At 37.7% G+C, this 72,089-nt stretch overlaps 5 protein-coding genes, 1 long non-coding RNA gene and 1 pseudogene across 8 annotated transcripts; 3 read left to right on the plus strand and 4 right to left on the minus strand.

The window, feature by feature from the left end:
- Window positions 1-2,481: 2,481 nt before the first annotated feature.
- Window positions 2,482-4,220, minus strand: LOC148765188 (uncharacterized). The gene is made up of 2 exons (XM_088812698.1): window positions 3,270-4,220; window positions 2,482-3,063 (listed from the first exon to the last, which is right to left on the minus strand). The coding sequence occupies exons 1-2, from the start codon at window positions 4,218-4,220 to the stop codon at window positions 2,482-2,484; spliced, it is 1,533 nt and encodes a 510-aa protein (XP_088668824.1).
- A 2,988-nt stretch (window positions 4,221-7,208) lies between these two features.
- On the plus strand, window positions 7,209-8,175 carry LOC105952495 (stress-related protein). The gene is made up of 2 exons (XM_012976057.2): window positions 7,209-7,340; window positions 7,449-8,175. The coding sequence occupies exons 1-2, from the start codon at window positions 7,302-7,304 to the stop codon at window positions 8,064-8,066; spliced, it is 657 nt and encodes a 218-aa protein (XP_012831511.1). The 5' UTR covers window positions 7,209-7,301; the 3' UTR covers window positions 8,067-8,175.
- A 10,033-nt stretch (window positions 8,176-18,208) lies between these two features.
- On the plus strand, window positions 18,209-18,682 carry LOC148765189 (pectinesterase inhibitor-like). The gene has a single exon (XM_088812699.1). The coding sequence runs from the start codon at window positions 18,209-18,211 to the stop codon at window positions 18,680-18,682; it is 474 nt and encodes a 157-aa protein (XP_088668825.1).
- A 3,602-nt stretch (window positions 18,683-22,284) lies between these two features.
- On the plus strand, window positions 22,285-24,979 carry LOC148765190 (uncharacterized). Its single transcript, XM_088814187.1, has one exon. The coding sequence runs from the start codon at window positions 22,328-22,330 to the stop codon at window positions 24,812-24,814; it is 2,487 nt and encodes an 828-aa protein (XP_088670313.1). The 5' UTR covers window positions 22,285-22,327; the 3' UTR covers window positions 24,815-24,979.
- Window positions 24,980-28,962: 3,983 nt separating this feature from the next.
- LOC148765191 (homocysteine S-methyltransferase 2 pseudogene) lies at window positions 28,963-31,303 on the minus strand (annotated as a pseudogene). The gene is made up of 3 exons (XR_016029475.1): window positions 31,187-31,303; window positions 30,865-30,924; window positions 28,963-30,191 (listed from the first exon to the last, which is right to left on the minus strand). The product of XR_016029475.1 is annotated as a homocysteine S-methyltransferase 2 pseudogene (transcript).
- LOC148765192 (putative pectinesterase/pectinesterase inhibitor 22) lies at window positions 30,031-33,135 on the minus strand. The gene is made up of 6 exons (XM_088814084.1): window positions 32,740-33,135; window positions 31,976-32,656; window positions 31,527-31,820; window positions 31,187-31,451; window positions 30,865-30,924; window positions 30,031-30,216 (listed from the first exon to the last, which is right to left on the minus strand). Exons 1-2 carry the CDS (start codon window positions 33,011-33,013, stop codon window positions 32,043-32,045), a joined length of 888 nt encoding a protein of 295 aa, XP_088670210.1. The 5' UTR covers window positions 33,014-33,135; the 3' UTR covers window positions 30,031-30,216; window positions 30,865-30,924; window positions 31,187-31,451; window positions 31,527-31,820; window positions 31,976-32,042.
- Window positions 33,136-42,211: 9,076 nt separating this feature from the next.
- Window positions 42,212-56,106, minus strand: LOC148765193 (uncharacterized). Of its 2 annotated transcripts, XR_016029694.1 has the most exons (9): window positions 55,903-56,106; window positions 55,510-55,593; window positions 53,357-53,438; window positions 46,601-46,717; window positions 46,207-46,290; window positions 44,060-44,141; window positions 43,851-43,928; window positions 42,926-43,006; window positions 42,212-42,379 (listed from the first exon to the last, which is right to left on the minus strand). It is a non-coding gene; the product is annotated as an uncharacterized LOC148765193 (long non-coding RNA). The 2 variants fall into 2 exon arrangements; XR_016029695.1 differs by lacking the exons at window positions 42,212-42,379; window positions 42,926-43,006; window positions 43,851-43,928; ... (1 more) ...; window positions 46,207-46,290; window positions 46,601-46,717 and adding exons at window positions 51,509-51,676; window positions 52,223-52,303; window positions 53,148-53,225.
- Between the last annotated feature and the right edge of the window lie 15,983 nt (window positions 56,107-72,089).

Consider the following 72,089-nt stretch of genomic DNA (forward strand, 5'->3'; position numbering starts at 1 on the left):
ACTTGTGTGCTTTAAAGTGGTTTAAATCACGTAAAATTTTTGTTTTCCGCTGCGTATGCGTGCCCGAAACCCAACAGAGAAAATACCATGTGATCCGAGAGATCATAGAGAGAGGTGAAGTCAAGCTGGACAGAGTCACCTCGGAGGACAATATTGCAGATCCCTTCACCAAGCCATTGTCAGGATCAGTCCACGAGAAACATCGAGAGTCGATGGGACTTAGATTTATGAGTAGTTGGCTTTAGGTCAAGTGGGAGATTGTTAGAGTAGGTGACCGGCAAGCCAACTTGTGGCTGTGGTCTTTCTCTTTTCTTTGTAATAAAACAATCGTTTTTCGTTCGTAATAATAAAATATCTTATTTGGCATTCTATATTTGTTATCCCATGCAAGCAGCATAGATATAGTCCTAACGAGTTACTCTATTACTGTGAGTTGATCTAGTAGAATCGTGAGATAACTCAGCAATGTAATGTAACTGTTAAACCTTGTTCCTAGTCGATGGGTTACGCCAATAATGAGGATACCGGCCTTTCCCTTTTGAGACTAGCACTTAGTGTATGTGTACTGCGTCTCATCAGTCCTCGGTGTTGTGACATCGGCATACTTGAGTGGGTGCTCATACTAGATGAGTTCACTGAACTCCCTCGCCCTAGAAATCTATAAGTGGTTCTCATTCATCGAGTAATAGGTTTCTAAGATATAGTTGTACACCATTAGTCCTTAAGACCCAGACATCACCGTGACTTCACTAGAGGACCGATTGTATCGTGACCTGTCCCTGAGTCCCACCGCGGACCGCTCCAAGGGCCAACGTTCGTGCAATCCGAAATCTAGTGTGAAGTCTGTGCATTGTAGTAGGGGATTCGAGCGCTTGAGTAGTCATGGATGTCCTGTGTGTTCTGACGGTTTATAATCCATGGAATCTCTGGCCAGAGTTGATAGTGGGGTGATTAGGGAAATGTGTTTCCCTAAGTCGCACACGAACGGATTTATAATACCTAGAACGTGCGCACGGTTATTAACTTTATAAGAGGTCTCGGTGAACCAATGCCTCTAGTTCAATCGGGACATGTGCTACGAAAGGATCGTACTGTACGCTAACTATATCATAAGGTTCTTGCAGGCACTTCATTTGTATCTAGGGAATCATGATGCGTAGTTGCTAGACGCCAATCTTGATTCGTTGGGCACCGATTTGATCGGGGATTAGGTAAAATGAGTTTTACTCTAATCGGGACTCTTGGGAGGAGTTCATATAAGAACAATGTGTTGTTCGAATCACAAAGAGTTGTGAGCCCACGGCTAGTATACACCTGAACCATTGAGGGTCACACTTCTCGTGTAATATAGATCCTTGATAACAACAAGCGTAGATTAATGTGTTAATCTTTGAACGATTGGATGTCGATATGATTGAATCCAAGATTCGTAATTGTGGATTGCGAATCGGAATAAACGTAGAGAAAGAGAGAAATGTGGAATTTAGTGAACTTTCTAAATTGGGAAGTTTCCCGATTTAGCAGGTCCACTGCAGTGGAAGTTTCCAATTTTGGAAATTGGAAATTTCGAAGAGGCACTCGTATCGACGAGGACTTTGAGCTCGTCACAAATATAATTTTGTGGACGATCGTTTATTAGAAACGAGGCCGACGAGGGAATGGGTTTAATGCATCAGTGGGTCAAGCCCAATGACTTAAGCCCGCTAGGGTTGAAAACCCTAGATATAAATAGACCTCAAAAGGAGTTTTGAGATCAGATTTTTCAGCACCAAAACCCTAGCCGCTCAGCCCCATTCGGCCGTTGCATCTCCGCCGCGCCACCGCTGACCACCGCCGGGAAACCGCCGGTTTTTCTCCTCTTTCTCCTTCGTTTTATTCGTGTTGTTATCTAACTCGTTTACATCTAGTGCTGTAGTTCGAGTGGGTCGAAAATACGAGGTGAAACCTAATTGGAGAGGAGCTGCTGCCCCGACGAATCCACGCACCGCCGCACGCGCCGCACCGCCGCTCACGCGCCGTCGCTGCCGCTGCCACGCGCCGCCGCTGCTGCTGCCGTTCGTCGCCGCTCGTTGCTTGCTGGATCAGCTCGGTCCAGCCGTGAGGTGCAGCCCCGAGGATTGGTAATTAGCAGCTTGTACGTGACTCGTTCTAGGATTTCGATTCGTCGAAATCGCACGCTACAAGAGGTAATTAAATCGGAACTTTCGTAATTCGATTCGAACATGTTTGTATGATTATTAATTTACGAGCATGAGTAATATGTGATTACGTGTTTCGATTTCATTAAATGATGAATAAGCATGTTTCGTGATTTTTCGGTTTTATGTATTTTTCAATTAAATCGAAAATTACCATATGTATGGCGGAAGCGTTAAGGTACGTTGACTATGTGATTAGTATTGCATGTAATCGAAACTAGTTCGATATAAAATTTTTAAATTCCGCTGCGTATACATGCACGATCCCCAACACTGACTCTCCTCAGAATCCGACCAAGTTGGTCACCACATATTTTAATTCGAAATTCATATTCATCTTCTTGAAACAGTCGTAGTAGATAACATCGGCGGAACTGCCGGTGTCCACCAGTATCCTTGCGATATCAAAATTTGCTACCATGGCAGTAATCACAAGGGCATCAGAATTTGGCTGCCTGATTCCTTCTTCGTCCTGCGGACCAAAAATAATGGGTGGAACGTAGGATATTCTTTGCACCTCCTCGAGCTGAGCTTCCATCTCGTACAAGCGTCGGAGGTGCGCACGACTTGCCCGATCTGCCTTCTTTATTTCTCTAAATAACTCCTCAGTCTCTCGCAACTGCCTTAGGTGCGCTCGCCGGGCCCTGTTGGAATCTCCCCCTGAGGGTCCTCCCAAAATCATGCTGATGAAGTTGGCAGGCGCCACTTGGTCCTTCCTTTCACTCAGCTTCTCCCTTCCCGGTTCAGGTTTGCGAGGCTCGCTCGCACGTCGGGCGGGGGCCTGCTGCGGGCGCTGGTTCCCCTCTTTCACAAATTCTGGTAGATTCTTCACGCATATAAGCCTCTCGATCTCATCACGAAGGTGCTGGCACTCATTGGTGGTGTAGCCATAATCATTATGAAAACGGCAGAAACTTCCCAGCGTGGGGCTTCTCTTCGGTGCTTCTGCATACGTGCGAGGCCACTTTAACTTAGGGTTATTTTCTATGGCCACCAATATCTCTCCTGGTGGTGCGACTAGCGTTGCGTAACTGTCAAAACAAGGTCCTATCCTTCTCTCGTGCTACACACCTCCCTTCTCGCGAGTTGAGCTGGTCTCTGCATTCTATCCTCCTTATTTTCCCTTTTCACCTCGTGGTTGCCTTTGGCTTCGCCAAATTTATTATGCAATGCCTCCTCGGCGTTCATGTATCGCTCGGCTTTTTTCAGCAAAGCATTGAAAGATGCGGGGGGCTTTTTTGAGAGCGAGGTGAAGAAATCGCCAGCCTGCAGCCCTTGAGCGAGAGCGCTGATCAAGACTTCCTCCGAGGTGATTGGTACTTCCAAGGTGGCAGAGATGAAATGCTTGATAAAACTTCGCAAATATTCTCCCTCCCTTTGCCTGACCGCAAACAGGGTCTGGGTGCTCCTTTTCTGTTTCTTTGAGCTCGCGAAGTGATCCATAAAACAGGCGCTTAGCTGGTCGAAACCGCCAATCGTGCCGGCAGGTAGCTGGCTGAACCAAGTTTGGGCGGCTCCCGCCGACGTAGTCGCGAAGACTCGACACTTCACTCCCTCAGTGAAGCGGTGCAAATCTGAAGTGTTATTGAAGCGACAGAGATGCTCGAAAGGGTCGGTGGTTCCCAGGTATTCGTAAGTGACAGGCCGAAATGAGTGCGGCAGGTCGTCCTCCAGAACGTCGGCTGAGAAAGGGCTTAATGCTCCGAGCGTGGAACTTGTGCGGCCGGGCACTTCGCCCCCTCGCCCCACCATTTCACCCATCCTCCTTTTGGGCGATGCTGCATCGGGCTTTTTTAGCATGCGAACAGAGCCCTCCTGGGCAGCGCTCGCCAAGAGTGCCTGCAGGTTTTCCATTGTCATGGCGACCATAGGGCTACCTCCCGTAATGCCGGTTGCTTGAGGCATCTCCTCTCTCGTGGTAGATGCCTCTCCGACGACGGGTTGGTGTTCCGGCGGGGCTGGGGTTGCCTCGGACTCCATCTGACTGGTTAGATCCCTCACTATGCTGGGAAACGAGGCCATTGATATATGTATATTGAGTAAAGGGAAACAGACAAGGGTGTTTTAAAGGGAAATGTTGCTACAGCTTTGCTCAACGGTTTCCCACAGACGGCGCCATTTGATCCGACTGGATTCGTGGTGGGCTGGTTTAGAGAATTGATTAGGCCTGAACTTGGACTGAGGCCCACGATAACCCTACAAGAAAGAAAAGAACCGGACTTAGGCCGGAGTTAGCACTCCGACGGCCAAGTCATTAACTTCCTGAAGAAGATATTATGTGTATGTAATTGGTGTACATGATTTTCTTTGTTGTGTATATAATTTTCACCTGTGCTTACTGTCCCTATTTATACTAAAGAAAGGGACGGACGTCAAATATTCTTCAATTTAATTTACCTGTCCAATCGCGGTAATTAGGCATCCGGACCCCAAATTACCTTCAATGCAGTTTAATCCATCATATCATTGGCGGCTGCAGGTGCAAAAAGTAGGGGGCCGAAACGACATTCCTCTGCGCCTGTCAGTGGATTGGACGTGCATTAAATACCCCCATGTGCAGCTAGAATCATCTCCGGCTGGCCTGGCGAGAAGCTTGGCGGGAGGGTGAGTCAGCGAGAGGCCTCTCGTTCTCGCGGGTTACTCGCGACCCGCTGCTTGGTCCCTCTCGCCTAACGAACACCAGTTTAATGAGCCCTCTTCTCTTAGTGGGCTTAATGGTGCCTTTTGACCTTATTTGGGCCTTTGGTCTTTATTGGATCTATCAAGCGGTAATGGGTTGGATCAAACAATGATGCGCAGAATTGCAGAACATATTAAAGGACATCCATTAAATAATGCAAAAATGTTGATGTCAAATTATTTATGTGAATCTTGTTCAAGGGGAAAACTCATTATAAGACCTTCTACATAAAATGTTGGTTATGAATCACCATCATTTTTACAAAGAATTCATGGCGATATTTGTGGACCAATACACCCTGCAAGTGGACCATTTAGATATTTTATGGTTTTAGTGGACGCATCTTGCAGATGGTCACATGTGTGTTTGTTATCTACACGTAACATAGCTTTTGCACGACTGCTACCACAAATTATTAAACTCCGTGCACATTTCCTTGATTATCCTGTCAAAAGTATAATGATGGATAATGCCGGAGAATTTACATCAAAAACTTTTGATGATTATTGTGCAGCACTAGGAATTAATGTCGAGCACCCAGTACCATACGTTCATACTCAGAACGGATTGGCAGAATCTATGATTAAACGCATCCAAATTATTGCTCGTACCTTGTTGATGAGATCTAAGCTCACTAGTGTAGCATGGGGCCATGCGGTATTACATGCATCAGCACTAATAAGATTACGCCCGACGGCTTATCACATGCATTCCCGAATGCAATTGACATGGGGCTTTGAACCAAATATTTTACAACACAAATAAATATTATTATTGTTAAAAAATACTTTAGCTCGCAAAATAAAGTAAATTAAATAACCTTAAAAATAGTTTGGAAAAAATAGTTCCAAACGTAGGCGATAGGTCTACGAAGTATGGTTAGTGGGCCCAAAAACTAGAACCCCATCATGCTGTGGATAATTTTAATTTTACATATATATATAAACTATAGAAGAGCCCAAATGGATGAGAATCTTGAGCCCAGCCAGCCAGCCTTGATTGGTGTGCCAGCTCCCATCCCTTACACGTGACAACACCAAAACTTTCCCATTTCAAATTTCATCGCCCCACCAAGATTAGATGTAAGGTTAAATAATATCAAATTACATAATATCAATTCAACATAGTCATTTAGTGTCATTTGGATGGAGGAGTTTGGAGTATGGATTTCAAATAATAACAAATCCCTTGATCTTATTTGGATTGAGGGATTTGATGATAATTTTAAATTCACACTTCTTCTTTTTAGTTGTTTTTGGAGTAATTGGTGTAGATTTCAAATGACTCCAAATTTAGAGTATTTCAAATCCCTTCATCAAATCAAATCCCCTTTCAAAATTTTCCATCCAAACGCACTCTTAAATTTATGGAATGTTTTTTAGGTTGTAATTGTTTCGTGTAAAAATGCAGTTTCTGATGCACCACAATCTAATATTTACAAGCAAAGAGACACATCTTATGATCATCTTGTTTTAATATGCGGAGGTCGAATGAGAAAAAACGGCTATAAATTGGAGAATATTTCATATCATCTAGAAAATTCCACTAGATTTAACACCACAATAATGAATGTGTAAGAAGATTCATAGTTGAGAAGTGATTGTAATTATCCAAACATGAGAATAATTTAATGGTTGTTTTATATTCTAGTTTGAATATAATTAATAAACCTTTTCCTAATTATGAATACTTGTACCTGTAGAGAATTATATTGTTAATTTGTTGTATGAACACGTATAATCTTTTGATATCGTGCTTTTGGCCAAAAGCTTATTTATTAATTAAACTCTCAGATGAGAGTTTAAATAAGGTAGCGGCTAAAATAAATATCGTTTTTTTCTCACTTCAATACCACCAACATAAAAAGTAAAAGAAGAAATAGATAATAAGTAGGTAATGACATTATTAACCTTAATGAAAATCAATACCACACACAAAATTTGTGTGGTATTGATTTTATTAAAAGTATTAACGTCATTACCTATTTATTTTCTATTTTTTGTGTTGGTGGTATTGAAGTGAGAAATAAACGGTATTTATCTTAGTCGTTCCCTTTAAATAATGATTCATAGTGGCAAAGATACTTTTTTAACAAATAATCAAATCTACGAAAAATAATGTGTTTAAAGTAAAGGATTTTACAGACCAATTTTTTTCGAAAAATTATCTCATTTTCATTTGACTTTGTCAAAAAAATTAAAAGAATCTCATTACCGATGAGATTAAAAAAAGAAATAATAATAATAATAATAATAATAATAATAATAATAATAATAATAATAATAATAATAATAATAATAATAATAATAATAATAAATGAGCTAGACAAATACCAAACACTCGCTATAAAACGCCAACCGTGTCCCCATATATTTTCTTCATCAACAAGTTCACTAACGTTCTGCTTTATTATTAATTAGCAAATGGCAGAAACAGAAGCCACAGCACCCACTGAACAACCAGTACTACACACACAATTCTTCTTTTTTTTTTTTAATGATTAAATATTTATCTATATTTATATTTGTAATTTTCTGATTGGATCGTATGGTTTAATATTATCTTGACAGGTTCTGGAGGAGAAGAAGCTGAAATATCTTGATTTCGTCCAATTAGTGACAATATACGTGGTCGTATGTTGCTCGACCATCTATGAATATGCCAAAGAAAACTCCGGTCCGTTGCGAGCTGGAGTTCAGACCGTCGAAGGTGCGGTCAAAGCTGTTGTCGGACCGGTTTTTGAGAAATTCCAGGACGTGCCTTTTCAGCTTCTCTATTTTGCAGATCGAAAGGTTGACGAGTCAATAATCGAGTTGGAATATCACGTGCCGGTTCTTCTCAAGCAGGTTTGGACGGCGGCTCGAGAGCTTGTGTTCGAGGTGCAGCGAGCCGGCTTTGTGGACATCACCAAAACGGCTTACATCAAGTACGAGCCAGTAGCCGAGCAGTACGCAGTCACGGCTTGGCGCTCCCTCAACGGGGTCCCCTTGTTCGCTCAACTGGCTCAAATTATGGTCCCAACCGCTGCTTATTGGGCCGAGAGGTACAACCAAGCTGTGGCTTACACGGCTGAGAGGGGATATACGGTGTCGTATTACATGCCTTTAGTGCCCATCGAAAGAATTTCCAAAACATTTGGAGCAGACGAGAATGTGGCGGCGGATGTTTCGGCCAATGGAGGGGAATGAATATGTGGCCCTCCCCTAACAATTTGGTCATTTTGTTCACTAATACTAAATTTTGTTTTTGGAATTTGGATCTCTCCATGTGTATTGTTTGTTTCCACATTTTGGTTAAGGGTGTCTCTCCACCAACTTGTCAGCTTTTCAACTTCAAACCTTTAATAAATTACCAAAATATGTGTATTTTGATTTTCCAAAAAACATTAGCATTCAAACTTCAAAGTAAGTAGGGTGTTATTATTTCAATTTTATATCATTCTAATAGATAATTTAGATCATCTTTAATGCTAAACCCAATTTCTAATACGTAGAGTCTCATATGGGATATTTAGAGATTTTTGTTACAAAATCATCTCCAATGCAAATCTTAAGAAAAATCTCCAAATGATGTGGCAATGAGATGGCACTTGTGATGTTAGAAATTCTTAATATGACATCTGAAATTGGAATGTAAGAGGATCTCTAAAGTGTCAACTCATATTTAATACATTTTTTTTTGTTAGAATCCCTTGGATTCTAATTATACGAGAATTAAATAAAACTTGTGCCACAAGTTTGCATAGACCGTGAGTTAAAGAAGGGAAGAGTCCTTGTAGCTTTTAATTCTTTTAATTTGTCATTAATTGATTTATAATAGGAATTATTCTTCTAAAGAGTTATTCTTATTTTAATGACTTGTCATCTACGTATATTAGCTAACTTAGACTTAATGGACTCCGGTTTTCCTTGTTGTACAGTGAATCAAAAAACGTAGGAGAGCATATATACGAGAGCAGCATGCAGCATAGGATCGTGATTGTTAGAATCCTTTGGATTCTGACTTCGCAAAGAAACGTGTAAAAGACTTGCACCACAAGTCTAGAATATGCCGTAATATAAGAAGGGGAGTTTCCTTGTGTTTTAATTCTTTATTTATCATTAATTGATTAATAATGGGAATTATCTTTATACAAGCATAATTATCTTTTTTATATTTTATTGTTAGTAATTGGAATTAGATTAGGATGGAAAATCTTGTGATAAGGCATGAGCTTTACAATTCTATATTTAATATACCTCTTGTACGTAACTCCTACCTAATGGGTCTCTTTTCTTGTATAGGGAATTTGCAATCTCACAACTATATAAATGAGAACCTTAGACGTCTGTGCGGGAGTTTTTATTGAGAAAAAAAAAAGATTTTCTCTTTTCTTTGTTGCTCCTACAGTGCATATTTTATCGAGAGAAAATATACAGAGAAAACATCCTTGGCTCTCGTTTTTATTGTTCTATCGTGATACGTGATTTTCATAGAAAATATACCGGCTTCAAGGCTTTGTGGTGAAGACACCAAGATTCAAGGAGTATCACAAGTTTGCTTCTTCTATATAAAAAGAAGATCGGTTCTTCGGGAGAGGGGCTTAAACAGATCTCGGGAGGAGATCGATCCGCCGACTGAGGGATTCAGCGTTGAAGGGGAGTTCAACCGTGCGGAGCAAGGGACGTGCTGCAAATTGAAGATTTATAATTCAGCGTAGTATACAAGAACGGCGTCAACAAAGAGGGAGTCTTTGTATTTTGATTAAGTCCTAATATTGTATTCGTAAAACTAAAAATTAGTAAATTTCATTTGCAGGTCCCCGTGGATGTAGGGTACAATTGTATCCGAACCACATTAAATTTGTGTCTCGTTTATTTCTGTTTTTACGAACTGCTTCACGAACTGTTGCAACACTTCACGCAACAATAACGAAAAACTGAATCTGACACAAATAATTTAATCTGCACGAAATAAATTCTAACAATTGGCATCAAGAGCCTGTCACTAGATACACTTAGTGAGATTTTGGGATTTAATTTTTTTTGATTTTTTTTGTGCAGACATGAATAATCATCGTGAAGGCGCATTCCTACCACCTCTCTTGGGTGAATTAAACTACTCTGATTGGAAAATAAGGATGAATATGTTCATCAAATCTATTGATGAATGGGCCTGGCGCGCGATTCTAATTGGTTGGACACCTCCTACCTCAATGAATGAGTCACACGAGATCATTCAAACGCCAAAAGAAAAGTGGAGTGATGAAGAAGTACGAATAGCAGATTATAATTCCAAGGCAACCAATGCTATCTTGAGTTGTATCGATGACGAACAATTCAAATTGATATCAATGTGCAAATCAGCAAAGGAGGCATGGGATATTCTACAAGAGACCTACGAAGGAACTACTCTGATAAGCAAGTGCAAAGAGACTACTGCTGAAACTGTTGCAACAGTTGGACAGACAGTTCAAACAGAACTCAGGTATGATAATTTGCCTTCAATAGACGACAGCGGTTTAACTTCCTTTATTCTTGCAGGTGATGATGGGGATTCTGAAAACAACAGCGATGATGACGAGGCAACCTTGAAAGAATTAATGACGAGCTACGAAAGGATGTACGAAAAATTTCTTAAGGTATGTGAGTCGAATAAATTCTTAGAAAAAGAGAAGCTTGTTCTAATTCAGGAAAACAAAGTGTTGAAGGTAAGAATTTCTACTCTTGAACAAAATGTTATTTCTGCTAGTAGAGAAACCGATAGTTTGAAGGCTAAATTTGCTAAAACCCAAGATTTTATTTCTAAATTAAATACAGGTAGGGTAAATCTGAATGAAACTTTGAGAACAAGTCAGCCGAACTATGGTCATCTAGGTAGAGGGGCTAATACACTATTTGATGATGCTTTGAAACAGAAAGAATATCCCATATGAAAAATCAATATTGTTAAACAATCCACTGTTTCACAGACTGTTGCAACTGTTACGTCAAAACAGTCATCTCAAAGAAAACGTTTTGTGCCTATTTGTCATTTTTGTCATGTTCCTGGTCATATACGACCCAGGTGTTTTAAGTACTTGAAAATGGTTAAAAGAATAATGGCCCGCTCACCACTTTCCGCTAAAATTGATCACACTTTTGTGTCGTCTCAAAAACCCAAGATAAAGGTTGATTTAGTGAATAAAGCTCAACAAAAAATCTGGGTAAAGAAGTCTGATCTTAATTGTTTATCTGCCATTACTTCTTTAAACTCATGTGATGATAGTACTAACTGTTCCAACAGTTCTGGTGACGAAGCTAGTTTGGGTAACAAAAAACTTGGTAATCTGAATTGTGATAATTTGTATGCGAAAAATAAATTTATGAATCCAATTCAGCATTCGAGAACTAAGCTTACTGATATTTGTCATCTTTTCATAAGGGGCTTGGTCGAAAAGGGGGTTGTCTCAATTGATTATGTTGCAACGGAGAATGAATTAACTGATGCTTTTGCAAAAACCCTTGATGCACAGAAATTTGATTCCTTGCGAAAATCGCTGGGAATTTATGTTGTTTAATCTGATGCAGTTGCATGAACTGTTGCAACAGTCTGTGTGTCCAGACTTGCAACTTTTAGTGGTAGGACACTTCATATGTTTTTGCATCTCATATAGGACCTGCATTAAGCATACTGCATATGATTGAGACAAATGTGAATTTGATACTTCGTGTATTTCTAAATTTTGTGGGGTAGAACTTCACCAATTCCCAAAATGATTACTTAAAAGGCTCCAACTTATTTATTTCTCTGAATAGTCTTGTCATGGTTGGATGTTTTTATAGGGAAAAGCTGCCTCTTTTAATGAGTGAAAGCTACTCTTGAACTACTGTTACTAATATATATATCTACAACCATTTGGTCAGTGAATAGTTCGAAGCCTTTTTGAGTCGAGTCAGTAAATCACGTGGCCGAAAGCTCGCTACACGACTCAATTAGAAAGCCCAGAGGACTACACATTGCACGGCCAATATAAATTATACATATGGTCAGTGAATAGTTCGAAGCCTAGTTGAGTCGAGCCAGTAAACCACTTGACCGAACACTCACTACAAGGCTCAATTAGAAAGCCCAGGGGACTACACATTGCACGACCACTATAACCCCGTTCCTTTTAATTGCTCTGTTTTTCATGGGAAAAAGCTACCATTAGACGTGTATGTACGCTACCTAATAAGAGCATCTTTGTGTTTGACTTGGGATTATTAAGTTTATTGGTTGCATTCGCAGTCGAATTTTTGGGGATTGCATTTATCGTGAATGTGAAGATAAATCCCATATGTTTTGTTTGTCCATGCAGTATCCTATTCACATATGTCTCTTCACTCATGTTTATTTCTCATGTTTACTTCGTGTCTTGCATTAGGCATTATTTAAAAAAAAAAAAAAAAAAAAAAGAGAAAGAGAGACGGGATTTTTGTTTATGTGCCGGTTAAATTTAATTTTTTGTTGCAGCCGGATCTATTGAGTTTACTCCTCTCATCTCCACGTTTCGTATGAAGTTTGGCAAAGTCTGTAGTCTTTGTTATCTAATGCTGGATTTGATATCAATATCCTTTTGATTTCGCATTGCAATTATCGTGTGTTATTGAGTGTGTGAGTTTGTGATTTTGTGTTCCCGTCATGTATGGTGATTCTTCTTACTTACTTTCAAAATTCTCTCTACATTTGATCTTTTTGTTAAGTGTTTGAACAGCTTGCTCGAATCATCAAGATCATTAGTCCATGTTGAGTTATCTATGCATGGTGATTGCCCAGAAAGGGGGAGAAAAGAACAGTAACGATGGCATGAACACAGGGAGAGTTTCGACAACTGTTGCGACAGTGCATCAGACAGTTGCTGGAACAGTGCAGGAATGCAGGGGGAGTTCAGACAACTGTTGAGACAATGCATCATACAGTTGTTGGAATAGTGCAGAAATACAGGACAAATAAGGAGGAATTCATTGTAAAGGGAAGTTGATTCTGCCACTGCATATTTTTTGTTGTTCTTTGCTAAATTGAACAGCTGTACACTATCTGCTGAACTGTTTGATAAACTGTTGCAACTGTTTATATTTGCAGATGTTAATGCAGGGGGAGTTCAGACAACTGTTGAGACAATGCATCATACAGTTGTTGGAATAGTGCAGAAATACAGGACAAATAAGGAGGAATTCATTGTAAAGGGAAGTTGATTCTGCCACTGCATATTTTTTGTTGTTCTTTGCTAAATTGAACAGCTGTACACTATCTGCTGAACTGTTTGATAAACTGTTGCAACTGTTTATATTTGCAGATGTTATTTTGAATTTGCTGACCCTTGTTCATGCATGTATCATATATTTAGGGGGAGTAAATGTTCTGACCAATCAATGCCAAAGGGGGAGAGTGTTAGAATCTCGGTGGGATTCTAAGTCCACAACACCAAGTGGAATTCTATGGAGATGTGTATTAATATGAGGAATATATTTTCCTTAGTTATCTCATTAGATAATTTGAGAAGAAATAAATTATCTCTCCATATTAATCACGTGAACGTGTATCTCCAAAATAGAAGGAATTTCACATTTTTAATATTGTGTTTATTGTCATTAATTGGTTTAGGTCTTCACAAGAATATAAAAGGAGGAGCTAATACTGATGTTATTTGCTGAGTCTTTTATCACGTGGGTGATTTACCACGTCGCCCTCCAAGTCTACAAAGCCAAGTAAGCAAAGGGGAAGAATGAAGTCATTTACAAGAGGAGATGCCTAAGGATCATTTACAGGGGGAGAAATACATGCATGGGGAGCTGACTCCGTTGTGAACCACCCGCCGAAGCCACTACTGTTGGATCAGTTGCTGAAACTGTGGCAGTTGCTATTGCAGCAGTTGATGCCACTCTTGTTGCTGGCTGTTCCTTTAATGCTAAGGATGATCTTTAGTTTTATTGATTCCGTCTATCATCTAATTGTTTTTATTTTCAGGTTTTTACTCAGCGGGAGAAAATGATTATACTCAATAAACGACAAAGGGGGAGATTGTTAGAATCCCTTGGATTCTAATTATACGAGAATTAAATAAAACCTGTGCCACAAGTTTGCATAGACCGTGAGTTAAAGAAGGGAAGAGTCCTTGTAGCTTTTAATTCTTTTAATTTGTCATTAATTGATTTATAATAGGAATTATTCTTCTAAAGAGTTATTCTTATTTTAATGACTTGTCATCTACGTATATTAGCTAACTTAGACTTAATGGACTCCGGTTTTCCTTGTTGTACAGTGAATCAAAAAACGTAGGAGAGCATATATACGAGAGCAGCATGCAGCATAGGATCGTGATTGTTAGAATCCTTTGGATTCTGACTTCGCAAAGAAACGTGTAAAAGACTTGCACCACAAGTCTAGAATATGCCGTAATATAAGAAGGGGAGTTTCCTTGTGTTTTAATTCTTTATTTATCATTAATTGATTAATAATGGGAATTATCTTTATACAAGCATAATTATCTTTTTTATATTTTATTGTTAGTAATTGGAATTAGATTAGGATGGAAAATCTTGTGATAAGGCATGAGCTTTACAATTCTATATTTAATATACCTCTTGTACGTAACTCCTACCTAATGGGTCTCTTTTCTTGTATAGGGAATTTGCAATCTCACAACTATATAAATGAGAACCTTAGACGTCTGTGCGGGAGTTTTTATTGAGAAAAAAAAAAGATTTTCTCTTTTCTTTGTTGCTCCTACAGTGCATATTTTATCGAGAGAAAATATACAGAGAAAACATCCTTGGCTCTCGTTTTTATTGTTCTATCGTGATACGTGATTTTCATAGAAAATATACCGGCTTCAAGGCTTTGTGGTGAAGACACCAAGATTCAAGGAGTATCACAAGTTTGCTTCTTCTATATAAAAAGAAGATCGGTTCTTCGGGAGAGGGGCTTAAACAGATCTCGGGAGGAGATCGATCCGCCGACTGAGGGATTCAGCGTTGAAGGGGAGTTCAACCGTGCGGAGTAAGGGACGTGCTGCAAATTGAAGATTTATAATTCAGCGTAGTATACAAGAACGGCGTCAACAAAGAGGGAGTCTTTGTATTTTGATTAAGTCCTAATATTGTATTCGTAAAACTAAAAATTAGTAAATTTCATTTGCAGGTCCCCGTGGATGTAGGGTACAATTGTATCCGAACCACATTAAATTTGTGTCTCGTTTATTTCTGTTTTTACGAACTGCTTCACGAACTGTTGCAACACTTCACGCAACAATAACGAAAAACTGAATCTGACACAAATAATTTAATCTGCACGAAATAAATTCTAACATTTTTTATTTTACTTTCTATTAAAAAATAAGAACATTAATATGTCTTCAACCGTGAATTGATTTCACTAGCCTCTCTATTTTTGTTCCACAAAAACAATTTACCAGCCCCTCTACTTTTATTCCACAAAAAAGAAAAATAAACTCTAACCAACGATTGAAAGAAAACAAACACAAAGGATTTCAGAGGAATTCATAAACTCTACTCTTATTTTGCCTTCTTCTACATTATTTTATCAGAATTATTTGTTTCTCTGAAGATTCAACTTTCAGGTAAAAACCCTAATTATTTACTTAATCTGTTTTAATTTCGGAGTCCGGCGTTGACTTTTTTTTTTTTTTTTTTTATAATTTTGTTTTTTCTTAAAAACAATATTTTAATTAAGATTACTGTCTTGGCTGCTAAATTACTGTCTCCGGCAGTTATTTAACTGTCGGAGACAGTAATTTAACTGTTAATTGATTCTTTTGGTTTTTTTTTTTTTTTCTTCAAAAATATTTTAATTAATATTACTGTATTCGTTGCTAAATTACTGTCTCCAACAGTTATTTAACTGTCGGAGACAATAATTTAACTGTTAATTGACTTTTTTATTCTTAAAAAAAATATTTTTAATTAATATTACTGTATTCGTTGCTAAATTACTGTCTCCGGCAGTTATTTAACTGTCGGAGACAGTAATTTAACTGTTAATTGACTTTTTTTTTTTTTTTTTTTTTCCTTAAAAATAATTATTTTAATTAATATTACTGCCTTGGATGTTAAATTACTGTCTCCAACAGTAATTTAACTGTCTTAGACAATAATGTTAATAATATTACTGTTCGGAAAAATAATATTCATAATATTACTGTCCCAAACAGTAATATTACTGTCTGAGACAGTAATTTAGTAGCCAAGACAGTAATATTAATTAAAATATTTTTTTCTAAGAAAAACAATTCAAAATAAAAAAAAAAGTCAACGCCGGAGACCGGCGGTCAACGGTGGTTGACCGGCCGGAAAAAAATTTCAGGAAAAAAAAAATTTCAAAAAAAAAAAAAAAATTCAAAAAAAAAAGTCAACGCCGGAGACCGGCGGTCTCCAGCGGTCAGCCCCGGAATCTGGCCGGAAAAAAAACATTTCAGAAAAAAAATTATTTTCTGAAAAAAAAAAAGTTTTGGGGGTTAATGTGATATATTTGTTTAAATCCGGGGTCAATGTGTAATATTATGGAAGTTAGAGCATAATGGGTGGAATTGATAAGAATTATATTATTGAGGGTACTTTAGACTAAAGACATGGGGATGAGCTTAATTGAGAGACTGGTTTTTTTTTTTTGACCAAAATGCATTTAAGTCCCATGTGATGGGCCTTTTTGCCATTTGCCCTAAAGTTTATTTTATATTAGAGCAAATTTGATTAAAGAAATTATGAGTTTCTGATACGATGATCTCTTGGATATTATAGATTTTTTCAATGTTTTGAAAACCGGACCGGACATCGACCCGGTCAAGCTACCGGGTCACGGTTGGACCGGTTCAACCGGGGTCCAACCGGATTTCTTGCATTTTTTTATATATAATTATTTTATTTATTTAATATCTCAAATATAATATATTATATATTTTTATATTTTATTTCATTTCATCACTTTAAAGAAAAAAGAATTAAAAATTATTAATTTTCTTCTCACTCTTCTCTCTCCTCTCTCTCTCTCTCCCCTCTTTCTTCTTTCTTCCTCCTCTTTTCACGAACAGACCAGAGACCACACTCCCCAATCCCTATCCCCTTCTCTTCTTCCTTCCTTCTTTTCTTCTCTTCGTCCTTGTTTATTCTTAATTCTTCCCATTTCCACCCAAACATATACTTCTCCACTTATTTTTCATTTTTTTTCTTCATTTTCACTTTCACCTTCTTCGTTTTCTTTTCTTTGGCAGCTACTACTTGGATTGGGTTACATACTACCTAGATCCGTTCACCAGTAACCATTTCCGACAAGATTCAATAACCCACGACGTAGATCCGACGATGAAATTTTTTGTGAGCTAAAAACCGGTTTTTTGGGTTGGTCTTCGGGTTACCCGGTTCTTACCGGTTGAACCAGATTTTTGATGATTAACCCGGTTTTTTGAGCATTTTGGGTTTTGACGTCTAACCGGACCGGACATGGCGGCGGTTCGCGGTTGAACCGGTCGGACCGGCCGGTCCGGTCCGGTTTTCAAAACATTGGATTTTTTTACAAAAAGAATATGTAAAAAAACTATTCTTTACTTTAATATTTCTCTGGCATAATAAAACCCTAACACAATATGACTATTTAAAGATAAGAAAAAACCCATCTTATTTGGGTAATTACAGTCACTCCCTCCTTTTAAATATTTTTACATAAAATTTATGTATTCGCTTATTTACCGAACCAAATCATATATTCGGTTCAGTAAACGCTATGAAATGTTGATGTACCGAAATTTCGGTTTGGTTTCACCGAATTAACATTCCTAAATTTACCTCTAGAGGGGTTTTTTAGTAAGATAATACATAGTTGAGGAAGGTGGCTGTAATTACCCAAACAGAAGGGTAGTTTTCGTAATTTGACCGTAACTCAGGGGTTTGACCGTAATTTGCCCCAAAAAATATGTCAATAAATTTCTTAAACAACGAGCTTCTAAAAAAACAAATAAATATGGCCTGGTTTCCATAACTAAGCTAAAATATTTGGGTAGGCTATATATATTGAGGAACGTAATCCCCACAAAATATTCTGATCTATAGCTATAAATAAATAAGGTAATATTATAATTATTCATTGCTAGATACCTTAATTACTAGATTATTTTTCACTCTCTTTAATTATTACTTAATTACTAGCACAATCAAAAACTATATAAACTGAGTTAATTCCCCTGTATGTACATGTTCGTGTGCCTCTAAAGAAGCTATTAATTATAGCATAAATTCAGCAAAATTACGTACAATACATTATGGCACACTTACGCGTAAATTTCTTTTCGTATCTCTTCGTAATACTTTTGGTATCGAATATGAATACCGTCACGTTCGTTCGAGGTCAAAAACGCATTGTAGATCTTTGCAACAAAACCCGCGATCCGAGTTTCTGCATGGGCGTTCTCCAAACGAGAGGCGATGCGGATATGTTTGTTATAGCCATGTCTACGATAGACTTGGCATCAACTAGGTCGTCGGATACGGTGAACATAGTACGCGCGCTGCGTTCGTCCACGTCGAAAGCCGATTTAAGATATTATCTAGAGACGTGCGAATCATCGTATAGGGATGTTTTGGTTTATCTGAGTAACGGGAGGGACAGCCTAAAGAAAGGGGATTACCACGACGTCAATATATTGGCGACTGAAGTCAGCGATAAAGCAGCCTACTGCGAGATGGCCTTAAACGCTCCGCCGTTCAAGTCGCCACTCACGAAGGTGAATAACGACTTGCGGTCGCTGGCTGATAATATTGAAGTTGTTGCAAATTTGCTCGGAGGCGAAAAATAATCTCTCTTTTTTTTTTTTTTTTTTTTTTAACAGCATATGTAGGGAATTTTTTTTTAATTTATTTTATATTGTGACTGGTCAACTTTGTTTTGATATTTTTAATAAAGTCTTGGAATATAATAAAATCGGGTGAACTGCGTTTTGCACCCCAGAAATAACATAGATTGGTGACTTGCACCCCGAAATTCTAAGTTTGGCGAACTGCATCCTCAATTCAAATTACATATATCTTGGCAACTTGCATCCTATATCCATGTTTTGCAAGATTAGAACAAACAATTCAATATATCGTGATATTTTGAATAGATTCTCTTACAACTTTTACGTGATTCTCGTATATATGCTATGAAGTTAGGGTTTCTTCTTGATAACTCAAGCATAATATTTGCTGCGTGCTCAAGCCCCATCCGATGGTAACCAATAAATTCCACTATTCTCCATTTCTTTTTATAATGTTTTATGTATGTTTTATGGCTAGGGGGTGTAAACTAGCGGATCTCGAGTCGAATTTGTCTGTTTTGGCGAGCTCGAGCCAGAGCTTGAGCCCATTTCGTTATTTTTTTTTAATTTCTTTAAATATTATATATATCATAATTTTATTTTTTTAATTTTTTTTGTAATTTCTTTAAATATTATTATAATTTTATTTTTTAAATTATCAAAGAAAAATCCAGATAAAGAATATGAATCTTTAATTTTTTTTAATTATTTATATGAATTTATTACTTAATTTTATATTAATTATATTTAAAATAAACTAAAAAAATAAATTAAAAAAAGCTCATGAGCCGACTCGCGAGCTCACGAACAACTAAGAATGAGCTCGGGCTCGACTCATCAGAAAGCTCGAACTCAAAAAATTTGAGTTCGAGTCCGAGCTTTTGTCGAGCCAGCTCCGGTCCAGGGTCGGTCCTAGGGTTCGAGAGGCCCCTTAGCTAACCAAATAGCAATGTTTATAATATATATATATATATATATAAATAAAATAAAATAAAAAGGGAGGAGGAGGAAAAAAAACGTAGCAAATAACAACAGCGAAAACAAGCTTTTACTCTTTGCTTTGTCTTTCTGTTGTGATGTCGAGATTTCTACGACCCATAATATCGAGAAATAACCAATCTATATTCTATAGCAATTCAAAATATAAAAGAAAATACGACCCTAATTATTAAACTCAAAACAACTCAATTTTGATTGTGAATAAAATAAAAAAAAAAAAAAAAAAAAAGACTATTGTCAATGGAATAACGCAAGGTGCAAGTGAGGGCTTGAACACACGGTATCTAGAAAGAAGTCTAAGATTTACGCCATTTAAGCTAAATGTATACTTCTGAATTGTTTTGTATATAGTTATATAAATTGGAAGCCCCTAAAAAGTTCGATTTTTTCGGAGGCCCAAGGCTATCCTCTCCCACCTATACCTTCGGCCGGCCGCTCAGCTCATTTACACCCTATTTACGGCAATGAGTGAGTCTTTCTTTTCAAGTGTTTCTTGCCTTCTTGAACTACATTACGGCATTCCATCATGATTTTGTTTAGAGGAATTCCATCATGGTTTCAACATATTACATATGTGTTGTGTTTTCACCCTTCTCTCGTGTTGTAGTATAGTGATATATATTTAATAAAGCGTATGTGTTATTAATATATAAGCTTTCATTATTTTATACATTACATGTAATATATATATATATATATATATATATATATATATATATATATATATATATATATATATATATATATATATATATATATATATACATATATATATATATCGTATTAATAAAATATTTTATGAACATTCTTGTAATTTAAAAAAAGAAAGATGAAAGTTAGAATTTTGTTGCAAGTGATAGTAAGTGAAAATAGAATAGAAGCTTTAAAATATAAGCGAGAAATATTAGATTTTTAAGACAATTTTGCCCTTTATTCAAATAAAAATCTCGCGAGAAATAGAAATTAGGGTGTAACATACCAAATTTAGAATTTCAGGGTGCGAGTCACCAATCAATGTTATTTCTAGGGTCCAAAACAAAATCCGCCCTAATAAAATCTAAACATAATATAAGTAGTTTTTAAATTTTTTTAATATAAAATTATTATAAGAGAAAAGGTTGATCTTCATTCACCGAAGGGTAATAATATACGCAGGCCAAATTAAACATTCAGTCACTTTTTTACCATGATTTTTTACCTTTTTACCATAACTATTTACCTTTTGTATTATTCCTACCTGTTAAGTGTATATTTATACACTTAATTGTACCTTTTAATTGGAGCTTTTGGTGTGTTTTAATGATAATTGGTGCTTAAAATGGCTATTATTTGTATTTTAGGTGCAAATTGGAGAATTGACAACTTTTGGGGTGAAAACTGCAAATTCAGAGAAAAAGTGGGCCAAAAGTGAAAAAATCAGATTTCTGCAGAATTAAAGACCGCACGGCCGTGCGGATTTTAAAGCATAATCTCGCACGGCCGTCCGGATGGACGTAGGGGCGCAGTGAAGGAAGTTTAATTACACAAGGAAACCCGCCCTATTATATTTTTGCACCCTATTTAAAGGCCACAAGCACACAATTAGACCTACCTTTTAATCTTTTACCTTTTATCTTTATTATTAGTTTTTAGTTTTTTATCTTTTCGACACGCAATCAAGGAGCAAGAGAACGAAGACGAAGACTTGACGAATCTTCATCATAGTTTTCCTTTTTCCTTTTCTTTTCTGATTTTTATGAATTTTTGTATTTTTATTATGCTTTTCGTAACGAACATGAGTAGCTAAGTTTTTATTCTAGGATTTTGTTGGAACCCTATGTGGTAGTTTGAACCTATTTTTCTACTTTTATGCAAGTTTAATTCTTCGATTATTTCTTCTATCTTGATCGTATTTAGTGCATGAGCGTAGCTAACTTATGTTGCTATTTGTTATTGTTAGAATTGATTGACAGATCGTTTTAATAATTAGAACAGGGATAGAAGAGCCTTCGAGTAGTTTTTCACCGAATGTGTGTGTTAATTGCATGTAATATCGTAGACATACAGATAATACCTTAGGTAGCCGTTTACGAGACTTGTTATTTAATGCTTTATTTATACTAGGTTTGCATAGACATATAGTGAATCTTTTATGAATAATAGGTTTATAGCGCAGCGACAGCTGGTTATGAATAATTTCGTGTCTTGGGTTAATAATCGGGAATCGTAACTTGCATGATAGGAGATTAATCGGGTGAAGAATTATCGCATAGGGGGAAGATAAAATCCTAGATCCGTTTATTATTGATATTTTCTCGTGATTACTTGCTTTCTTAATTAGTTTAATTTATTTAGTTAATTAATTTGACAACCCTGCGTAGGCTGGATAAAAATCACAATTGTTAGGATTTGGTACTTAGGATTAAATAATTTGCGTATTCCCTGTGGGATCGACATCCGACTCTCACGAGTCTACTTTACTACTTGTTTGCGATACGTACACTTGCGTGTTGGTATTTAGCACCCAACAAGTTTTTGGCGCCGTTGCCGGGGAATACGGCTAAATTATTTATTTATCCTAATATTAATTTCGAGCAATTTTTCTTACTTCAGCCATTTTTTTTTTATTTTTTTTAATTATTTAATTATTTTTTTTAGGTACTTTTTATGCGAAGAGGACACGATACGAGCTTGTTACCTCTCGATCCCGAAATTGAGCGAACGTTTAGGCAAGCCAGGAGAAATCAAAGGTTAGCTCAAAACGCTCCCGCAACAATGGAAGAAGAGATTAACCGTGGGGAAGGTGACCAAAGGCACCCACCGAATGTAGCGAGAGAAATCGTCAACGAGCAAGAGCAACGCCAGCTAATCAATCCACCGCCTCGTCAACGAGCATTGCATGAGTACACCGTCCCGACACTCAATGGGTTCCAATCAAGCATCCAGCAGCCCCCCATTGAAGCCAACAATTTCGAGATTCGAGCGGGACTCCTCACGATGCTCCAAAACAATGGTCTATTCAGCGGATTGGCTCACGAAGATCCACATCTTCACCTGGTCAACTTTCTCGAAACGTGTGACTCGCACAAGATGAACGGAGTAACACCCGAAGCACTGCAACTCCGCCTGTTCAAGCACTCCCTACAAGGAGCAGCCCGAGAATTGTTGCAAACTCGTGCACCGCACTCCATCTCGTCGTGGGCCCAGCTAGCTCAACTTTTTATGAACACATACAACTCCCCAGCAAAAACTGAGAGAATCCGGCGAGAAATTCAAAACTTCATTCAAGAAGCCGGTGAAGCATTATTCGAGACGTGGGAGCGGTTCAAACAGTTAGTAAGGAGGTGCCCGAATCATGGACTACAAGAGTGGCGCCAACTGCAAATATTTTACGATGGACTGCAAGACAATTCGAGGACAGTGCTCGACTCTGCAGCTGGAGGTATGTTCATGAGTTTGACCTACGACGAAGCATACGAGCTCTTGGAACGAATCGCTAGAAATAAATACATGCGAGCATCGGACCGGTCAAATAGCGGAGCAGTCAAGACGGGGGGAATTTTGGAGTTAGACGGAGTCACTGCAATTACGGCCCAATTGGAGAAGCTATCAAAGCAAGTAGCGGCTTTGCAGACTCAGCAAGTCCATGCAGTCCAAGTTACCGACCAGCGCGTAGAAGAAACGGAATCTCTGAATTATGTGCATGACACCAACCGACAACAGAGGAACCCGTACTCCAACACGTATAATCCGGGATGGAAGGATCACCCTAACTTTGGGTGGGGAGGAAATCAGCAAGGGCCAAGGCAAGCACCACCTCAAGGTCAACCGCCTAATTATTCACGACCAGCGCCCGGATTCCAAAATCCGCCTCAAGCCCAACCTCAAGGTGGGGATCTCGCAAATATCTTGGCACAGTTCATGACAACCACCCAAGCCTCCATCCGAAACATGGAAACACAGATGGGTCAACTTGCAACCCAACTAACAGCGAGGCCATCGGGAGCACTGCCATCAAACACGGAAGATCCTCGGAAAAACAACATCGAGCAGTGCAACGCTGTAAGTTTAAGGAACGGGAGACAATTGGAGGAAGCCCCACGAAAGGAGAAGCAAAACACGGTAATCGAGGAGCCGAATGTGATTGAGGAAAAAGAAGCAACTCGCAAGGAACCGCCATCTCCCACAGTGATCTCACGAGTCCCTCAAGTCCCATATCCTCAAAAGCTTAAAAAGAAGAAGCTCGATGCCGAGCACCAAGGATTCTTGGACAAGCTGAAGGAAATCCACATCAACATTCCGTTTATCGAAGCCATTCAAAAGATGCCAAAGTGGGTGAAATTCCTCAAGGAGCTCGTGACAAAGAGGAATAAATTGCAAGGAAACGAGATCATCCAACTCACGGAGCAATGCAGTGAAATTCTTGTACGGCCCCTTCCACAAAAACTCGGCGATCCAGGTAAGTTCACTATCCCTTGCACTATTGGAGGTAGAAATTTTAGGTCACTCCTTGATTTAGGTGCTAGCATTAATCTTATGCCTTATTCCATTTACAAAAATCTTGGGTTAGGTGAGATTGAACCAACGGCTATAACCCTTCAATTAGCCGATAGGTCTTTAGTTTACCCAAAAGGTATTTTAGAGAACGTGCTAGTGAAAGTGAATAAATTTATTTTCCCTGTGGATTTCGTTATACTTGATATAGATGAAGATAAGGAGATACCTCTTATTCTAGGAAGGCCGTTTTTAGCCACGTCGAAAACTCTAATTGATTGCGCTAGTGGTGATCTTACAATGACGGTGCACGATCAAACGATCAAATTTAACGTTTTTAGCGCTAATAAAAATCCATGTGATGATAATGATTGTTATGCTATTGATCTTGTGGATTTTACAAATCATGACGATTTTGACGTTTTGATCTTAAACCATGGGAAAGGATCTTTGAGTGCAGGAGATGGTGGCGGAAAAGATAGTCGGACGGAGCAAGTTTATTGTGCGAGCTCGAATTCAACTCCGCCGAGAGACAGTCAAAAGAGTTGGGGTGCTAACGGTGATGAACGTGCAAGGAGGATGTGGCCACCTAAAAATTCAAACGAGCATTATCATGGAGGGGAATTCAATCGCCAAGTGACTTCGGTCACGTCTGCTTGAACAAAGAAGCAGACAAAGTCCGGCTGAAGACTGTAAACTTAGCGCTTCTCGGGAGGCAACCCGAGCTTTCGTTTTTTTTATTTTATTTTATGTCACTTTAAATTTTTAGTTTTGCTTTTATTTCGTTTTATTAAAAAAAAAAAAAAAAAAAAAAAAAAAAAAAAAAAAAAGTTTCAGGGGCACTAATAAGAAGTTTTTATTTTGCAGGGACCTATTTGCAATTATTCACACGGCCGTGCAAGAAAAAGGCAGGAATTTCACACGGCCGTGTGAAATTTGAAGAGGCTACTGCCCAAAATTGGAAAAGGGCACGGCCGTGTGGATTTTTCACTTAAATCAAGCACGGCCGTGTGAAATTTGAAGAGGCTACTGCCTAATTCTGAGAAAGGGCACGGCCGTGCAGATTTTTCACCCAAATCTCGCACGGCCGTGCGAAAAAAAAAAAAAAACAATTTCCATAATTTCAAATCCCCTTTCTCCCCCACTTCGAACCTTCGCTTTCTTTTTTTCGAAATTTTCTCTTTTCTTTGACAAATTTCACCGAAAATTTACCAACTACACACACATAATACGTAATCAAGGTGGTTTGTTATTGATTTGCGCAGGGAGATTCAAGAACGGTGCAATTTTCTCGAAAAACCCATTCCACCAAGAACGCCCACAAGGTGTTCGACGATTTTCCCGCACCGATTCTTGAGCCGGTACCCGAGCTTTCGGATGATGAAGGAGATGGTGATGCTCATGCGCAAGGTGGAGTTGGTGAGAAACCCGACGATGGTCCCGACGCTTAAAAACAGGTGTTTTCTATCCTTAAACTCCGGGCGAATCACATTGAGGGCAATGTGAATTTTAAGTTTGGGGGTGGTTAACTACTTGTTTTCGTTTATGTGCGCTTTATTTGTGTTTTATTTTGCATGCTTTAGTTTTTGTTTTAGTTGCCGTTTTATTATTTCCGTTTTTATTATTATAAAAAAAAAAAAAAAAAAAAAAAAAAAAAAAAAAAAAAATCGATGAATCGATGAATTATGATGATGGGAGATGGTCATTGTTTGATGATGAAACTACTTGTTTTATGTTGATAAGGAGTATGTATTTGTTTAGCTTTCGATTCAACGGAACGTAGAAGTGAATTATTGCTAGGAATCACACCTTGTGCTTTGCTTTGGTTGAATGTTTTGCATTTTAAATTTGGAATTTATTTGTGCTCAATCATGCTTTGTTCGGTTTTAAATCTCACCTTAGGACATTTATGATACGAAGTGTTGATAATAAGTGATTTGGGATATGATTTGGGCCTTCTTTGAACCGTTTGAGCCTTTCAAGCCTACCCTTTTTGTCAATTTATCCTTAGAACCTTGATTTGAGCCTCGGAGAAAAGGTGTTCTTTCTTTTAGCCAATATGTAGAAGGTAGAAAAGTGGAGATTCCTGAATAATTATCCCTTGGTGGTCGGTCGAAAAAAATTCTTATAAGATCTTTTCTCTTCTTCGATAAAAAAAAAAAAAAAAAAAAAAAAAAAAGATATATATGTGCATCTTCATATATATATATATATATATATATATATATATATATATATATATATATATATATATATATCTAAATTCTTCGATTCAAAAAAAAAAAAAAAAAAAAAAAAAAAAAAAAGAAGAAGAATAGATTAGAAGGGAGAAATAAGGACTAGTTGTTGAGTTGTGTTGAAAACTCGATCCATTGCCTCAAGGCAAAAGTGTTAACGTGTGAATTTTGGAGAATCGAGTTTATTTAAGTCCCTAGAGGTGAATTCATTGTTTCAAACGCCTATCTTTCAAATTTTGGCGTAATCACCTCAATTCAAGAAAATTAGCCACATATACCCATATTACCTACCTCGGACCAAAGAGCCTAACAATTGAAAGCCACAAAGCCCCAATGATCCCAATAGCTTATTGTTCAATATTAGTTGAGTAAAATAATTTGGTGAGTATTTGGAGTCAAATATATGCATGTAAGTACAAATTCGTTCTATCTTTAACTTGCAAATATTGGATACTTGAAGCAATTGTATGATTTGCGGTTTTTGGTAATAGTGAGTAACTAAGTGCCGTTGAATGTTAAGCTTGCGAATACCTAGGAATTATCATCATAATTGCAAGTTCTGAAAACACGAAGTTGACCAATCGACCTATGTAATGAGATGTATTGTCATGGTTTGTGTTCTTAATTTGATTTTACTTGAGGACAAGCAAAAGTTCAAGTTTGGGGGTGTGTTAAGTGTATATTTATACACTTAATTGTACCTTTTAATTGGAGCTTTTGGTGTGTTTTAATGATAATTGGTGCTTAAAATGGCTATTATTTGTATTTTAGGTGCAAATTGGAGAATTGACAACTTTTGGGGTGAAAACTGCAAATTCAGAGAAAAAGTGGGCCAAAAGTGAAAAAATCAGATTTCTGCAGAATTAAAGACCGCGCGGCCGTGCGGATTTTAAAGCATAATCTCGCACGGCCGTCCGGATGGACGTAGGGGCGCAGTGAAGGAAGTTTAATTACACAAGGAAACCCGCCCTATTATATTTTTGCACCCTATTTAAAGGCCACAAGCACACAATTAGACCTACCTTTTATCTTTATTATTAGTTTTTAGTTTTTTATCTTTTCGACACGCAATCAAGGAGCAAGAGAACGAAGACGAAGACTTGACGACTCTTCATCATAGTTTTCCTTTTTCCTTTTCTTTTCTGATTTTTATGAATTTTCGTATTTTTATTATGCTTTTCGTAACGAACATGAGTAGCTAAGTTTTTATTCTAGGATTTTGTTGGAACCCTATGTGGTAGTTCGAACCTATTTTTCTACTTTTATGCAAGTTTAATTCTTCGATTATTTCTTCTATCTTGATCGTATTTAGTGCATGAGCGTAGCTAACTTATGTTGCTATTTGTTATTGTTAGAATTGATTGACAGATCGTTTTAATAATTAGAACAGGGATAGAAGAGCCTTCGAGTAGTTTTTCACCGAATGTGTGTGTTAATTGCATGTATTATCGTAGACATACAGATAATACCTTAGGTAGCCGTTTCCGAGACTTGTTATTTAATGCTTTATTTATACTAGGTTTGCATAGACATATAGTGAATCTTTTATGAATAATAGGTTTATAGCGCAGCGACAGCTGGTTATGAATAATTTCGTGTCTTGGGTTAATAATCGGGAATCGTAACTTGCATTATAGGAGATTAATCGGGTGAAGAATTATCGCATAGGGGGGAGATAAAATCCTAGATCCGTTTATTATTGATATTTTCTCGTGATTACTTGCTTTCTTAATTAGTTTAATTTATTTAGTTAATTAATTTGACAACCCTGCGTAGGCTGGATAAAAATCACAATTGTTAGGATTTGGTACTTAGGATTAAATAATTTGCGTATTCCCTGTGGGATCGACATCCGACTCTCACGAGTCTACTTTACTACTTGTTTGCGATACGTACACTTGCGTGTTGGTATTTAGCACCCAACACTACCCAATCCTATAAAATATAAAACTCAACATTCAAAGTGAAAAAATTCAGATATTCAACAATTTTTGCGATGGATCTTTTCGTTTTTTCCCACAACCTTATCTGCTCGTGTGAATTTACGCGAGCACTTGGCAAGTGCTCGTGTAAATTCACACGAGGAGATGAATTTTTTTTTTTTTCTTTTTAAATTCTAAAAAAATTGTTTTTTTTTAACCCACTCGTGTGATTTCACACGAACAGAGAAGGTATGCTCGTGTGAAATCACACGAGCAGAACGTCTCTGTTCGTGTGAAATCACACGAGCAATTAAAAAAAAAAATTTACAAGGCCTGCTCGTGTGGATTTACACGAGCGCAGTGGATGCGCTCGTGTAAATTCACACGAGCAGGCCAAAGTCCGATTTTTTTTGTTTTTTTTTTTCGGATTCGTAATCTACATAACAAGAGGATCGTAAAAACGTAAAAATTACCTCCGATCTGTTGACAATTTGCACGGGCTTTGCGAAAGAAAATCGAAAGGTTGAGAGAGTTTTTGAGTTTTTTCACTTTTTGTTTTTTGAAGAATGGTAAAAAATGTGCCTGACTGATTAATATGTGCCTGCACAAATCATTTCAGTTCACCGAATGTGACTTTTAAGTTTTAAACATCAACTTATCTGAAAAACACTGGAAAAAACATATTTATAAATTACAGACGAAACTAATTAATACTCACAATATTTACAATAACAAACTCATACATTTTGTACCTGAAGAAAATTGTACTCTGAAAATCAACATTGCATACTGCATATAGTATTGCCAGCTGGCGGAAATCATCGTCGATCATGAATGTGAGATGAGATCGAATCAAATGATCCATCTAGCAGTTTTCAGACATGTAAAATCGAACAAAACTTATCAACCGAAAGTCAATCTTGACTAACGATAGTAAAAACTGGTTTTAACTCGTTTTGAAAATTGTGTGGCCGTTGATCATGATCAAGAGGGTTTTATAAACTGAGATCCGATCGTGTGGGGAGTTGTTCTGCAGCAAACTCCAACGAGAGATGATCCAACTTCACACCATTCGTTTACATACGAAACAAAGTCTCCGTCCGAAACCCCTGTATTTTGCACCCACTCCTTCCGATCGGCATCGTAACTTTCACCACTATTTGGGAAAAAACGAGTATTGGTTTGGCCGACACCTTCTTGATGGATAAAACCAGATCCCTGATAAATCTCGGTGGGGTACAATTGATCCCATCCGCAACGATTCTGTCGGATGATTCAGCAATCGCAACACATTCGGACAAAGAATCACCGCTAGCTAACCACGTTAATTCCATCCTTAGAATTAAAAGACAGCCATGAAGGAATATTAATTTCTTCTTCCTCGAGAAGCGTATCAAATACCTGAGCTTCGAGCTCGTTGGATACCGTTTCAAAGGCTATACGATGAAAATTCTTCAAGAACTCCAAATCCATAGCATCTCCATAATCACCACTGTATTCCGAATCATCGGCTAGGTAAGCACCATAACTACCAACAGATTGCTGCAACAAGTATTTCTCGTTGCTTGAGGCGCTCGAAAGAGGATCGTTGAGATTGGCGCCGTGCCGTTCTAGCTCCGTCGCGAGCCCGCCGTCGATCACGGCGACGCAGCCGCACTGACGAAGGAAATCTAACATTGCAGTACTCACTACCTGCACCATTCTCCTAATAAATAGACGCCTCTGAGTAGCGCCTTCACTTATACACACACTACAGGCTTCTCCTGTAACTGAAGAGCTGTTGATTGTACAAACTTCCATCCCAGTATAGTTATGCCTGCAGCCTGTTGCATACTCGATTTTTCGACCATCATCTGTTAAATGTAACTGGGTTACGTACTGTCCTTGCAAATGAAGGATGTCCCTAAATATACAAAAAAAAAAAAAAAAAAAAAAAAAATTAGAACAATTATATTAAACCAAAAAACGGAAATTGTAGGAATAGCAGAACCTGGTTTTGGCTATTTACAAAAAAAAAAAAACAAAAAAAAAAACTCAGACACACACTTTTGCGCCGGAAACGTAAAGGCGCAACTGTTCATTTCTACCATGCATGGTATTTTGTATGAATTTTGGGCTCTCGAGAGGTCGAAAACAAAAGGATGAGCGGCTCTGCTTTTATGATAATGAAGCTATGTCTTTTTTTTTTACATGAAGGTATGTGGTTGCATCTAATTCAACTAATGCATATTAATTACGCCGGGAAGTGAAGAAATAGAAAGATTGTATTATTTGATAACTCAAAATTACCTACGTAAAAGGGTCTTTTTGTATCCACTAAGATTGCGACTTTTATGAGTAGAATAAAAGATATAGATACAGATAAAATACGTACTGAGCATAAATCGTATTATTCCTCTTCAACTTGTTGGCAATTACATTTTATAGTCAGTAATCTATCTCATTTAAATTCCCGTTTTTGTTCGATCAATTCAGCTTTGACGCCAACTTGATTGTTCACACGAAAATAAAAAGAGAAAAAAATCAAAGAGAACTACAAAAGGCTACATACCTCTGTTTTTACGGCCTTTGTGATGTGTTCATGTGGAATTGTCAGAAACATTTTAGCAACCTGCATCGATGTTTATAGATACACATTCAGTATTTACAACAACAAGGTACATACGGTACAAAATAATTTTCATGTCGACTCAAAATCTTTTTGCCGGGAACGCATACAAATTACTAGCATCCAGGTCTTTTACACATCAATAGCCCAAAACCACACCTTTTACATAGACACAAAAACAACTCAGACTTAATTTTTATTTTTTATTTTTTTATAATTTGGTCAAACTAATGTTAAGAAAAGAAAATAAACGGAATTAAGTTACCTCGAGACAAAATCCCATTTTCAATATACTACTTTCGCCCTCGAATTTCTTAGTAGCTCGATCAGAATTTTGTAGAAACATCCTGCTCGAGGGGGATTCAACATCTGCAGCGGCCATTGAAATTTAACGGGGGAAGAAAAGTAGAGAATTGCGAATTAGATAGACGTCTTTTGAATCCAAAGAGAGCTGATATTCGAATTTATGTAACTTCAAAATTTATTCACTCGGAATCCACTTTTTCCCGCTCCACCATTTCATCAGGTATCTGCAAATCAATGAAACTACTCAACAAAGAACACAATTATTGAATTTAAATCCATATATTAGGGGCAACACTTACGGTGGGTGTGTATTCGACTTCATCAGCTGTCAAACAAGAGAGCAAAGCCGCCAGCTGTCCCTCTTTGTGCAAATTATCGGCTAATCTTTAGAAATACAAGGGCGTTTGAGAAGCTCACAGTACAAGCAGAAAATACCATTGTACATCAAGAAAATACAGTTCGAATCAATAAATCGTTCACTAGCATATGTCGAAGATGCTTCAGGACGAAAAATTGTAACAAACCGAGGTTCTCAACTCTACATTAATTTCCTCCATCTTGATCAAAAATTAGAGCCCGTACTATAAGTTATACTTCGAAAAAAAAAAAAAAACAGTATAAGTTTCTTCTGGAAAACCAAGATAGCAACAGAACAGAACAAAATCTTGTCGATGATAACACAAGATAGCAACAGTGCAAGAAATTGATCGAAATAATTCGTCCGAATTAGAACCGAGCGAAAGATTACCTTGCTTTGTGACAAAGGAACTACATCACCGAGCCAAATCCATATCATGATCTACATCATCTGGTATTCAATCGACTCCGCCTACGAAAGTTCTAAGAGAGTATCTAGCCTCGGCTGCCTCGAGACCTAGTGGATGTACGACTGATGATTCCCTCTCAATGGTCGAACCACGTCCACTGTTGCCGAAAGTGACAAAGGAACTATCAATCAACGGAGGTGTGTTTTCGAAGTACCTCGCTACTGGTGCATCTAAGTACGACTGCATCACTACAATGAGTGCATAATCCCCCAAAGCACTACCTAAAAACACCTTCGAGCGATCTGTGGGGACACCGGTCGAGTAGAATCCACATTGGTGGATCAAAAAACCAGATCGGGAATTCAAGGAGTTGCGAGATTGGCCCAAGAAAACAGCGGTTTCGTCCGAATGTGATATCTCGCTATAAAAGTCGCATTTCTGAAAAAAAGCATCCGCGTTTCCTACTACTAGATAGCTTTTACCGTAAAACAGACAACTCTGGTAAAACTGGTTCCCTCCCCACGCAGTCAATGTCTTGTTAACTCCCCTCAATATGACCCTGAAGAAGACCGAGCGGTCGCTCCAACTCTCGACAGCAACACCAAGCTCTGCGCTATTCGACACGGTCAGGTCTCGAGCCATAAACGCTGTCCCGGCGATCGCTGCAAATTTTTGAAAAGCGTCAAAATCACAAAATAAAACAAGATGCGAACAACAAACATAATAACATAAAAAAAATAATTACATAGAGTTGCGGTGACGCCAAAAACCTTCAACGGCGGCGTTGAATTTGAGGTGATCGTGGTCTTCTCACTTCCTTCTCCAATTAAGGTTACATTGCTCTTGAATCGTCCGACGACCACCTTCTCGTCGTACTCGCCCGCCCCAATGAGTATGCAAATCCTGACCGGACTGTGGCTCGGGGATGCGTCCCTTGCTTCTGAAATCGTCCGATAGTCGGACTTCCCGTTCTTCGAAACGGATATCCTCATTTCGCAATCTTCATCGGTTCTTGGCATTGGATCTTCCTTCTTTCTGGTCTTCGTGAAGATCAATGCGATCAGAAGAACAAATGCGCAAACTACAACGATGGCGCCTATCAGCTTCAGAAAACGCGTCCAATTGAACCCATCAGCTTCAACCGGGTGTTGGAGTAGGTGACCAACAAGCCAACTTGTGGCTGTGGTCTTTCCTTTTATCTTGTAATAAAACAATCGTTTTTCGTTCGTAATAATAAAATATCTTATTTGGCATTCTATATCTGTTATCCCATGCAAGCAGCATAGATATAGTCCTAACGAGTTACTCTATTACTGTGAGTTGATCTAGTAGAATCGTGAGATAACTCAGCAATGTAATGTAACTGTTAAACCTTGTTCCTAGTCGATGGGTTACGCCAATAATGAGGATACCGGCCTTTCCCTTTTGAGACTAGCACTTAGTGTATGTGTACTGCGTCTCATCAGTCCTCGGTGTTGTGACATCGGCATACTTGAGTGGGTGCTCATACTGGATGAGTTCACTGAACTCCCTCGCCCTAGAAATCTATAAGTGGTTCTCATTCATCGAGTAATAGGTTTCTAAGATATAGTTGTACACCATTAGTCCTTAAGACCCAGACATCACCGTGACTTCACTAGAGGACCGATTGTATCGTGACCTGTCCCTGAGTCCCACCGCGGACCACACCAAGGGCCAACGTTCGTGCAATCCGAAATCTAGTGTGAAGTCTGTGTATTGTAGTAGGGGATTCGAGCGCTTGAGTAGTCATGGATGTCCTGTGTGTTCTGACGGTTTATAATCCATGGAATCTCTGGCTAGAGTTGATAGTGGGGTGATTAGGGAAATGTGTTTCCCTAAGTCGCACACGAACGGATTTATAATACCTAGAACGTTCGCACGGTTATTGAACTTTATAAGAGGTCTCGGTGAACCAATGCCTCTAGTTCAATCGGGACATGTGCTGCGAAGGGATCGTACTGTACGCTAACTATATCATAAGGTTCTTGCAGGCACTTCATTTGTATCTAGGGAATCATGATGCGTAGTTGCTAGACGCCAATCTTGATTCGTTGGGCACCGATTTGATCGGGGATTAGGTAAAATGAGTTTTACTATAATCAGGACTCTTGGGAGGAGTTCGCATAAGAACAATGTGTTGTTCGAATCGCAAAGAGTTGTGAGCCCACGGCTAGCATACACCTGAACCATTGAGGGTCACACTTCTCGTGTAATATAGATCCTTGATAACAACAAGCGTAGATTAATGTGTTAATCTTTGAACAATTGGATGTCGATATGATTGAATCCAAGATTCGTAATTGTGAATTGCGAATTGGAATAAACGTGGAGAAAGAGAGACATGCGGAATTTAGTGAACTTTCTAAATTGGGAAGTTTCCCGATTTAGCAAGTCCACTGAAGTGGAAGTTTCCAATTTTGGAAATTGGAAATTTTGAAGAGGCACTCGTATCGACGAGGACTTTGAGCTCGTCACAAATATAATTTTGTTATAATTTTGTGGACGATCGTTTATTAGAAACGAGGCCGACGAGGGGATGGGCTTAATGCATCAGTGGGTCAAGCCCAATGACTTAAGCCCACTAGGGTTGAAAACCCTAGGTATAAATAGACCTCAAACAAGAGTTTGAGGTCAGTTTTTTAGCACCAAAAACCCTAGCCGCTCAGCCCCCTTCGGCCGTTGCTGCCGCGCACGCGCCACCGCCGACCACTGCCGGAAACACCGCCGGTTTTCTCCTCTTCTTCTTTCGTTTTATTCGTATTGTTATCTAACTCGTTTACATCTAGTGCTGTAGTTCGAGTGGGTCGAAAATACGAGGTGAAACCTAATTGGAGAGGAGCTGCTGCCCCGACGAATCCACGCACCGCCGCACGCGCCGCACCGCCGCTCACGCGCCGTCGCTGCCGCTGCCACGCGCCGCCGCTGCTGCTGCCGTTCGTCGCCGCTCGTTGCTTGCTGGATCAGCTTGTTCCAGCAGTGAACTGCAGCCCCGTGGATTGGTAATTAGCAGCTTGTACGTGACTCGTTCTAGAATTTCGATTCGTCGAAATCGCACGCTACAAGAGGTAATTAAATCGGAACTTTCGTAATTCGATTCGATCATGTTTGTATGATTATTAATTTGCGAGCATGAGTAATACGTGATTACATGTTTCGATTTCGTGAAATGAAGAATAAGCATGTTTCGTAATTTTCGGTTTTACGTGTTTTTCAATTAAATCGATAATTACCATATGTATGGCGGAAGCGTTAAGGTACGTTGACTATGTGATTAGTTTATGCATGTAATCGAAACTAGTTCGATATAAAAATTTTAAATTCCGCTGCGTATACATGCACGATCCCCAACAGTGGTATCAGAGCCACGGGTTAATCGTTTATTTGTCAACGTGTTTATTGCTTTCGAAAGCATGCTTCGATTTGTTGAATTGTTGAATTTTTGGTGTTATCAAATTGGGTGGTTTAATATTAATTAAATATTTTGAATATTTCAGAAAATATAAAAAATTTTAAACTCGATTTTTCTGCTGTTTTTCAGCTGGCCGAACCGGTCCGGTCCGACCGGTCCGGTCAGCACAAACAAAAAAAAAAATAAAAAAAAAATAATTTGATTTTCTGAGATTAATATTAAAATTAATTGATTTTTAATTTTTGAAATTATTTATCAATTAAACCCAATTAGATAATTGATCCATTAATTTAATTTGAATTCAAAGAATAGTGTTGGATTAATTATTTAATTTAATCGTTAAATTAGTTTAATTAATGGAACACAAATTGGATGGCAAATAATTAATGGGCTTCATTCTTATTTGAATGATTTATGAATGAAGGAGGTCCGTTAATTATATTTGCAATTTATCATATTAATTAATTAATTCATGAGATGAATAATTGTGATTAAGTACGATGATGATCGTATGTCTCTCTTAGGATCAATATGCGTTTCCACATACCTGGAGAACATAGTTGTAGGAATCACAAACGATCATAACCTAAAACTTCCGATGAGCTAATAAAATTTAATAAATAAAATCCCTCATTCTTAATCAAGAATAATTATCAAGCTATAAAGAAAAAACAAATTGTTGAATTTTTCTTTCCTTCTACCAACAATTAAATTATGTGTAGCCTCTCATAATAGTGCAGTAAGCCGTGTTAGCGGGGAGTGCTATTGTGGGATAAGCTGTAATTTAATTGACATTAGATGGAGATACGGTCATAGATAAAATTATGTTGGATTAATGTGGTCGGCTAGATTAACTAGGGATTGCATTAGTTTGATATAGTTGGATCTATGACATCTCATATTGGTAGGCTAGACTTGACACACGAAGATTTTGATATTCGCTAGATTAACTTAGGTCATTATCAAGTGTGAGGTAAATCGATCTTTAGGGTCACATAGTGATGTGATTGATAGTACTCTACCTTTAGGCTTATGTAATCGGGATAGATTAACTACGGGTTACATTAGCGCTATTGGACCTAAAGCCCATTAAAGAAAAATAAGTTTTCTCGATTGTCTGCTAGAGGGTGGTGGAATTCGATAAAATTAGTGGGAGAACAATTAAAACATAAAAGTCCAAAATTTTAATTGTAACGATTATTACGAACTAAACTCTAATTATTGTCTTCTTAAAATTTTCTCAACAACAATGTCCAAACATCCCCTTTCCTCAATCCTCGACCAAAACAAACTCACCGGTCCAAACTATTTGGATTGGCTTCGCAATCTGAAACTTGTGCTCCAAGTAGAGGAGGCGCAACTGCAAGGCTTACCTCGATCAGAAACGTTCTGAAAAGGGTACGTATTTAGTTGAAGTTAATTCGTCCGTTAAATCTTCTGCTTGGGTATTGGATACTGGTTGTGGCTCACATCTTTGTAAAGATTTGCAGCTCATGACAAGAAGTAGGAAGCTTAATGTGGGTGAGACCTACCTAAGAATGGGCAACGGAGCAAGGGTTGCTGCTGAAGCCATTGGGACGATTTATCTTTCTGTTTTGGATTCTAGTTTTTCCATTGTTTTGAACAATTGTTTATTTGTTCCGTCACTTATTCGAAACCTTATTTCTATTCCTGTTTTGGATAATGAAGGTTTTACTTTTGTTTTTGGAAATTCGATTTGCATTATACAAAAAGGATCAAAATGTGATTTGTAAGGGACAACTTATAAACAACTTATATGAACTAAATCCAAATGAAATACCAATTAACGTTATATCAGCAAAACGAAAAGATATAAGTCTTAACCCCGCACAACTTTGGCACGCTCGACTTGGTCACATTTCCTTGAGAAGGATGAACAAGTTGGTAAGTGAAGGAATGTTCTCCTTGGAGGACGTGAAATCACTTCAAACTTGTGTGTCCTGCCTTAAAGGAAAAATGACCAAGACTCCCTTCAAAGGGAAGATGGAACGAGCCGAGGGTCTTTTGGATTTGATCCATTCAGACGTGTGTGGTCCACTAAGCGTTAGTGCTAGGGGTGGTTTTAACTACTTCGTTACCTTTACCGATGATTATTCTAGGTATGGTTTCGTATACTTAATGAAGTATAAGTCTGAAACTTTTGAAAAGTTCAAAGATTTTAGACACCAAGTAGAAAACCAACTCGGTAGACGTATTAAGAAACTACGAATCCGATCGTGGTGGCGAATACTTAAGTACTGAGTTTATAGACTATCTTAAAGAGAATGGGATTCTGTCTCAATGGACTCCTCCTGGAACTCCTCAACTAAATGGAGTTTCCGAACGTCGGAATCGAACACTGTTAGACATGGTTCGATCTATGATGGGGTTCACCGAGCTACCAGCATACCTGTGGGGTCATGCACTCCTAACTGCCGTGTATTTGCTGAATAGGGTTAATACCAAAGCAGTTGACTCCACACCTTATGAACTTTGGCACTCCAAGAAACCCACGTTTAAACATATTAGGATATGGGGTTGTCCCGCTTACGTGAAGCGGCTAGTGGGATATAAGTTGGATACAAAATCCGACCTATGCTATTTTGCGGGGTATCCCGAGGATTCCATGGGATACGAATTCTACTATGTTTCCGAGGCAAAGGTGTTCGTCTCGAGAAATGCCGTGTTCCTTGAGAAGGAATTTGTATCGGATAGAAAGGGCAGTGTAGTTGATCTCGAAGAAGTTCGAGAACCACAATCTGAAGTTCAAGCACAACAATCAGATAATGAACCAATTCAACAAACCACTAACATACCTCCTGAACCGTCGCTGCGTAGATCCGAAAGAGTTCGGAGAGCGCCCGATAGGTTATTCCTCGTTGATGAAGTTGACCAAGGATGTGATCCTAGAACTTTCAACGAAGCTGTATCGGATACAGACAAGGGACATTGGCTTAATGCCATGAAATCCGAAATGGACTCTATGTACTCCAACAAGGTATGGACCTTGGTAGATCCACCCGAGGGAATTGTTCCTATAGGCTGCAAGTGGATCTATAAGAAGAAAATTGGAGTAGATGGAAAGGTATCGACCTACAAGGCTAGATTGGTAGCGAAGGGTTATACTCAAAAGCAAGGAGTTGACTATGGGGAAACCTTCTCTCCAGTTGCTATGCTTAAGTCCATTAGGATTTTGCTGGCCATCTCTTCGTGGTATGACTACGAGATATGGCAAATGGATGTGAAGACCGCTTTCCTTAATGGGGACATTGAGGAAGAAATTTACATGGCGCAGCCGGAAGGCTTCATATCTTCTGGAGATGAGCAAAAGGTTTGCAAAATCCAGCGATCCATTTATGGATTGAAACAAGCATCCCGTAGTTGGAACAAAAGGTTCGACACAACTATCAAAGAGTTTGAATTTGTGAAAAACCCGGAGGAACCTTGTGTCTACAAGAAGGTTAGTGGGAGTGCAGTGACTTTCCTTGTACTTTATGTTGATGACATACTACTCATTGGGAATGACGTAGGGATGTTGCAGTCGACTAAAGTATGGTTATCCACACGTTTCTCGATGAAGGATTTGGGAGAAGCATCCTACGTATTAGGAATACGGATCTATAGAGATAGATCGAGGAGATTGCTTGGCTTGTCCCAATCCATGTACATAGACACCGTTCTTAAACGGTTTAGCATGGAAGAATCCAAGAAGGGATTCTTGCCAATGTCCCATGGGGTTCGTCTCTCGAAATCCATGCGTCCTCAAACGCAAATGGAAATCGAGGAGATGAAAAGGACACCTTATGCATCCGCTATAGGAAGCATAATGTATGGCATGCTGTGTACACGACCTGATATTGCGTATGCTGTGAGCGTCACAAGCAGATATCAGTCCGACCCCGGCCCAGCCCATTGGAAGGCTGTGAAGGACATTCTCAAGTACTTGCGAAGAACTCGAGATTTGTTTTTGGTCTATGGGGATACCGAGTTGAAAATAGAAGGCTTCACGGATTCTAGTTTTCAATCGGACGTGGATGACTCGAAGTCAAACTCGGGGTATATATTCAAAGTCAACGGGGATGCCGTGTGTTGGAAGAGTTCCAAGCAAGGCACAACGGCTGATTCCACCACCGAGGCTGAATATATTGCAGCATCAGATGCTTCAAAGGAAGGGTCATGGATTAGGAAATTCATCCAAGAGTTGGGTGTGTTTCCGAACGCTAGCGATCCAGTACGGCTGTACTGCGATAACAACGGAGCCGTAGCGCAAGCTAAGGAACCAAGAGCTCATCAGAAGTCGAAGCACGTGTTGAGAAAATACCATGTGATCCGAGAGATCATAGAGAGAGGTGAAGTCAAGCTAGACAGAGTCACCTCGGAGGACAATATTGCAGATCCCTTCACCAAGCCATTGTCAGGATCAGTCCACGAGAAACATCGAGAGTCGATGGGACTTAGATTTATGAGTAGTTGGCTTTAGGTCAAGTGGGAGATTGTTGGAGTAGGTGACCAACAAGACAACTTGTGGCTGTGGTCTTTCCTTTTATCTTGTAATAAAACAATCGTTTTTCGTTCGTAATAATAAAATATCTTATTTGGCATTCTATATCTGTTATCCCATGCAAGCAGCATAGATATAGTCCTAACGAGTTACTCTATTACTGTGAGTTGATCTAGTAGAATCGTGAGATAACTCAGCAATGTAATGTAACTGTTAAACCTTGTTCCTAGTCGATGGGTTACGCCAATAATGAGGATACCGGCCTTTCCCTTTTGAGACTAGCACTTAGTGTATGTGTACTGCGTCTCATCAGTCCTCGGTGTTGTGACATCGGCATACTTGAGTGGGTGCTCATACTGGATGAGTTCACTGAACTCCCTCGCCCTAGAAATCTATAAGTGGTTCTCATTCATCGAGTAATAGGTTTCTAAGATATAGTTGTACACCATTAGTCCTTAAGACCCAGACATCACCGTGACTTCACTAGAGGACCGATTGTATCGTGACCTGTCCCTGAGTCCCACCGCGGACCACACCAAGGGCCAACGTTCGTGCAATCCGAAATCTAGTGTGAAGTCTGTGTATTGTAGTAGGGGATTCGAGCGCTTGAGTAGTCATGGATGTCCTGTGTGTTCTGACGGTTTATAATCCATGGAATCTCTGGCCAGAGTTGATAGTGGGGTGATTAGGGAAATGTGTTTCCCTAAGTCGCACACGAACGGATTTATAATACCTAGAACGTTCCCACGGTTATTGAACTTTATAAGAGGTCTCGGTGAACCAATGCCTCTAGTTCAATCGGGACATGTGCTGCGAAGGGATCGTACTGTACGCTAACTATATCATAAGGTTCTTGCAGGCACTTCATTTGTATCTAGGGAATCATGATGCGTAGTTGCTAGACGCCAATCTTGATTCGTTGGGCACCGATTTGATCGGGGATTAGGTAAAATGAGTTTTACTATAATCAGGACTCTTGGGAGGAGTTCGCATAAGAACAATGTGTTGTTCGAATCGCAAAGAGTTGTGAGCCCACGGCTAGCATACACCTGAACCATTGAGGGTCACACTTCTCGTGTAATATAGATCCTTGATAACAACAAGCGTAGATTAATGTGTTAATCTTTGAACAATTGGATGTCGATATGATTGAATCCAAGATTCGTAATTGTGAATTGCGAATTGGAATAAACGTGGAGAAAGAGAGACATGCGGAATTTAGTGAACTTTCTAAATTGGGAAGTTTCCCGATTTAGCAAGTCCACTGAAGTGGAAGTTTCCAATTTTGGAAATTGGAAATTTCGAAGAGGCACTCGTATCGACGAGGACTTTGAGCTCGTCACAAATATAATTTTGTTATAATTTTATGGACGATCGTTTATTAGAAACGAGGCCGACGAGGGGATGGGCTTAATGCATCAGTGGGTCAAGCCCAATGACTTAAGCCCACTAGGGTTGAAAACCCTAGGTATAAATAGACCTCAAACAAGAGTTTGAGGTCAGTTTTTTAGCACCAAAAACCCTAGCCTCTCAGCCCCCTTCGGCCGTTGCTGCCGCGCACGCGCCACTGCCGACCACCGCCAGAAACACCGCCGGTTTTCTCCTCTTCTTCTTTCGTTTTATTCGTATTGTTATCTAACTCGTTTACATCTAGTGCTGTAGTTCGAGTGGGTCGAAAATACGAGGTGAAACCTAATTGGAGAGGAGCTGCTGCCCCGACGAATCCACGCACCGCCGCACGCGCCGCACCGCCGCTCACGCGCCGTCGCTGCCGCTGCCACGCGCCGCCGCTGCTGCCGCCGTTCGTCGCCGCTCGTTGCTTGCTGGATCAGCTTGTTCCAGCAGTGAACTGCAGCCCCGTGGATTGGTAATTAGCAGCTTGTACGTGACTCGTTCTAGAATTTCGATTCGTCGAAATCGCACGCTACAAGAGGTAATTAAATCGGAACTTTCGTAATTCGATTCGATCATGTTTGTATGATTATTAATTTGCGAGCATGAGTAATACGTGATTACATGTTTCGATTTCGTGAAATGAAGAATAAGCATGTTTCGTAATTTTCGGTTTTACGTGTTTTTCAATTAAATCGATAATTACCATATGTATGGCGGAAGCGTTAAGGTACGTTGACTATGTGATTAGTTTATGCATGTAATCGAAACTAGTTCGATATAAATTTTTTAAATTCCGCTGCGTATACATGCACGATCCCCAACACCGGGTTCGCTGGAGGGAAGTTTGGGCCATCATGAATATGATCGGGGGTCCCACGATAAGATGCCCACTGACATAGGGGACCCCATTCCAACTTCTAGCGAATCAACACTACCCTGTGATCCAGAACTGTTTCCAGAGGACTCTGATGCAGCTTGAATATCGAGGTACTCGACATCCGACGGATCAGCTGCAGACGACGACGACGATGGTGAAACATGGAAAGCACTGTCGTCCATCTGAAATGAAAAGAATGTTATGATTAGACCAAGAAACAAGTCTTATCATCTTATTACAACTGTCTAGATCAGCCAAAAGAAAGAAAAATATGTACAATATGTCACACGGCAAAAGACAGCTAAATCCTAAGGTCTTATCCATATAAACACTAGCTATCAAAACGTTATGCAGTAACATTAGCTAATAGCCAAGAAAACATCCTGTACAGAACGCATTGAATTTGTGAAATTACATTTAAGGTAACAATTCCCTGGCATATTAATTTCCCGTATAAGAGTAAAGTGTGTCTGGTTGAAAGTTGATGTATAATTCGATATTTCAATTAATAAATCACAAATTGTTTCAAGATCAACGAATAATTGGTCGTTGGCCACAATAACTGGTCTTGTTATAACACTCTAAATGCCACTTCTGTCAAAATGATACAAATCAATTTACACGACATTTTACTCGTTATGAGTTCGAAGTTCAACAAATAATACCAAGGAGTGATAGACCTAATAAAAAGCATCATCCCTTTGAAAGTCAAGGACAAACGTAATAACCTGAACTAAGAACAGTCTGCTTGAGAATCCCCGATCACGTTTGAACGCTGAGAAAGTAGAGTTTTCTGTTGAGAGAACAACCTGATGCAAAGCAAAAAACTGCTATGGTCAGTGCACATGCATAAAATGGTGTGTGCAACTTCAATCTCATTGATTCTGAATGCCACTTCAGTGAACGTATAAATGAAATTTACACGACATTTCATGCAGAGAAGTCCAATGAACAGTAGCTATTGCTACTGACGAAAACTGAGATATTATAATGCAAAAACAAATCATGGCAGATTACATTTGACGAGTAAGAATACAAGTTCAAATAGTTAAAGTTAACGTGATTGTCATCAGTTGTTTTGATTGTATTTGTGTAACATGATATCTTATAGTGACTGTTGATTGTATTCAATTTTCTTTCATTTCAGAACTTTGCGTTTAAACCATATTATCTTAGGCGGGAAAAGCAAAAGGATTCGGACAAGTTTGAAAAGACTCGAGGCCAGGTAATTTATTGTGCTTTGCATTTGTTTATTTATATGGTCTGTTACTTGTCTGACGTTTTGTACATGTTGAAAACGATTGATTTAGCTTCATATAAAATCCATATTATTTAATGTTATACGCAAAGAGACTCCTTTTTTGTTCTACTACTCATTTTGCGGTACGGTTATCTTTCTTATATGCACTCAAATCGATTTTCCGTCCCCCTCTTTACCCACAATAATTAGTGTTGCAACATTGGTTCTAAATGTCACGTATGTCAAAACGATGTAAAGCAATTTACAGGACATCTAATTACTCGTCATGAATTCATGCAGATTTTCAACAAATTGACGAACAATACCAAGGACTAACAAAAAGCAAAATTTCACTGTCACATTTATGTAATAATTGGAATACTATATATTAAATGCAAACCACAATAAATTACCTGGCCTCGAGTCTTTTCAAACTTGTCCAAATCCTTTTGCTTTTCCCGTCTAAGATAATATGGTTTAAACACAAAGTTCTGGAATGAAAGAAAATTGAATATAATCACATCATACTGATTAAGTTAACAAACACCGGGAAATTCTTCAAAATTAAGTATGTAACTCCAATTCTCAACTAAGAAATCATTTAATAGACTGGAAATCGGACCTTGAGAGTAAAATAAAATAGATACTGGAATAATGAATGCCCCGGTTGCAACAACTCGATTCAGATGATTGGACAACAATATCTGCAAGTAATAGCAATATATCAGCATATCAATTAGAAAGGATTATGTATGAATACTAATTAAGTTCACATGTTACTCCTTAGCATGAAACGACTACATGCCTAACATTTTAAGTTCCATATATTTTAGTAATAGATCACAAAATTGTTTTAAGTTCAACGAATAATTGGTCGTTGGCCGCAATAATTAGTCTTGTAACATTAAGTCTAAATGTCATTTCTGTCAAATGATATAAATCAATTTACACGACATTTTAATTACTCGTTGTCATTTTTTGAAGTTCAAGAAAACAATACCAAATGGAAGCTTATATCATGCAGAAAACAAAAAATCAAGGCCAAACATAGCTACCGAATGGTGCACATTTAAAAACATTAAAACTTTCCACATAACAGACATAGCAAAACTTGAAAAGGGAAAAATCAAGAAAACAATAACTTAGATATATATATATATATATATATATATATATATATATATATATATATATATATATATATATATAATTAAAAAAAATAATAAATAAATAAATACAAAAAAAAAAGAGGTAATGATGTGCACAAGTAATTACCGGAAATGGTGGATTTGTGTTTGACCCGTTTCCCAAACAAATCTTTTTGTTTTATCCCTGAATTGAGAACAGTCGACTTGAGAATCCCGTTTCTTGAATCTGAGAAAACAGAGTTTTATGTTGAGAGAAATTGCTATGGTGGTGAGTGCACATGCGTAAAATGGTATGTGCGACTTCAATCTCGTTGATTCTAAATGCCACTTTAGTGAACATATAAATGAAATTTACACGATACTATAATTTCATTCAGAGAAGTCCGATGAACAGTAGCATATCATAATGCAATACTGACGAAACTGAGATATTATAATGCAAAAAAAAAAAAAATCATGGCAAATTACATTTGACGAGTAAGAATAAAAGTTCAAATTCGTAAAATTAACGTAATTGTCATTTACTATCATTGCTATAAATTTTGTAATCGATAAAATTAAATTTTCACAGAGGTGAGAGAGTTTGAATAAATCAAAACATCATAATAATAAGCCTTGAGCAGTGGAGAGAACCTAGCACGTGTTGATCATAGTGTATAAAGTTAAAGATAATTACACTTTTGGACCCAATATTATACACAAAAATCAATTTCAGTACTTATATTTGTTTGGCCACAATTTTAGTGCTCAAACTAACCACTGTTTTTACAATTTTAGTCCACCGTTTGCTATCGGTGTTAATTCGGACGGAGTAAGTCACGTGTGGAGCATGTGAGCATGCTGAAATAACCCCCTCGACCCTCCTTTTCCCTCTATTTTCAATTTAGCCACAATTTCGATTTAGTCCTACAATTTATCCTAAAAGATATAAATCCCAAATAAAATCCCCAGTTCTTCACCTCGGCTTTTAATGCCTTTAATTTTGCTTGATTTCTTTATGAAGAATAGCAAAGAGTTACAAACTAAAACTCAGCCCTGTTTTTACTGTATCTGTTTTGGTGGAGAAGGAAAATGGAGGAAAAAGAAGAAAACGTGATCTAGGATTGGGAGATAGGGTATAGGTCTCACGATATTTTTACGAGGTGCATAGTTTTCGAGCGAAGAATTGTTGCGGTTTGGTTAAAGTTTTTTTAGGATGAAATTGAGGAATAAAGTAAAGTTGGGGCTAAATGGAAAATGAAGGTAAGCAGGGGGTACTTCATCATCCTCACGTGAAAAAACACGTGATTTTTCTGTCTAAACTAACACCCAAATCAAACGGCAGATCGAAATAGAAAAAAAGGTGGCCAATTCGAGGACTAAAATCGAGGCAAAAAAATATATAGGAACTCAAATGGATTTTCCTGTATAATATAGGGACCAGAAGTGTAACTATCCCTCTTTAGCCACAATAATTAGTCTTGTAACATTAGTTCTAAATGCCACTTATGTCAAAATGATATAAATCAATTTACACGAAATTTTACTCGTTATGAGTTCAAAGTTCAACAAATAATACCAAGGAGTGATAGACCTAATAAAAAGCATCATCATTTTGAAAGTCAAGGGCAGACGTAATTACCTGAATTAAGAACAGTCTGCTTGAGAATCCCCGATCCCGTTTCTTGAATGTTGAGAAAGTAGAGTTTTCTGTTGAGAGAACAACCTGACGAAAAAAACTGCTATGGTCAGCGCACATGAATAAAATGGTGTGTCCAACTTCAATCTCATTGATTCCGCATGCCACTTCAGTAACCATATAAATGAAATTTACACGACATTTAAATCACTATAATTTCATTCCGAGTTCAACGAACAATAGCTAGAGTGAAAAAAATAAAAAAATAAAAAAAATAAAAAAATAAAAAAAATAAAAATAAAACCTAACAAAAAATCATCCCCTGGAAAGTGAATATTCAAATTGGAGCAAAACTGAGAAAATACGATTTAAAAAACTCGAATTCAACTGTCCCAACCTGTTGACTTTCCGAAACCAACGGCTAGGCTAGGTAGCAGCAGTTCCTTCGACGTTTAAAGGGACTTTTGGCACCTCGATCGATATCCTATCGCACAGGTAGTAACCGAAACCGAGACTGCAAAGAGAGGAAAATATCATAAGCTTTTCTTTAAAGGCATTGCCACGAAAAAGATCGGATCTTATGGTACAAGTGTGTATATATTCAGAAACACCCCTAACTGCAATAACATTTATTCTAGGTATGGTTTCGTATACTTAATGAAGTATAAGTCTGAAACTTTTGAAAAGTTCAAAGATTTTAGACACCAAGTAGAAAACCAACTCGGTAGACGTATTAAGAAACTACGAATCCGATCGTGGTGGCGAATACTTAAGTACTGAGTTTATAGACTATCTTAAAGAGAATGGGATTCTGTCTCAATGGACTCCTCCTGGAACTCCTCAACTTAATGGAGTTTCCGAACGTCGGAATCGAACACTGTTAGACATGGTTCGATCTATGATGGGGTTCACCGAGCTACCAGCATACCTGTGGGGTCATGCACTCCTAACTGCCGTGTATTTGCTGAATAGGGTTAATACCAAAGCAGTTGACTCCACACCTTATGAACTTTGGCACTCCAAGAAACCCACGTTTAAACATATTAGGATATGGGGTTGTCCCGCTTACGTGAAGCGGCTAGTGGGATATAAGTTGGATACAAAATCCGACCTATGCTATTTTGCGGGGTATCCCGAGGATTCCATGGGATACGAATTCTACTATGTTTCCGAGGCAAAGGTGTTCGTCTCGAGAAATGCCGTGTTCCTTGAGAAGGAATTTGTATCGGATAGAAAGGGCAGTGTAGTTGATCTCGAAGAAGTTCGAGAACCACAATCTGAAGTTCAAGCACAACAATCAGATAATGAACCAATTCAACAAACCACTAACATACCTCCTGAACCGTCGCTTCGTAGATCCGAAAGAGTTCGGAGAGCGCCCGATAGGTTATTCCTCGTTGATGAAGTTGACCAAGGATGTGATCCTAGAACTTTCAACGAAGCTGTATCGGATACAGACAAGGGACATTGGCTTAATGCCATGAAATCCGAAATGGACTCTATGTACTCCAACAAGGTATGGACCTTGGTAGATCCACCCGAGGGAATTGTTCCTATAGGCTGCAAGTGGATCTATAAGAAGAAAATTGGAGTAGATGGAAAGGTATCGACCTACAAGGCTAGATTGGTAGCGAAGGGTTATACTCAAAAGCAAGGAGTTGACTATGGGGAAACCTTCTCTCCAGTTGCTATGCTTAAGTCCATTAGGATTTTGCTGGCCATCTCTTCGTGGTATGACTACGAGATATGGCAAATGGATGTGAAGACCGCTTTCCTTAATGGGGACATTGAGGAAGAAATTTACATGGCGCAGCCGGAAGGCTTCATATCTTCTGGAGATGAGCAAAAGGTTTGCAAAATCCAGCGATCCATTTATGGATTGAAACAAGCATCCCGTAGTTGGAACAAAAGGTTCGACACAACTATCAAAGAGTTTGAATTTGTGAAAAACCCGGAGGAACCTTGTGTCTACAAGAAGGTTAGTGGGAGTGCAGTGACTTTCCTTGTACTTTATGTTGATGACATACTACTCATTGGGAATGACGTAGGGATGTTGCAGTCGACTAAAGTATGGTTATCCACACGTTTCTCGATGAAGGATTTGGGAGAAGCATCCTACGTATTAGGAATACGGATCTATAGAGATAGATCGAGGAGATTGCTTGGCTTGTCCCAATCCATGTACATAGACACCGTTCTTAAACGGTTTAGCATGGAAGAATCCAAGAAGGGATTCTTGCCAATGTCCCATGGGGTTCGTCTCTCGAAATCCATGCGTCCTCAAACGCAAATGGAAATCGAGGAGATGAAAAGGACACCTTATGCATCCGCTATAGGAAGCATAATGTATGGCATGCTGTGTACACGACCTGATATTGCGTATGCTGTGAGCGTCACAAGCAGATATCAGTCCGACCCCGGCCCAGCCCATTGGAAGGCTGTGAAGGACATTCTCAAGTACTTGCGAAGAACTCGAGATTTGTTTTTGGTCTATGGGGATACCGAGTTGAAAATAGAAGGCTTCACGGATTCTAGTTTTCAATCGGACGTGGATGACTCGAAGTCAAACTCGGGGTATATATTCAAAGTCAACGGGGATGCCGTGTGTTGGAAGAGTTCCAAGCAAGGCACAACGGCTGATTCCACCACCGAGGCTGAATATATTGCAGCATCAGATGCTTCAAAGGAAGGGTCATGGATTAGGAAATTCATCCAAGAGTTGGGTGTGTTTCCGAACGCTAGCGATCCAGTACGGCTGTACTGCGATAACAACGGAGCCGTAGCGCAAGCTAAGGAACCAAGAGCTCATCAGAAGTCGAAGCACGTGTTGAGAAAATACCATGTGATCCGAGAGATCATAGAGAGAGGTGAAGTCAAGCTAGACAGAGTCACCTCGGAGGACAATATTGCAGATCCCTTCACCAAGCCATTGTCAGGATCAGTCCACGAGAAACATCGAGAGTCGATGGGACTTAGATTTATGAGTAGTTGGCTTTAGGTCAAGTGGGAGATTGTTGGAGTAGGTGACCAACAAGCCAACTTGTGGCTGTGGTCTTTCCTTTTATCTTGTAATAAAACAATCGTTTTTCGTTCGTAATAATAAAATATCTTATTTGGCATTCTATATCTGTTATCCCATGCAAGCAGCATAGATATAGTCCTAACGAGTTACTCTATTACTGTGAGTTGATCTAGTAGAATCGTGAGATAACTCAGCAATGTAATGTAACTGTTAAACCTTGTTCCTAGTCGATGGGTTACGCCAATAATGAGGATACCGGCCTTTCCCTTTTGAGACTAGCACTTAGTGTATGTGTACTGCGTCTCATCAGTCCTCGGTGTTGTGACATCGGCATACTTGAGTGGGTGCTCATACTGGATGAGTTCACTGAACTCCCTCGCCCTAGAAATCTATAAGTGGTTCTCATTCATCGAGTAATAGGTTTCTAAGATATAGTTGTACACCATTAGTCCTTAAGACCCAGACATCACCGTGACTTCACTAGAGGACCGATTGTATCGTGACCTGTCCCTGAGTCCCACCGCGGACCACACCAAGGGCCAACGTTCGTGCAATCCGAAATCTAGTGTGAAGTCTGTGTATTGTAGTAGGGGATTCGAGCGCTTGAGTAGTCATGGATGTCCTGTGTGTTCTGACGGTTTATAATCCATGGAATCTCTGGCCAGAGTTGATAGTGGGGTGATTAGGGAAATGTGTTTCCCTAAGTCGCACACGAACGGATTTATAATACCTAGAACGTTCCCACGGTTATTGAACTTTATAAGAGGTCTCGGTGAACCAATGCCTCTAGTTCAATCGGGACATGTGCTGCGAAGGGATCGTACTGTACGCTAACTATATCATAAGGTTCTTGCAGGCACTTCATTTGTATCTAGGGAATCATGATGCGTAGTTGCTAGACGCCAATCTTGATTCGTTGGGCACCGATTTGATCGGGGATTAGGTAAAATGAGTTTTACTATAATCAGGACTCTTGGGAGGAGTTCGCATAAGAACAATGTGTTGTTCGAATCGCAAAGAGTTGTGAGCCCACGGCTAGCATACACCTGAACCATTGAGGGTCACACTTCTCGTGTAATATAGATCCTTGATAACAACAAGCGTAGATTAATGTGTTAATCTTTGAACAATTGGATGTCGATATGATTGAATCCAAGATTCGTAATTGTGAATTGCGAATTGGAATAAACGTGGAGAAAGAGAGACATGCGGAATTTAGTGAACTTTCTAAATTGGGAAGTTTCCCGATTTAGCAAGTCCACTGAAGTGGAAGTTTCCAATTTTGGAAATTGGAAATTTCGAAGAGGCACTCGTATCGACGAGGACTTTGAGCTCGTCACAAATATAATTTTGTTATAATTTTGTGGACGATCGTTTATTAGAAACGAGGCCGACGAGGGGATGGGCTTAATGCATCAGTGGGTCAAGCCCAATGACTTAAGCCCACTAGGGTTGAAAACCCTAGGTATAAATAGACCTCAAACAAGAGTTTGAGGTCAGTTTTTTAGCACCAAAAACCCTAGCCTCTCAGCCCCCTTCGGCCGTTGCTGCCGCGCACGCGCCACTGCCGACCACCGCCAGAAACACCGCCGGTTTTCTCCTCTTCTTCTTTCGTTTTATTCGTATTGTTATCTAACTCGTTTACATCTAGTGCTGTAGTTCGAGTGGGTCGAAAATACGAGGTGAAACCTAATTGGAGAGGAGCTGCTGCCCCGACGAATCCACGCACCGCCGCACGCGCCGCACCGCCGCTCACGCGCCGTCGCTGCCGCTGCCACGCGCCGCCGCTGCTGCCGCCGTTCGTCGCCGCTCGTTGCTTGCTGGATCAGCTTGTTCCAGCAGTGAACTGCAGCCCCGTGGATTGGTAATTAGCAGCTTGTACGTGACTCGTTCTAGAATTTCGATTCGTCGAAATCGCACGCTACAAGAGGTAATTAAATCGGAACTTTCGTAATTCGATTCGATCATGTTTGTATGATTATTAATTTGCGAGCATGAGTAATACGTGATTACATGTTTCGATTTCGTGAAATGAAGAATAAGCATGTTTCGTAATTTTCGGTTTTACGTGTTTTTCAATTAAATCGATAATTACCATATGTATGGCGGAAGCGTTAAGGTACGTTGACTATGTGATTAGTTTATGCATGTAATCGAAACTAGTTCGATATAAATTTTTTAAATTCCGCTGCGTATACATGCACGATCCCCAACACCGGGTTCGCTGGAGGGAAGTTTGGGCCATCATGAATATGATCGGGGGTCCCACGATAAGATGCCCACTGACATAGGGGACCCCATTCCAACTTCTAGCGAATCAACACTACCCTGTGATCCAGAACTGTTTCCAGAGGACTCTGATGCAGCTTGAATATCGAGGTACTCGACATCCGACGGATCAGCTGCAGACGACGACGACGATGGTGAAACATGGAAAGCACTGTCGTCCATCTGAAATGAAAAGAATGTTATGATTAGACCAAGAAACAAGTCTTATCATCTTATTACAACTGTCTAGATCAGCCAAAAGAAAGAAAAATATGTACAATATGTCACACGGCAAAAGACAGCTAAATCCTAAGGTCTTATCCATATAAACACTAGCTATCAAAACGTTATGCAGTAACATTAGCTAATAGCCAAGAAAACATCCTGTACAGAACGCATTGAATTTGTGAAATTACATTTAAGGTAACAATTCCCTGGCATATTAATTTCCCGTATAAGAGTAAAGTGTGTCTGGTTGAAAGTTGATGTATAATCCGATATTTCAATTAATAAATCACAAATTGTTTCAAGATCAACGAATAATTGGTCGTTGGCCACAATAACTGGTCTTGTTATAACACTCTAAATGCCACTTCTGTCAAAATGATACAAATCAATTTACACGACATTTTACTCGTTATGAGTTCGAAGTTCAACAAATAATACCAAGGAGTGATAGACCTAATAAAAAGCATCATCCCTTTGAAAGTCAAGGACAAACGTAATAACCTGAACTAAGAACAGTCTGCTTGAGAATCCCCGATCACGTTTGAACGCTGAGAAAGTAGAGTTTTCTGTTGAGAGAACAACCTGATGCAAAGCAAAAAACTGCTATGGTCAGTGCACATGCATAAAATGGTGTGTGCAACTTCAATCTCATTGATTCTGAATGCCACTTCAGTGAACGTATAAATGAAATTTACACGACATTTCATGCAGAGAAGTCCAATGAACAGTAGCTATTGCTACTGACGAAAACTGAGATATTATAATGCAAAAACAAATCATGGCAGATTACATTTGACGAGTAAGAATACAAGTTCAAATAGTTAAAGTTAACGTGATTGTCATCAGTTGTTTTGATTGTATTTGTGTAACATGATATCTTATAGTGACTGTTGATTGTATTCAATTTTCTTTCATTTCAGAACTTTGCGTTTAAACCATATTATCTTAGGCGGGAAAAGCAAAAGGATTCGGACAAGTTTGAAAAGACTCGAGGCCAGGTAATTTATTGTGCTTTGCATTTGTTTATTTATATGGTCTGTTACTTGTCTGACGTTTTGTACATGTTGAAAACGATTGATTTAGCTTCATATAAAATCCATATTATTTAATGTTATACGCAAAGAGACTCCTTTTTTGTTCTACTACTCATTTTGCGGTACGGTTATCTTTCTTATATGCACTCAAATCGATTTTCCGTCCCCCTCTTTACCCACAATAATTAGTGTTGCAACATTGGTTCTAAATGTCACGTATGTCAAAACGATGTAAAGCAATTTACAGGACATCTAATTACTCGTCATGAATTCATGCAGATTTTCAACAAATTGACGAACAATACCAAGGACTAACAAAAAGCAAAATTTCACTGTCACATTTATGTAATAATTGGAATACTATATATTAAATGCAAACCACAATAAATTACCTGGCCTCGAGTCTTTTCAAACTTGTCCAAATCCTTTTGCTTTTCCCGTCTAAGATAATATGGTTTAAACACAAAGTTCTGGAATGAAAGAAAATTGAATATAATCACATCATACTGATTAAGTTAACAAACACCGGGAAATTCTTCAAAATTAAGTATGTAACTCCAATTCTCAACTAAGAAATCATTTAATAGACTGGAAATCGGACCTTGAGAGTAAAATAAAATAGATACTGGAATAATGAATGCCCCGGTTGCAACAACTCGATTCAGATGATTGGACAACAATATCTGCAAGTAATAGCAATATATCAGCATATCAATTAGAAAGGATTATGTATGAATACTAATTAAGTTCACATGTTACTCCTTAGCATGAAACGACTACATGCCTAACATTTTAAGTTCCATATATTTTAGTAATAGATCACAAAATTGTTTTAAGTTCAACGAATAATTGGTCGTTGGCCGCAATAATTAGTCTTGTAACATTAAGTCTAAATGTCATTTCTGTCAAATGATATAAATCAATTTACACGACATTTTAATTACTCGTTGTCATTTTTTGAAGTTCAAGAAAACAATACCAAATGGAAGCTTATATCATGCAGAAAACAAAAAATCAAGGCCAAACATAGCTACCGAATGGTGCACATTTAAAAACATTAAAACTTTCCACATAACAGACATAGCAAAACTTGAAAAGGGAAAAATCAAGAAAACAATAACTTAGATATATATATATATATATATATATATATATATATATATATATATATATATATATATATATATATATATAATTAAAAAAAATAATAAATAAATAAATACAAAAAAAAAAGAGGTAATGATGTGCACAAGTAATTACCGGAAATGGTGGATTTGTGTTTGACCCGTTTCCCAAACAAATCTTTTTGTTTTATCCCTGAATTGAGAACAGTCGACTTGAGAATCCCGTTTCTTGAATCTGAGAAAACAGAGTTTTATGTTGAGAGAAATTGCTATGGTGGTGAGTGCACATGCGTAAAATGGTATGTGCGACTTCAATCTCGTTGATTCTAAATGCCACTTTAGTGAACATATAAATGAAATTTACACGATACTATAATTTCATTCAGAGAAGTCCGATGAACAGTAGCATATCATAATGCAATACTGACGAAACTGAGATATTATAATGCAAAAAAAAAAAAAATCATGGCAAATTACATTTGACGAGTAAGAATAAAAGTTCAAATTCGTAAAATTAACGTAATTGTCATTTACTATCATTGCTATAAATTTTGTAATCGATAAAATTAAATTTTCACAGAGGTGAGAGAGTTTGAATAAATCAAAACATCATAATAATAAGCCTTGAGCAGTGGAGAGAACCTAGCACGTGTTGATCATAGTGTATAAAGTTAAAGATAATTACACTTTTGGACCCAATATTATACACAAAAATCAATTTCAGTACTTATATTTGTTTGGCCACAATTTTAGTGCTCAAACTAACCACTGTTTTTACAATTTTAGTCCACCGTTTGCTATCGGTGTTAATTCGGACGGAGTAAGTCACGTGTGGAGCATGTGAGCATGCTGAAATAACCCCCTCGACCCTCCTTTTCCCTCTATTTTCAATTTAGCCACAATTTCGATTTAGTCCTACAATTTATCCTAAAAGATATAAATCCCAAATAAAATCCCCAGTTCTTCACCTCGGCTTTTAATGCCTTTAATTTTGCTTGATTTCTTTATGAAGAATAGCAAAGAGTTACAAACTAAAACTCAGCCCTGTTTTTACTGTATCTGTTTTGGTGGAGAAGGAAAATGGAGGAAAAAGAAGAAAACGTGATCTAGGATTGGGAGATAGGGTATAGGTCTCACGATATTTTTACGAGGTGCATAGTTTTCGAGCGAAGAATTGTTGCGGTTTGGTTAAAGTTTTTTTAGGATGAAATTGAGGAATAAAGTAAAGTTGGGGCTAAATGGAAAATGAAGGTAAGCAGGGGGTACTTCATCATCCTCACGTGAAAAAACACGTGATTTTTCTGTCTAAACTAACACCCAAATCAAACGGCAGATCGAAATAGAAAAAAAGGTGGCCAATTCGAGGACTAAAATCGAGGCAAAAAAATATATAGGAACTCAAATGGATTTTCCTGTATAATATAGGGACCAGAAGTGTAACTATCCCTCTTTAGCCACAATAATTAGTCTTGTAACATTAGTTCTAAATGCCACTTATGTCAAAATGATATAAATCAATTTACACGAAATTTTACTCGTTATGAGTTCAAAGTTCAACAAATAATACCAAGGAGTGATAGACCTAATAAAAAGCATCATCATTTTGAAAGTCAAGGGCAGACGTAATTACCTGAATTAAGAACAGTCTGCTTGAGAATCCCCGATCCCGTTTCTTGAATGCTGAGAAAGTAGAGTTTTCTGTTGAGAGAACAACCTGACGAAAAAAACTGCTATGGTCAGCGCACATGAATAAAATGGTGTGTCCAACTTCAATCTCATTGATTCGGCATGCCACTTCAGTAACCATATAAATGAAATTTACACGACATTTAAATCACTATAATTTCATTCCGAGTCCAACGAACAATAGCTAGAGTGAAAAAATTAAAAAAATAAAAAAAATAAAAAAATAAAAAAATAAAAAAAAAACCTAACAAAAAATCATCCCCTGGAAAGTGAATATTCAAATTGGAGCGAAACTGAGAAAATACGATTTAAAAAACTCGAATTCAACTGTCCCAACCTGTTGACTTTCCGAAACCAACGGCTAGGCTAGGTAGCAGCAGTTCCTTCGACGTTTAAAGGGACTTTTGGCACCTCGATCGATATCCTATCGCACAGGTAGTAACCGAAACCGAGACTGCAAAGAGAGGAAAATATCATAAGCTTTTCTTTAAAGGCATTGCCACGAAAAAGATCGGATCTTATGGTACAAGTGTGTATATATTCAGAAACACCCCTAACTGCAATAACATTTATTTTTGTTTTTCTTTCTTCCTATTAATGAGATTTTTTTTCTTCATTACACCATTTTAGAGAAAATATTTGCAACATGAATAACAAATATAAAAATATTTTTGAAATTATGGAAAGTTGAATATATTGCATAAAAAATTATAATTAGTAAATGAAAAATAAAGAAACAAATAATTTTTTTTTAGGGAAAAATACATTTTGCACCCTTAAAAAAATTAAATGGGTGGAAAAGATGATTTGATACTTATACCTCTAAGTGAATAGAGAAATTTGATTCCCCGGTCAAAAATACACCGGAATTCTAATTTTGGAGCAATGTGCAACTGAAGCACAATTTGGAAGGGGGAGTCTCTCTTTTTCGGTTTGTTAGGAGGGGAAAGTGCAAATTGCAAGTTTTTTAAGGGGGGCAAAGTGCATTTTTCCCAATTAAATATAAATATATATAAAAGAAAAAAAAAAGTCATCTTCCCCACAAACGCACAGTCATGATCCCCGCACGCACTCTCCCTCCCCCCACCCCACCCCCACCCAAACCTACAATTCTGCATCCACCAGTTTTGCCCCTGAGACGCTCTTTCTCTGCCATCACCGCCCGCACTCCGTTCACCTTCAACAAAGGGGGATTTTTTCCTCACCTCCGACACATGACCTTCTGATGATTCTATGAATAGATCACCTTAAATAAGTGAGGTATGCTGAGTTGGGAGAGCCAAAGTGGATCACTTCTCACGTGCTAGATGGTCCTGAGATACCTGCGAACAGAGAACACGTGAATTAGGCCAGGGGTTGATCCGTCGGAAACCCCTCTGACGCTCAAGTCAGATGTGCGGATAGTAGAAGTAGTTGAGAGAATATGAATTGTAGAATTGTCCAGATAATAGGGCGCACCTTAAGGAATGAGTTAAGACCTCCATTTATACTTTAGTTGAGATTGTTGGGCTTAAACTTTATTTGAAGGTGATTGGGCATCGGTGGTAGTGTTCTTCAATATTGGGCTCGTGGCCCAGTAGGTAAATAAATTGTAGGCCCATTGGGTTTGCCCAATTAGGCATATGATTAAGCCCCCCGCTCTCGAGTCGATGTGGGGGCCATGTCGGAATGGGTTCCAGATTGTGTTGAGAGTAAAAATTGTAGTGGTCCCGAGTTGGCGTATGGTTTAGTGGTCTGCGAAAACGTATTGGAGCGTGGGTCGGAGGGGTGCAAAGGCGCATTGGCGCGTGGCCGGAGTCTTGCGACGGTAGCGCGGGGCGCGACCAAGTTGTCGCGATGCAAGTTACTTGAGTCATCGGAGTTGTTTCGCGATGATGTAGTAACATGGAGCAATTATCTCCTCGTTCGAGTTGTCTCGTTATGAGGTAATAGAGTTGACCAAGTTATCTTCTCGTGGGAGTTGTCTCGCGCAATGTAATGGCACGGGGCGAGTTATCTCCTCGTGGGAGTTGTTATTTACTGACATTGTCAATGGTTTGATGCGTTGCTTGTATGTGTTTACATATAGCCTTGTGCGTGATGTACTTGATGAGTGGATCAGGCTCACAAGATTTGTTTATGGGGATCGTGCCCCTTATTAGACCTCGTGGGTCTTATATATGTTAGGACCGTATCCACATTTTACTGAAAACAAGTAGAGAAATTTGAGTAATCAAGCTGACCAGGCTATATATTCCCATAATATCTCTAAGTGTTCCTAGGGTTGTAATCGTCGCACGATTGGCGCGTGTCTTCCACGCGCGCATGCTGTTTCCGCGCGTTTTTTTTTCGGCCTACGCGCGCGAACCGAGGGGCTGCGCGATTGGCGCGCGTGCTGTGTCCGCGCGTATTACTTTTTTTTTTGTGGTGCTTGATGTCCACCCCTTGGGATGTTCTATCCTTGGGGTAGAGAGATTATACCCAGCTCTTGACATGGGATTTGAAACCCTTAGGGTTGAAAGGTAAGGGGATGTACCACCCTTGATATGAGATGTCCAACCATTGGGATGAGATGCCAGACCTTGGGGTGAGATAGCCCTCTAGTTTAGGATGAGGCGATCATGAACCCTCTTAAGTATGTCGTATCCTTGGGGTAGAGAGATCATACTCATCTCTTAAGATGGCATGTGAAACCCTTGGGGTTGTTGCATTTGAGACCTATGGTCCGAAGTGGATACTCCTAACACACTTGTTTGGTGGTCGTTCCTCTTCGGTTATCTGAACCGTTCGAGGAGCAAGTACAAGTTGATCCTGCCTAAACTTCCGTGATCATACACTGAAGTTCCTCTTTGGTAATCTGAACCGTTCGAGTAGCAAAGTTGAAGTTGATCCTGTTGAGGACCCAGTGGGGCCTTGCGAGGGCGAACTTGTGTTGGATCCCGAGTGCGGGGATTTATCAGGACATTATGAGGTGGATCCTGATTGCGAGGAGGAAGTGGCAAGTCGGAGCCTCCGCGAGGTGGGAGGTTGTTAGCATTGGCACGTTCTCTCCGAGTAGATGACTTAGGGACATCATGCGCACTACGTGATCTTGTATGCCTTCCCATAGACGACGCCATTATGATGATGCTATAAATAGATCACCTTAAATAAGTGAGGTATGATGAGCTGAGAGAGTGATAAGTGTTCGTTTTGCACAACTTTTACTTATCGAATCTTCGAGTTTTGGTCTTCGTTCGTCCGAGTTTTCGGCTTTATTTGTATATATTATGCGTTTCTTGTTTTATTTCTATTTTAGATAAAGAGAAGCTATTTTTGCCGATTCGAAACGATTTTGGAAGCGAAGCCGAGAACCAAACCAAACCAAACACGTGCAAAAGTGCATTCTCGCGGATTGTGGAAGTGTTTGGTATTTCAAGAATAACTTCCTCATACAACCTCCGATTGAGCTGATTCAAGTGGATTTATAAAGCCAACTTTAAGGGCTACAACTTTTGTGAAATGCATAATTGTCAAATTCGGGCTGAAAAATGGTGAAAACAGTGTTTGAAGTTGATGCAGAGGCCAGATCGCGATCCAGAACCACCGGATCGCGATCTGGTGGCAAATTCCAGTAGCAGCGAAAAATTGGGGCAGATCGCGATCCGCACTTCCTGGATCGCGATCTGAGAAGGCGGTGCGCAATTTTCGAGGTTGCTAGATCGCGATCCAAGAAGCCCAAATCGCGATCTGGGCACATAAATCGAGACTAGATATTTTTCTTTGATATCTCACTATAAATAGAAGGTCTCCTTTTCATTTTTCAACCTCTCGAAAAACTCTCGACTCCCTCTCGACCTCTTCTTTGGTTTTTCTTCGGTTGTCGCCAGCTCTTCGCGGGAAGCTTCGACGAGGGTTTCGACTCGGGTTTTTCATAAGCTTTTTTTTACGTTTAGTTTATGATTTCTCGTGTTCTTCATTTTGATGCTATGTTTGTAATGAACTGAGCATTTTCTTTTAGGGAAATGAATCCTTGTATATATTGATTTTGATTTCCAGATATGTGATCTATTTGTCGTTCTTTGATTTTGTTTATGTTTTCCTGTATTAAATGCTTTCGATTGTTTGGCCAACAATTGAATTGATTGTAAATGGGAATGAACTCGAGAGAGGATTTCTCATTTGATTTTAGGAAAACATAGCTCAGGTTGTGGAAATGGAGACGTGATGCACCTCGGGTAACCCTTAAGGACTTGACCTAAATGCTCTCTTAATATCAGGTTCTGAACGGAGACGTCGGACCTGTGGGTAGACTCTAACTACACTGGAGACGGGGGTTAGGGTATCTTAGAGTCTGGGTTAGCGAACATAGAATTGACATTAGATTCGGATTTGTAGATCTTTATCGATAGTATACTGGTGGATTTTACCCTAGAAGCCATCACACGTCGGAATTCCTCGCTTATCCTGGCAGACCGTTGTTTTTATTATTTTTGTTTCCTTTTGGCTTCATGTCATCTTCCATATTTTTCTCCCGTCTAGATAAAGTTTAGGATAGTATAATTACGCTACTTGGTAGATTTAGGAACTTAATTCCTTTTGGATCGATATCTGGAATTCACTATTCTACAAAACGCGATACTGTACACTTGCGATTTTTCATACGTAGGTTTTACGCGTATCAGAGAGCTAAGTGAATCACTGCTCACGTACTAGATGGTCCTGAGATACCTGCGAACAGAGAACACATGAACTAAGCCGGGGGTTGATCCGGCGGAAACCCCTCCGACGCTCAAGTCAGACGTGCGGATAGTAGAAGTAGTTGAGAGAATATGAATTGTAGAATTGTCTTGAGAATAAGGCGCACCTTAAGGAATGAGTTAAAACCTCTATTTATACCTTAATTGATTGTTGGGCCCAAACCTTATTTGAAGGTGATTGAGCCTCGGTGGTAATGATCTTCAATAATGGGCTCGTGGCCCAGTAGGTAAATAAATTGTAGGCCCATTGGGTTGGCCCAATTAGGCATATCACCTTCCATCCGACATTTCCAACGCCACAACACCAACTTTTGCAGATCCGTCGTCCACAACCACCCCAATTCAGCTGCCCACAAACACAAACATTACTCAACCCCTCTCTCTCCTCGGCCTTCCTAAGCTAATCCTTGCAATTCTCGAGGTCCAGAAAATTTGGAGAGGAAAAAGAGAAGACGATGAAATAAATTAGGGGATAGGGTTTAGGATTTTAATTAAGTTATGGAAAATTGCAATTTAACCCCTGCATTTAAAAAAAATTCAACTTAGTTCCTTAACTTTCAAAACTATATGCTTAAGGGCTAGACTTTTTTAATTCCAAAAAACCACGGGGTATTTTTGTCATTTCATAAAAAAAGGGAAGACACAATCGCACACGCGGCGAGTGAGCTGCACGATTCAGCTCCGAGTGGGGTTTTCGCCTTTGACTAATAAGTATGGGGTATTTTTTAATTTTTTTATGACAGGGGCGAATCGTGTTGTTACAAATTTCATAGGGTACTAAATGCAATTCACTCATTAATATTAATATCAGTATATCAATATTAATATCAATATCAATATCAATATCAATATCAGTATCACTATCAATATCATTATATCAATATTAGTATCAATATCAATATCAATATCACTATGGCTATTAGTATGAGTAGCAATATAAGTATCAGTATTACTATCAATATTAGTATCAGTGTTAGTATTCGTATTAGTATTCATATGAGTATGAGTATGAGTATGAGTATGAGTATTAGTATTAGTATGAGTTTTAGCATGAATATTAGTATTAGAATGAGTATGGGTATGGGTATTAGTATTAATATTAATATTTGTTTAGTATGAATACGAGTATGAGTATGAGTATGAGTATGAGTATGAGTATGGGTAAGAGTATGAGTATTAGTATGAGTATGATCATGAGCAAGAGCATGAATATGAATATGAGTATGGGTATTATTAGTGTTAATATTAATATTAGTATTATAGTTAATATTAGTACTTATATTAGCATTAGTATTAGCAGCCATTGGTATTACTATTAGTATTACTATAGTGTTAGTATGAATAATAGTATTAGTAGTAGTATTAGTATTGATATTGGTATTGATATTGATATTGGTATTGGTATTGGTATTGGTATTGATATTGGTATTGGTATTGGTATTGGTATTGGTATTGGTATTGATATTGGTATTTGTATTGGTATTGATATTGGTATTGGTATTGGTATTGGTATTGGTATTTAAATTATTCATGTGCATCGCACGAGTGAAATTCTAGTAATATTAATTTGCATGTTACCAACCTTTTGAGTTTATTAAAGGAAACGCATTTTCTCATATTACTCATATTATATATCGCGTTGTTGAGCTCAAAAAATCCCCGTGTTCAAAAAATATAGGCGGAAAGTATATTTCGAAAAATTTAAATATTAAAAAAGATAATATATTTTGAATTTAATATATATATATATATATATATATATATATATATATATATATATATATATATATATATATATATTCTAAACACAAAAATTTACTAACACAATTATTTAAAATAAAAAATTTAAATAAATACTGCAAAAAAAGAAAAAAAGAAAAAATAGATTCGGCATATTACTTTTTTGGAAAATTAGTTAAGTAAAATAATGTTTTTTTGACTTTTTAAAAAATAAAATTCATGAGAAAATATGTATATGTGGTAAGGTTTAAATGAACGTGTAAATGTTAAAATGCCTAATAAGCAATTGAAATATTATACATCATCATTGCGCGCCAATTAAACGATTTGAGAAAATGACATAGGAATTTGGCACATGTCATTCAAAGAGGGCATATATCCTCTTTTTATATAATATATAGATTTCTGCAGCGTTAACATTATCGGAGGACATCTTGAAGAATGACGCCCTCATTGAGATTGAGAAAATTGTGCAGAGCAATGGTAAGAGTTTACGTAATTATGCCCCTATGTCTGTACCGATACAGTCAACGCTAGACGACACAAAGAATAGGTTAATACTTGATGAATTGGATTACGACGTCTCGGAAATGCATGCCGTACATAAAAAAAATTTATCGTCGATAACACCTGACCAGAAAAAAGTTTACAACACAATCATGGATGCAGTGTCGAAGAACATTGGAGGTATGTTTTTCCAGTACGACCATGGGGGCACCGGGAAGACATTTATTTGGAACACACTTTCCGTTGTTGTTCGTTTTGAGAAGGGCATTGTCATTAATGTTGCCTCGAGCGTTATTGCTTCATTGCTCCTTCCGGGTGGTAAAACAACACATTCTAGATTTGGACCCAATAATTGTGCATGAAAGCTCCACTTGGAGCATCAAACAACAAAGTCTTCAAAAAGAGTTGTTGATTGAAGCAAAACTTATTATATGCGATGAGGTGCCAATGATGCATAGATTTTGTTTTGAAGCATTGGACAGAACCATGCGATTGATTTTGAATTCGAAAAAATATTTTTGTGGTAAGGCGATCGTTTTTGGTGGAGACTTTAGAAAAATATTACCTGTTGTACTTAAAGCATCGAGGCAAGACATGGTACATGCTACAATCAATTCATCACCATTGTGTAAAGAATGTCGTGTCATGAGGTTGCACAAGAACATGGGGCTTCAGTCGAACGCATCTTCATCTAATGAAGAGGAAATACGAGAGTTTTCCGAATGGATTCTGAGAATTGGAAATGGAGAAGCTGTATATTATAATGATGGTGAAGCCTTGGTTGAAATTCCCGAGGACATGCTGATTCGAGATTCGGAGGATGCTTTTCCAGAGCTACTGCAGTTCGTGTATCCGGATTTGCTGAATAACATTGCCAATCCTGATTTCTTTTAGGGGAGGGCTATTCGGGGGCCTACAAATGAGAGTGTTTTATATGTGAACGATTATCTATTGTCACTACTTGAAGAAGAGAAAAAAGGTTTACCTGAGGTCTGACAGTCTATGAGTGGACGAAGCAAGTTCCGAGATTAATGCAGAAATATACTCGACCGAGTTTCTCAATACAATATCGTGCTCCGGTCTTCTCCCGCACGAGCTGAAATTAAAGAAAGGCCTTTTCGTCATGCTCATTAGGAATATCGACCATGCGAGAGGTTTGTGCAATATAACTCGTCTCCAAGTTGAAAGATTGGGCATGCGCGTGATTAGTTGCAAGGTATTGTTCGGTAAGAATGTTGGTGACATGGTATTTATTCCTTGGATGACTTTGATATCTTCGAATTCCACATTGGCATTTAAATTTCAAAGACGATAATATCCGATGATTATTTCATTTTCCATGACAATCAACAAAAGTCAAAACCAAACTCTTTCGCACGTTAGACTATACCTTCCAAGGTCTGTTTTTAGTCATGGTCAATTGTATGTATCGTTGTCTTGAGTGAAGAGTAGATCTGGAATAAATATTTTAATCATGGGCGAATCCAGTGAGTTGTCCAGTGTTACTAGCAACGTCGTGTACAAAGAAATATTTCAAAGAATATAAAGGTACACATTGACAAACATCATTTATCGATAACATGATCATATTTATTTATTATTTCAACGATGTATGTTCAATTTTATTTCCAGCATGTAATATATTTCCACTTGAATAATCAAGTATTTTCTTTATATGCTCACATATATATTAGTATTCTTTATCTATGTAATTTCTTCAACTTATACATTGGAAATGATGAAAAATAACAGGTTATTCGTCCTTTGATCGTAGATCTGATTGTAGTTTCGTGGTCTTCTTTAACAACATTCGAATTCATGTGCAAGACTGGTACATCGCTTTGATTTCTGTCCGGGAGTTATTTGCTACATTTTAACGTGGATGGTGATTAGAACATTGTCAGTTTATTTTTTATGGAGACTTTTTATTGATAAATTAAGATAAAAATTTGTTACTTTTTGTTCGATTGTATTCTTTACATTCTCGACTTATTTGTATTCGTTGGTTTCTACATTAACTCATTTTGATTTTTTGAATTAATCCCCGTGCATCGCACGACTGAGTTACTAGTATAATATATAAAAGATTAATTACACCCTCAATTGCTTGACATTTAATAATTTCAATTGATGACATGTCCTCAATTTCACCCCATATGGCAAATTGATTGGTGAAAATAAATCATTAAAAAATAAGTCATCATTGATTGGTGGAAACAAATCATCAAAAAATATGTTCTCAATTTCTCTCTATAAATGTTTATTAATTTTATTCTTTTTATTTTTCCGTCTGATTTTTTTTTAATAATGTAATCTTATACAAACACTTGATTTTGAAATATGAAACATTAAATAGAAAAACAAATACCAATCTGAATAAATAATCTATATCTATATAGTTAGTATTAAATTACAATGCATTGATTGTGATAAATAAAATACTAATTGGAGATATTTATAATATAATAAATGCAAGATTACAATATTGTGTGATTGTTAACATATTTTTTTTGCGTAGAAAATCATGTTGATTGATATTTAAATTAGGACAAATTGACTAATCTAATGATCAGTCATTACCAGATTTGTATTTTGATTGAATTACGTATGAATTACACTAATCTTGTGGTTTTTGGCAACCGGGCCATATAAGCTAAGTTTGGGTTGGCTCAAGCTCACATACCATCGGGCCTCGTTATTATAGGCTCAAACTCACAGACAATCGGGCCTCATAATTAGTATAGGCTTAAACTCGACTCATGTATTTTTTCAGGTTTCGGGTTTCAGCCCCATTACTATATAATTGTAATGAGTAAAAAAAATATTATAAAAACAAGTGAAACAAGATTTACCTCTATTGAAGCCAATCCAAAAAAACCCTAAACGATGTTTACAACATCAAGTTATTGCAAAAACTAAAAAACAAGATTGAAATAAGTAAAAAAAAAAAAAAGATTAGTAACTCTTACTATTGGAAACGTTTGATATTCTCAAATCTCGATGATAAATTTCATCAATTGGATTTCGGTGGGTATTTTGTATTTGATTCATATTATTGCCACCGCTACTACTTAATTCCTTTTATTTTGCAAAATAAAATAATCTTATACAGTCGTAATATATTATATTTTTTTATTAAAGCTAAATAATTGGGCCTTATTCGGATTGAGCCATAGTAGGCTCAAACTAGACTCATAAATAAATCGAATTTACTAAAATGGCTCGGACTCGGCCTGGCTCACTAAAATACAGGCTCGGCTCAAATATAATCCGGCCGAGCCATGGGGCTTCGGTAAGGTCCGGCTCAATTGTCGGTCCTAATGATATCCAATTACTACTAAATCGTTATATTATTATATAGAAAGTCATATTTTTATTTTCACATTCTAATTTCTAATTTTGTTAGCCTTGCATTTAGAAACATATGCTTTAAAATCGTATTTTTCCCACATGCCTGAAATTATTTCTAATAATTAGCTAAATTAGTTTCCAAATTTTATTTTTATCTTATTTACTTACTAATTATTTGTTTTCTGCTCAGTCATTGGTATATATATATATATATATATATATATATATATATATATATATATATATATATATATATATATATATATATCAAATGGCAAAGAGGGACATGACAAGGGACTTAAATGCACATTGGTCAAAAAAAAAAAAAACAGTCTTTCAAATAAACCCATCTCTATTTCTTTAGTCCAAAATACCCTCCATAATATATTTATTATCAATTGCATTCATCACACCCTAACTTTCTCAATATTACACATTGATCCCGGATTTCAACAAATATATCACATTAACCCACATTTTAATAATTGTTTGAAAAAATATGTTTTTTTCAGAAAATAATTTTTTTCCGGCCAGATTCTGGCGTTGATTTTTTTTTTTTTTTTTTTTTAAACTTTTTCTTTTGAAATTTATTTTCCGACCGATCAACCGCCGTTGACCGCGAGTTTCCGCTGTTGATTTTTTTTGTGATTTTTTTTTCTTAGAAAAAAATGATTTAATTAATATTACTGTCTTACCTGCTAAACTATATTTAAATATTATTTTCCCGAACAGTAATATTACTAATATTACTGTCCCAAACGGTAATATTATTGCATGAGACAGTATTATTATGGTCGAAGACAGTAATATTACAGTCAAAGACAGCAAAATTGCAGGCCAAGACGATAAAATTAATTAAAACAGTAAAATTATTGTCCCAGACAGTAATATTACTGTCTTAGATAGTTAAATTAGTGTTGGAGACAGTAATTTAGCAGCCAAGACAGTAATATTAATTAAAATAATATTTTTTTTAAGAAAAAACAAAATTTCAAAAACAAAAAGAAGTCAATCAACTGTTAAATTGTTGTTGGAGACAGTAATTTAGCAGCCAAGACAGTAATATTAATTAAAATAATGTTTTTTTAGAAAAAAAAGTCAGTTAACAGTTAAATTACTGTCTCCGACAGTTAAATAACTGCTGGAGACAGTAATTTAGCACCCAAGACAGTTATATACATTAAAATATTTTTTTTAAGAAAAAACAAACTTAAAAAAAAAGTCAACGCCGGAGACCCGGCGGTCAACGGCGGTTGACCTACCGGAAAAAAAAAAGATTTTCAAAAAAAATAAAAAAATTCAACGCCGGAGATCGGCGGTCAACGACGGCTGACCGGCGGTCTCTGGTGGTAACGGGTCAAAATTGGGGTCAAAATTGGTTAATTAGTGAAATTGGGCTAAATTGGGGTGTAAATCACGATATTGGAGTTGAATTGGGTTTCAAGGAATTGGGGGTAATTTTGGTATATATAAAAGGGTTTTTCTTGTTTACAAATAAGTTTGAATGATCTGGAAATATGAAAAGACAAAGAAGTTGGATGTCCATTTTTTAATTAAGTGCCCTTGTCATGGGCCTCTTTGCTATTAACCCATATATATATATATATTCTAAATAGATTGTGCATATCCATATGAATTCAGCATCATTTATCTTCTAGTCTAAGACCCACTTGCACATCTACACGTGTCTCTCTTTGGTTATTGTTAGCATGACAATGCTCTAAGCAATTCTTGTATAAATAGCTCTTATTGTAGTGAAAGCAATATATGAATTTCCTCCAGCAAATTATCCACTCTTCTTGCTTATTTCAACTTTCATATATATATATATATATATATATATATATATATATATATATAGTAATAGAGCTAGTGGGTTATTCTATAACACGTTATCAGCACGAGATTTTGCTCGATAGGGATTTGCTATTTTCGTATTCTTTTTTCTTATTTTATTTACGAAAATCTAGATCTTCGATACTTTTGTCGAAAAGACAAACGAGAATGATTAGTGAATACTTCGGTATTTTATACGCTATCATTTCTCAAAGGATATGATGGATTCGTGTATATACATATATAGCTTATGTATTTGTTGAATTGCTGCTAAAATTTATATTTGCAAGCTTGTGGATCCCAAGCAGTGTTATAAGCACGTGCTAATTTTAACAGATCTGTGGGCCGATTTAGAGGCCAAGAAATTAACTCCGAGCATGATGCTCGTCGAGTAAAAGGATATAATAATCTATCTTTAATGTCGATTTAGAGACTATGAGATTAACTCCGAGCCTGATGCTCGTGGAGTTGGAGAAATAATAACCTCCCTTTAAAGCCGATTTGGATGCTGTTGTTTTAACTCCGAGCATAGTACCCGTAGAGCTTAACAGAGACCGTATAGAGGTCATACTATAACTCCGAGCCGAAAAACTCGTTGAGTTGAGACATTGGAATTCCAGTCAAGTAAATAAAATATAACTCCGAGTCTAACTCGTTGAGATAAGAAAGCCGATTTAGAGGCTAAATCATAAATATATCTCCGAGCCTGAAGCTCGTTGAGTCAAGACGTGATAGTATCCGTCAAAAGTCGGTTTAAAGGCCAAATATCTGAATATAACTTCGAACCTGAAGCACGTTGAGTCAACACGTGATATATCCGTCAAAAGCCGATTTAAAGGCCAAATATCTGAAAATATCTCCGAGCCTGAAGCTCGTAGAGTCATTAGACGAGGTAAAACCCGTCAAGAGCCAACTTAGAGGCTATTGATCACAAGTCCAAATTTAAAGGGTATTGGGTTATTTTGTACCCACTGTATATAAATCTCTCTTGGAAGGTGTGATTCTCAAGATTGAGTTGTTTTGAATAAACCCACATGTACATATCTCCCTTGGATGATAAATACCTGAGGTCGAGCTGATTTTGATACACGTGCATGAAAAATATGGACATATATGACTATTGCATATTCGATAGTGCAACTACATACTCAATATTCAATAATAAAATATATTTATCGAGTGTGACTTTGTGCAAGGCACAAGTTAAAACCATAGCAGGTTCCGCAGAAATAATAGATGGCTCTGGGAACGCAACAATTGTGTTTCATAATGGTACAACTTTACATATTGAAAATGCATTGATATCTGGTAGATCAAATAAGAATCTACTGAGTTTTAAAGATATGAGACGCAATGGATATCATTTAGAAACACTGGTTGAAAATATCGTGGAGTGTCTATGCGTCACATCATATGTCATGGACAAAAGAATTGTTCATGAGAAGTTCGAAGCGACAGCTTCTGGACTATATTGTGTCCAAATTCGAGCTTTCCAATCCTACGTCACTATGCCATGGAAACTTGTTAATCCCGATATACACGGGTTATGGCATGATCGACTGGGTCACCCAGGAACGACTATGATGCGTAGGATTGTACAATATACTAAAGGACATTGATTAAAAGATACAAAAATCTTGATGTCCAATGAATATTTCTGTGAATCATGTTCACAAGGAAAGCTCATTATAAAACCTTCCATCGAAAATGTCGGTTATGAACCATCATCATTTTTACAACGTATTCATGGTGATATTTGTGGACCAATACACCCTGCAAGTGGGCCATTCAGATATTTTATGGTTTTGGTGGACGCATCTTGTAGATAGTCCCACGTATGCTTATTATCTACGTGAAATGTTGCATTTGCGCCTTTGCTAGCACAAATTATTAAACTCCGAGCACATTTCTCTGATTATCCCATCAAAAATATAAGGATGGATAATGCCGGAGAATTTATATCAAAAACTTTTGATGAGTATTGTGCAGCACTGGGAATAAAGGTCGAGCACCCAGTAGCATACGTTCACACTCAAAATGGACTGGCGGAATATCTTATTAAACGCGTCCAAATCATTGCTCGTACTTTGCTAATGAGATCTAAACTCACTAGTGCAGCATGGGGCCATGTAGTATTGCATGCATCAACACTGATTAAATTACGACCCACTCCTTATCATATGCATTCCCTAATGCAATTGGCATTAGGCTTTGAGCCCGATATTTCGCACCTTCGCACATTCGGTTGTGCTGTGCAAGTGCCAATTTCTCCTCCTCAGAGGACTAAAATGGGTCCCCAACGCCGACTTGGCATATACGTTGGGTTTGATTCACCGTCAATTATTAGGTTCTTGGAACCAATGACGGGTGATTTATTTACCGCTAGGTTTGCGGATTGTCACATTGATGAGACATTATTTATACCGGTTGGTAAGGATATTCAGAATATCCGTGATAATGATAAACAAAAACCAATCGAGAATCTCACATGGTGTGAGCAACATTTATCTCATCTAGACCCACGTACCTCTGAATGTGACAATGAGATCCATAAAATCATTCATTTACAAAATATAGCCAATAGACTTCCTGATGCATTTAATGATGCCAGTAAAGTCACAAAATCTTATATTCCAGCTGTGAATGTGCCAGCTAGGATCGTTGTTCCTAAAGAACATGCGAAAATGAATGATGATCCCCCACAACAAAAACGGGGTAGACATATTGGATCAAAGGACGTTGTTCTTAGAAAAAGAAAGGGGAAAATTGATGAACCCTCGAACCAAGTGGTTCCTAGTGAGAATGCTCCAGATGGATCTGTTGAGCTTGATATCGAAAAAATGATATCAAATCCCGGGAATACCGAGAATCCCATAAGTTATTGCAATGAAATATGGGATAGAAATGAGATAATCATCGATAATATTTTTGCATTCTTGGTTGCACAAGAAATTATGTACGATGATTATGATAGTGAAACGCGTTCCATAATGGAATGCCGCCAAAGAAATGATTGGCCTAAATGGGAGGAAGCAATAAAATCAGAATTAGCTTTTATATATATATATTGGCTTTATTTAATCTAATATTGATAGTTATATATGTTAGTAATAATGATTTCCTATATAATAATCTACGTAATCATTTTATGACCGTCATTTTTTATAGTGATTTAGTTTAATTTGGAGATGTTCGAGTGGTAAACTTTAAGTATCGCTTTAATTTTATATTGTTTTCGGTTAAGTGTATTTTGTTGTTTATATTTATATGCATGACCAATTTCTGCAGGCGTTGACTTTTTTTTTTATATTTTTTTTTCTTTAACATTTTTTGGCCCGTTTAAACAGTAATATTATTGTGGTTACAATCATATTAATTATATTATTGTTCAATAGAATAATATAACTATATTACAGTTTAACACATTAATATTACTATATTACTGTCTAGAAAAGTAATATTAACACAACAAAAATCACTTTTATTGTGTAATAGAGTAATATTAATATGTATATCTATTAAAAAAAAGTAATATTAATATGTTAACTGTTCGACAAAGACAAATACAATAAAAGGCCAAAAGAATTAATATTGATGTGGTTGACAGTAATATTACTGTAACAACAGTAATATTAATTACCGTCAACAACAGTAATATTATTGTGTTTACAGTAATATTACAATAGTAGACGGTAATCTTATTACATTAATCGGTCAGCAAATCAAACAAAATAGAAAAGCAAAAAAAAAAAAAAATTAATATTGATGTGGTTGACAGTAATATTATTGTGTTTACAGTAATTTTACCGTCAACGACAGTAATATTATTACGTTGACTTGTCAACAAATCAAGCAAAATAAAAAAAGCCAATAAAATCCTATTATTGATATGGTTGACACTAATTGTACAGTCAACGACAGTACGATTATGTAAATGTACTGTCAGCGACAATATAATTACTGTTAATGGCAGTACAATTACGGTCAACGTTCAGCGGCGGCCGTATAAAAAACGGATAAAAAAATTAGGGAAAAAAAAGTCAATGTCGGAGAAAGGCGGTCAACGCTGGAAACCGACGGCGTAAAAAACAGACAAGAAAAAAAAAAACCAATGCTGAAAACCGGCGGAAAAAAAAAACAGAAAAGAAAAAAGTTTAAAAAAAGATAAAGTCAAAATTGAATTTTTATGGTCAAAATTGATGAAATTGAAGTTAAATTGGGGTCACAATTAGGAATTGGGTTTAACGGGTTGGGGTAATTTTGTCATATACATTAATTTTGCGTTTATGTATAATACATATTAAAGGAATTGACTTATTAGCGAGAGAAATATAGCCCTTAAACCTAGAATAATAAAGATAGTTGGTTAAAA

The sequence above is a fragment of the Erythranthe guttata genome, chromosome 14 (assembly GCF_056151865.1).
Source record: "Erythranthe guttata isolate IM_541 chromosome 14, IM_541, whole genome shotgun sequence".
NCBI classification, from domain to species: domain Eukaryota; kingdom Viridiplantae; phylum Streptophyta; class Magnoliopsida; order Lamiales; family Phrymaceae; genus Erythranthe; species Erythranthe guttata.

Excerpts from the sequence above, each read along its gene's own strand:
- LOC148765188 (XM_088812698.1), bottom strand. The coding sequence starts at position 4,220 with ATGGCCTCGTTTCCCAGCATAGTGAGGGATCTAACCAGTCAGATGGAG. Across the intron at positions 3,064-3,269 it reads CTCAACTCGCGAGAAGGGAG|CACCTTCGTGATGAGATCGA; the intron begins GTGTGTAGCACG and ends AATGAGTGCCAG.
- LOC148765189 (XM_088812699.1), top strand. The coding sequence starts at position 18,209 with ATGAATACCGTCACGTTCGTTCGAGGTCAAAAACGCATTGTAGATCTT.
- LOC148765192 (XM_088814084.1), bottom strand. The coding sequence starts at position 33,013 with ATGCCAAGAACCGATGAAGATTGCGAAATGAGGATATCCGTTTCGAAG. Across the intron at positions 32,657-32,739 it reads TGGCGTCACCGCAACTCTAT|CGATCGCCGGGACAGCGTTT; the intron begins GTAATTATTTTT and ends AAAAATTTGCAG.
- LOC148765190 (XM_088814187.1), top strand. The coding sequence starts at position 22,328 with ATGCGAAGAGGACACGATACGAGCTTGTTACCTCTCGATCCCGAAATT.
- LOC105952495 (XM_012976057.2), top strand. The coding sequence starts at position 7,302 with ATGGCAGAAACAGAAGCCACAGCACCCACTGAACAACCA. Across the intron at positions 7,341-7,448 it reads CAGCACCCACTGAACAACCA|GTTCTGGAGGAGAAGAAGCT; the intron begins GTACTACACACA and ends TTATCTTGACAG.